Source organism: Musca vetustissima, unplaced genomic scaffold (genome assembly GCF_032173495.1).
Source record: "Musca vetustissima isolate MV318-11 ecotype Yass unplaced genomic scaffold, APGP_CSIRO_Mvet_v1 utg113983, whole genome shotgun sequence".
NCBI lineage: Eukaryota > Metazoa > Arthropoda > Insecta > Diptera > Muscidae > Musca > Musca vetustissima.
The window spans coordinates 1-66,375 of NW_026885627.1; the positions used below are offsets into that span (position 1 = coordinate 1).

General features: G+C 34.7%; 1 protein-coding gene across 1 annotated transcript; it reads left to right on the forward strand.

Moving 5' to 3' along the window:
* Positions 1-13,943: 13,943 nt before the first annotated feature.
* Positions 13,944-47,293, forward strand: LOC133332849 (protein similar-like; the record flags this gene model as incomplete). The annotated part of the gene is made up of 7 exons (XM_061541219.1): positions 13,944-14,591; positions 42,575-42,762; positions 42,830-42,893; positions 43,014-43,197; positions 43,262-43,486; positions 46,953-47,119; positions 47,187-47,293. Coding segments are annotated over 7 exons (1,583 nt in total), but the record flags the coding sequence as incomplete, so codon positions are not given.
* Positions 47,294-66,375: the final 19,082 nt, after the last annotated feature.

Below are 66,375 nucleotides of genomic sequence, written 5' to 3' on the forward strand. Positions count from 1 at the left end.
TTTTCAAGGACTAGAAGAGGCGTGGATTTATTAAAGAATTGTTTTTCAAGGACTAGAAGAGGCGTGGATTTATTAAAGAATTGTTTTTCAAGGACTAGAAGAGGCGTGGATTTATTAAAGAATTGTTTTTCAAGGACTAGAAGAGGCGTGGATTTATTAAAGAATTGTTTTTCAAGGACTAGAAGAGGCGTGGATTTATTAAAGAATTGTTTTTCAAGGACTAGAAGAGGCGTGGATTTATTAAAGAATTGTTTTTCAAGGACTAGAAGAGGCGTGGATTTATTAAAGAATTGTTTTTCAAGGACTAGAAGAGGCGTGGATTTATTAAAGAATTGTTTTTCAAGGACTAGAAGAGGCGTGGATTTATTAAAGAATTGTTTTTCAAGGACTAGAAGAGGCGTGGATTTATTAAAGAATTGTTTTTCAAGGACTAGAAAGGGACTACAAGGGGCATGGATTTTTTAAGAAATATTTTTTCAAGGATTACAAGAGGAATGGATTTTTTAAGAAATATTTTTTCAAGGATTACAAAAGGCATGGATTTTTTAAGAAATATTTTTGTATTATATTTCTCTACGAATCTCCAGCACACGTGTTCGGTTTTTTTGGTACAGCTAAAATTTCGCTTTATTAATTTGACACCATTTTTTGAGTTTGCAATTTAAGCTTAAGTGCTGCTATATATGTCCACACTATACTCATAATGGCACACATATTTAAATTATTTTTGCTGGATAAAATAAATGGGAATAGTAAAGACGAAGTCAAACAAATGCATGGACATTTAAACACTGGGTTTGTATGATTATATAAAATCATTATATATATATATATATATATATATAAACAATTAAATATAAACAAAAATATATATTTAAAGAAAATTGTTCTTTGATACATCCCGAGAAAATTATTCTCTGCCATCTAATGGTCCTTGAAGAAATTTCCAATACAAATCTATGCATATTTATTTTTTGGCACTTAAAAACATTCTTCATTGCTTTGTGGTCTGTGGGTCCTTAAAGGTAATCTTAACAAATCCTTCTGTTTCTAAAAAAATCTCATAAAAATTCAAAATTCCCATTTTGTGGTGGGTAGGTCTTTGAAACATCATTAATGAAAAAATATTAATCATTATTTCAGTCAATTTCATGTCCAGCGATTTGGAATAATTTACAATTTTATATATTATACTAAAATTACTGCCTGTCCAGTCAATTAGCAATTTTTAATAATCAAATGAAATTCAAAAAAAAAAAAAAAAAATGAAATATCCCCACAAATTTACACTTCAAATTACCAGAAAAAAATATTTTGTGAATGCGTCTTAAATTCCCCTACCTCTTTTTGTTGTAATTTAAAACCAAATCGAATCTTTAATTTATCAACAACGAAAGTTAAATCGACATTTGTTTGTAAATGTTATTGTTTGTAAATGTTTTGTGATCGATAGAAGAGGAGATAAATGTAACAATAAAAAATTGCATTTATGTTTGTGTGAAAAAAATTAAATGCTACGGCATCACCCTCCACTGGAAAACAAAAGCTATTAAAAAAGTATTAAATAAATCCCGGCGATGCTGCTGCGACACTGAGATTCTCGCACAAACAATGGGTGGAGCCATTGGGGTATCATAAATTGCCTATGACCCAATTTCTTTTGACAGGTGGAAAAATTATGACTATATATTTAAATTAATAATACACTCTACAATAGTCGGCTAGTTTAAGAAAAAAACTACAACAAATAATGAAAATATGGAAAAAATACTTAGATAGAAAGAGATGATCTGATTTTCTTTAGGAAAAGTAAACTCTGGATTTCTATAATAGAAGCAGATACTCTTGTCTAGGATGATAATATGGTCTTGTAAAGAAAAAGCCCTCCTGGTGGTCTATAAAAATCTTTAGATTTATATTCTAGAAACCCCTCTGATACTTGGGTCGCCATATATTATGAAAATACCTCCCCATTTTTTTAAATAAAAGAGAATCCTCTATAGAATATAAAAAACCGTCTATGAAAAAAATACATGTTCTATACAATATGATCCCCAATCTTTAAAAAAAAATACAAAAAAATCCTCCGAATAACCTTTTGTTCTTCTATAGAAGAAGGCCTTCTTGTATTCTATACATTAAGGCCCTTTGCCCTTCTACAGAAGAAGTATAACTTCTATTCTTCTACAAAATCCCTTCTAGGTTTTCTAAAGAAAAATAAAACCTAGGTTTCCTATATAAGAAAAACTTCCTGGTATTCTATAGCAGACCATCTATGGATTTAATAGAAATCCATCTAAGCATTTTATACAATATCTTCTGGTATTCTATAGAATAATACCTTTTGGTCTTCTATAAGAGAAGACATCTCGGTCTCGGACATCTGTAATATATCTAAAGACGTTCTGATCTTCTCAGAAAGAAGGCCTTCTAGTATTATATATCAACAGACTTTCTGGACTTCTATAACATAATAGCTTGTGGTATTCTGTCACAGATGACATCCTGGTATTCTATAGCCGTAGAACTTCTAGTCTTCAATAGCAGAAGACTTTCTGGTTTTCTATAACTGAAAAGTTTCTAGTTCTCCTAAACAAAATTCCTTCTGGCCTTTAATATCAAAATACCTTCCGTTCTTCTATAGCCAAAGTCCTTCTGATCATCAATATTTAAAGATATTATGGTATTCAAAAGCAGTATACCTTCTGATTTTTTATAGCGAACACTTACGGGACTTCTATAGCAGACCTTCTGGTCTTCAACAGCAGAAGACCTTTTGGTATTCCATAACACAAGACCTTCGGTATTCAATAGCAGAAGACCTTTTGGCATTCTATAGCCGTAGATCTTCTAGTCCTAAATAGCAGAATACTTTATGGTCTTCTATAGCAAAAATCTTTCTGGTCTTCTACAGCAGAAGGGCTCCAGGTTTTCTATAGCAGAAGATCTTCGGTCTCCTATAGAAAAATAACACTTGGTCGTCTATAACAGAAGATATTTAGACCATTATAGTCTTCAATTACAGAAGGCCTTTTTCTGCTCTTCTATAGTAATCTATTGCCGCATACCTTTTTGTCTTCTATAGATGAAATCCAGATCAATAGCAACATAGAAAGATAACAAACGCACAGAGGAATTGTATCAGATTCCGCCACCTAGAAGAAAATGGTAACTTGCTAAATAAGCAGGGATCAAAATCATATCACACAATTAAAAAGGGCGTTGTTTATAGCCAGTAGTATATGACATCCTCTTCACAGAGGACACAATACATACAGACCATTTACTTAGCTACAAAAATGAACAAGAGAAATATTGTGAGGTTTTACTAACAAAATAAAATATATATAATATTGGTGAGAACGGATCTATATATGAGAGAGATGTCTTTATATTGACCTTCGGTATTCAATAGCAGAAGACCTTCTGGTATTCTATAGCCGTAGATCTTCTAGTCCTAAATAGCAGAATACCTTTTGCTCTTCTATAGCAAAAATATTTCTGGTCTTCTACAGCAGAAGGGCTCCAGGTTTGCTATAGCAGAAGATCTTCGGTCTCCTATAGAAAAAATAACATTTGGTCGTTTATAACAGAAGATCTTTAGACCATTATAGTCTATAGAAGATCTTTGGTCTCCTATAGAAAAATAACATTTGGTCGTCTATAAGAGAAGATCTTTAGACCATTATAGTCTGCAATTGCAGAAGGCCTTTTTCTGCTCTTCTATAGCCTTATACCTTTAGTCTTCTATTGCCGCATACCTTTTGGTCTTCTATAGATGAAATCCAGATAAAATGCATCCGAATCTTCCAATTTCGACATCAATAGCAACATAGAAGGATAACAAACGCACAGAGGAATGGTATCAGATACCGCCACCTAGAAGAAAATGGTAACTTGCTAAATAAGCAGGGATCACAATCATATCACACAATTAAAAAGGGCGTTGTTTCTAGCCAGTAGTAGATGACATCCTCTTCACAGAGGACACAATACAACAGACCATTTACTTAGCTACAAAAAATGAGCAAGAGAAATATTGTGAGGTTTTACTAACTGAATGAAATACATTAAATATTGGTGAGAATGGATCTATATATGAGTGGGATGTCTTTATATTGACCTATATCGAACAGTATCTGCACAGATGCCAGGCTTTTCGGTGGGAAAAACATGGACCTTTTCAAAAGTTTATACTAAAATATATTTTATTCTCAGAAATGTATCCGAATCCTCCTGACATTCTAATAATCAATCTTGAAACCAACAGCAACATAGTAGGATAACATACACAGCGGAATAGTAAGAGTTAGCGCCACCTAGAGCAAAATGGTAACATACAAAATAAGCAGGGATCCCAACCATTGCACGATATTAAAGGATGTGTTGTTTCTAGGCAACTATAGGTGGCAGAGCATCACCTAGGACAGGATACAACAGATCGTCTAAATATTTCGAGGGTTCGCAAACGAAATGACATGTATAAAATGTTGGTGCGGATTATAAAAATAGGCTATGGATTTCTATATAAGAAGTCGTTTTAGTCTTATATGGAAGAAATGCTTTTGGATATTCTATGGATGGAGATCCCTTTGATTTTCTTATGAAGGACCGATATTTTAATGATGAATACTTTCTGCTCTTTTATGTGTATATATGAGATCTGCGGCTCTTTCTGATAAAACCTTTTATCATAAAAATGGAATTTCCGATATTCTAAGGTATGGTACATTTCCCTTTTATAATATGGAAGGAAACAGAGAAATAGATGACATCTATTTCTCTATAAGAGATCTTATTTTATTTTATATAATATTTTCCATCGTTGTGGTAGGGTATACCAAGTTCTCTGCAACCATCACTATTTCATTCTTTCCCTCTTTTTGCAAAATTTATCGCATGCCGCCTGTATCGCCTCGCATACAGACAACTGGTGGTCACTCTGTCTGTCCAACCAGCAAACCATCATACATCGATCCATTGCTCGGTTGGCTTCCCTACTGCTGTCGATACATATACACATAACAGCTACTGCTGTATAAATATTTGCGGCAATTTTATTTTATTCCGACGCCAATTTGTTGTGGTTTTGTCGTCGTTTTCATTTCACTGGGATTGGTGAAAAGTAGGTCGTACACACAACAAACCATGTTTATGTTTTTTTTTTACTTTTTTTTTATTTTTTTGTTTTATTAAAACTTATCAATGTGAAACATTTAAGTTTAATTTTTTTCGAGTTGCAAATGTGCCTGTGGGATGGATACAACAACAGCTATGTATGTATCTGGCATATGGAAGTGATCAGGAACATAAATACAGGTTAAGGTGCATGTTCAGCATGTTGCATTTAAACGAGACAACATATGCTCCCATAAATCATAATTTCTTTGGCCATGGAAACATGGCATTGCTAGGAGAATAAGGGGACAATGACTTTGCGGATTATTACACTATTAAATTAAAATAATAAAAAAAATATTTTTCTTTTTTTTCTCTTTCTTTCCAGGTACGTATATGCATATTTGAATTTATGAAATAATCGTGAGTACAATAAGATTTTTAGAAAGATAAATTTCAAAAAATCCCATTCGACAATGCTGATCATGGAAATTTATGAATTCTTGTTTAATAATTAAAATTCAAAAGATGAATATGCAAACATTGGATTTTGTATTGATCAGTATAGTCAGCTAACTATACAACTATAATAGAACATAGCACAAGATCTTCGGTACAGTCCGGAATTGGCACCATGCGATTATCATCTTTTTATTGTATTGCAAACATTTTTAATGCAAAAGTTTTTAAGGATAAAACTTATCCTGATAGACAAATTACAATAACATAGCATCAATTTGAAGGGCCGGTATTCAATAGCGGAAGACCTTCTGGTCTTCTATAGTCGTAGATCTTCTAGTCTTCAATAGCAGAAGTCTTCCTGGCCTTCAATTACAGAAGACTTGCTGGTCTTCAATAGCAAAAATTCTTCTGGTGTACAAAACCCTTCGGGTCTCCTATAGAAAATAGCAGAAGACCTTTGGGACTTCTATAGAATAATACACTCCAGTCTTTAATATCAGAAAACCTTTTTCTGCTCTTCTATAGCCCTAGACATTCTAGTCTTCTATAGCAGAATACCTTCTGGCCTTCTATAGTCTTCAATAGTCTAGTCGTCAATAGTAGAGGACCTTCTGCTCTTCTATATACGAATCTTCCTAAATCCTTCTATAACAACCAATTTCAAAATACCCATGCAAGGTTTGGAGTAAAGTAAAATTTCGTTTAATCATGAGAAAGTCACTATTTTTTTTAATTGAATATTTCATTAATATCACCATATCCACATTTAACATGTACCACGCTTTTAAACCCAGTACAATTTCTTATAATCATGAAAAAGCCACTATTCGTTTCCCAATAAATTAGAACATTTCATTAATATCATAACTATTTTCCTACTTCGCTCTACTTTACCAATATATGTGATTTTTTATCCGCACTTTCTCCCCTAGAAAAAACACATCCCCATTCATCGTTCGACTGTGTTTTATTTTGGCATCATTCTCCGTCTCTCTCCTTACTCAGTGGTTGTTGTTTTTGCAAACGTTTATTTGACTACTGTTTCTGTTGCTAACAACCGTCGGCTTTCCACTCATTCAGTTGTGACTAGTTTTGCATTGGTGTTACAAAATTCGCATATGTATTTTCCAAATTATTTCGATATAAATGCTAAATACAATATATTAGGAAATCCATTATTTTTCGGCAGATGGCTGTACTGATATATTTCTCGTAACGTATCGATTAAACAATTTCAGATTTATGCTCGTTGGAAGGGTGAAATTTCGCAGTAACAAAAACTATTTTGCTGTTTTTTTGTATGGTGCATTCAGTTGTTAGTTACAGGGAGTTAAAAATGAAAATGAACAAAGAGAAAATTCGGTACATTTTACAGTTTTTCTTTGACAAAGGCGAAAATGCAATCCAGGCGTCTAAAATTGTGAAAGAAACGGCTGGAATTGGCCAACAGGAGAGGTGTCGTGTTCCACCAGGACAACGCTACGCCACACACATCTCGCCAGAAACTTTGGAAGCTTGGTTGGGAAGTTCTGATCCATCCTCCATACAGTCCGGAATTGGCACCATGCGATTATCTTCTTTTTATTGTATTACAAAATTTTTTAAGGATAAAACTTATCCTGATAGACAAATTACAATAACATAGCATCAATTTGAGGGGCCGGTTCGATTTTAGATATTTTCAATATTCTCATGCAACATTACAGTTCTACAGAAGTCTCCACCGAACTATAAACTTTATAGTTATGTACCCTGCTGTAGGGTAACGAACCGCTTATAAATACTTGATCACAAAATATATTTAATGTCATTTAAACTTACAAAAAGAAGCTATAAGGGGTTTGGAGTAAAGTAAAGTTTCTTATTCTCGTGAGGAAGCCACTATTTTTTCCCAAAAAAAATTAAATATTTCATTAAAATCACATCTACAGCCACTACTTGTTTCCAAAAGCCACTATTTGTTTCCAATAAAAAAAATGAAAACATTTCATTTATATCACAACTATTTTCCCACTTCGTCATACTTTACCACTATATGCCCTAATGTTTTCGCTCTCGTCCTCTTTTTTTTGACATAAACAAATGTATTACTAAATAAAATAGAGTTGTGCAAAAAGAAAATGCTCGGAGAATAAATGAGAAACCGCCATATGAAATGATTTACTAAAAGGGAAAGTAGAGAACGAATTCATTGATACATGTAAACAAGGGCACCAGTTTCCATGCTTGCCCAGCATTATACTAACAGAAAACACCATTCATTGTTCTGTCTTGTTTTTGTACGGTTCTCCTCCTCTCTCCTTACTCGGTGATTGTTGTTTTTGCAACCGTTTATTTGATTTCTATTTTTGTTGCTCATAACCGCCGACTTTCCACTCACTCGGGTGTGAATAGTTTTGTGTTGGTGTTACAAAATTCGCATATGTATTTTCCAATTAAATTCGATAAAAATGCTAAATATAATATATTAAACAAATATTGATATGAGTAGTATTCCACAGAGTAATTAAGATTTGTGTCTGTGTGATCTTTATATTTAATTATTACTTTTAGAAATCTCCGTCACTTGGATAAAAAACATTGGTCCCCTGGTGTAGGGTAGCTAACTATGATTAATGTTTTGTATGTATGTATATACTCTATTTTATTTTTCAAACCAAACCGCTTATAAATACTTGATCACAAAATATATTTAATGTCATTTAAACTTCAAAAAAATTTTAAAAATATTCCATCATGAGAATTCACCGAGTGACATATAAACTCGAATGTCTGACACGATATATTAGCTATCTAATACCCCCGTAGAGTTTATGATAGTAGAGAGCGATACAATAGCAATTGGCAACAATGTTTTTTGTTTGGCACCTCTGATATAAGTCTCTAAGACAAGGTGATTTATATATATTTGAATGGAGCTCGACAAGGGGACCTTGACCGGCACCTGGTCAATGCAACATAATATTTGGGACCTTGAAAGTGCATGGACAAAGAAAATATTAACTAATTTTGGTGTGAGGTAATGCAAACATTTTAAAGAAATAAAAATAAATATGAAAATGTAATATTGGAACTTATAGAGCTCTAATTTGACATGTTGACCAAATTCTGTCAAAAAATTATGATGTCCATTGCTGCTGAATGGAAATCACTTTAAAGTAGATTCGAATATATAAAAAACTTTCCAATTATTTCTATGTAACAATAAAAATAGTATGGAATGTCTGATATTATTGCAGATAATTACTAGTGCAAATATTGAACGTAAACTTCGTGGCCAAATCAACTAACCCAATGAACGTGATTAAACAAACCACAAATTTTGACAACCAGAGATCTTTTCTTGTATTTTTTGGTAGCGCGTTTTGATTTATGAAACGTGAGATAACATCCGACGAATGAAGATGATGACGATGACACATCTTTGGTGGAGAAACAGATATTTTTACCACAGATCTTCTTATCATTCGGCCAAAAAGAAAATATTGCGCGAAAATTAAGAAGCAATATATGATAGCTTGAGGAAAATCGGTAGATAATATATTATATATATTATTTTGAAGATGTACCCCTAAAAAGTACCATACATATTCTGAGATCATAAATCGGATTCTAGTAAGTAAATGGTTTAAAACATTGATCTGTGTATATTTTATATTCCGAACTGAGCCACACTCACAATCACATTCTTCAACCCAACACCAACAAATCAAAGATAATTTATTATTATGAAATTGATTAGAAAAAAAACATAATATTCGAAATTTGTTTATTTACAAATCCATTTTCATTAAAAAATAAATTAAATATTGTTTCAAATTAATTGATAACATTTAAATTTATTGAATGTTCTCGTAGATTAATCTACAGCCGGCACTAATAAATTAAAATCCCATTAAACAAAATTTGATCTTTTTGTTTTTATTTTTTAATATTTTAGACAAGCGGTGGACGGACTGGTTTATCGTAATAAATTTATTTCTGTTAAATGCCAGATGATGTTTTTATATCACACCCAGAAAAAAGGAAGTTCTTCGAACCTTATAATTTTCAAATAAAGATCGGCTCTACGTCTTGGTTGGAATTTCAAAAATTAATTTTAAAAAATTTACGCCTTGGTTGGAACTTCAAAAATGAATTTTAAAAAAATATACTCCTTAGGTTAGGGATGTACTGTTGTTAGTAACAACCGTCCACTCGAAGACTAATGTCCATTGTGATCAGGGAGTGGAAGAGAAGGAGAAAAGATAGCGAGAAAAGAAGAGCGGAGAAATGGTTATTTTAGACATGTCAAATGTTTGACAAATCCGGTTTGGGTCTATTTTAGAGAAAAAGGCTAGATTATCAATTTCATATCTTCCAAACTGTTTATGTCTTCTGCTAATCAGCGATGGACATTTACAGAGGATATGTTCAACTGTTTCTAGTTCTTCTTCGTCCTCACATAAACGACAGTAATCCTCTCCGCTGGAGTCCCACTTCGAAGTGAGATATATAATCATGCAGTGACCTTTTATGACACCCACAATGATTTTAGTCTCTCTCTCTCTCTCTCTCACTCTTATTGTGTGCCGGCAGCGGAGAAGTTCTTTGGCGAGAGAATTCAGGCCAGATAGATTTTGAGATTCTGCAAGCAGGTTTTCTCAACCATCTGTTGCCGACTACCTCGCAGTAGAACGAGCGGATTCTGCCAATGAAATAGCCAATGGGAGGTTTCACAGATCTCTCAATCGGAAGATTGGACGACTATCCAGCTCATCGGCTATCTCATTCCCTTCAATGTCACGATGTCCTGGAACGCAACATAAGCTAACTATCTGTCGTGTATCTATAGATTTATCTATCTGTCTTATCTTGTGTGCCAGCAGCGGAGACAATCTTTTGCGAAAGAATTCAGTCCAGATAAATTTTGTGATTCTGCAAGCAGGTTTTCTCAACCACTGTTGCCGACTACCTCGGCGTATAACAAATTTTGCCAATGAAATAGCCAATGGGAGGTTTCACAGATGTCTCAATTGGAAGATTGGACATCTGTGAGCTCCCTCGAGCAAGCTCGTCGACTATCTCATTCCCTTCAATGTCACTATCATTCAGATATCGTATATCATTCAGAGCGGACTTGCAATCATAAACTTTTGCTTTTGAGTTTATAGTACGCGACTTCACCGCTTTATGGGCCGCCTGACTATCGACATATATAGTCACGTGTCCCGTAATGTCGGCAGTAAGTGATTTTACTATCTCGGTCGCTTTCGTGATTGCAAGGATTTCTGCTTGAAAACTGCTACACAGATTGTTAAGTTCCACACAGATGTTACCATACCGCTTGGTATCTCTTGGACCGCTACAGCTGCCAGTCTGCTACCTTCCCAAGGAAGTCCGCAGTCTCCTTAGTGCGACAATTAACAACCTTGATCTGTCGATCAACCTCGTCGGGTAGGAAGAGGTCCTTCAGATAGCTGTCGACCATGTTTCCTCATTGATGATCCCGTCAGGGTCAGCTCGGTCCATAATTGCTCTTGTGGAGCAGGTTTCTGGAGCGCTTTTGGCAGGTTTCTCCTTCGACGCTACGACCGACAAACGAAGCGGAGCATTGTGCAGCCGATGACTGCGTGGGTCACTTTGCACCAGGTTGTTGTTCCTCCGAGGACCTCATTCCAATGACATCCGTGGGCTGTGGCCCAGATTTTGTACCCGTGGTCCCCTACCTTCCGTCTTTGTGGATGCTGGTGTCTGGGATGTCTCAGTACTCAGTTTACCCTTGGGGTGCTGAGGGCTTAGAAGTCTCAGGCATCAGCTTCCTAGGTGTACAAGAACCCTCGACAGGTTTCTCCATCTTTGAAGGGTCTACCGAGGTGGTCTTTGTACTGGGTCGGGAATCCTTTCAATTAAGAAGTCCCTCTCAATATCGTTTGGATATTTCCTGGAGAACTTCCGGATAAATTTGAGGTTCCTCTTAATTACAAGAAACTTCTTTCCCATGATGTAGTCGCTGTCCCGTCGTCGGTTGCAGTAGTTAACTGCTCTCCGGTACATATTCTTAGCAGCGATCTCCTTGGCATCGTCTTGCCTAGCAGTTACTGGTACTGATGAATCATCCATCTTATCGACGGGGTTCTCATCAGTACCAGTATCCGTTTCGGCAACCAACTGCCTGAGTAATTTCGCGACATCACTACAGGCCGTGGAGATTGAGTGAAGATCTTCAACCTCGCCAGGGTTTACTTCCCTAGTCAGCAACTGGGAGGACTCTCTTTGCTTCGGAGGAGATACCATGGTCGCTACTGTGTTTTTCACCGTAGTGCTAATCACTGTAGTTTCCATGATGTTTTCCTCGTCTGACAAGGGCGAGTCATCCCAGATCTAATTCGGAATGCTCTCCTGACTAAGCGGAAGGAGTCGGTATCCTCTGATAGGATAAGGAGAAGATCAGACTGCCTCTCCAGGCTTTCGTTCACGTCGTCGTGAAAGAGGCCCAGTGGGTGGCTTGGTTCGTCAATACTTGAGGTCTGACCTTGTAAAATCGAGACAGCCACACCAGCTTTAGTCGAAACATCGCATACTAATTTGTTTTTGTTTTGGGGAGGGGGTTATTAAAATAGAATGTGCTGTATGTGAGGAATTGAGGTCGATCATGGCATAGCCTCTTACCATGGCAAGGACTTGGCAGCTAAGCCTGAATAAGCTTGTTGAGGCGCCCAGGTATCAACAAGGCTCCGTTATAATACAGTCGGGACCCTGACTGCAAACCGTAGAACTCTGATAGGCACGAGGTCGCATGACACCCTAGCGTTAGGGGGGTCACTTTAAAAAGGTATTTACCCAGACCTTTGAGATGGTTATTTAGGGGCGCCATTTTCGCCTCGTCGACCCAGGGATCATAGGCACTCGGTAATTTCCTCCGAGACTCTCCACCTGAGCCCGCTGATTGTCTGCGACTGTTTATTTGTTATTCACAGCTACCCAAGGAATAATATTGTGCATCGCCCTATCCGCAACCTGTGGACGCGTCCGTTAGCATTCATCTCTGCTCCCCGAAGGCGGAAATCTACTCTTTTCCTAGACCCTCAAAAATTGAGGTAGGGTATCCATGTTATCGGCTATGCCATTTACGAACTCTTAGACCTTACTCGTCATTCATAATGTTGATGTTGACATGATGAATCTACTTCAACACGATTCATTCAATGCTTGGTTCCATATTAGCCGAAGAGATTTTCTGGTTCGGATAATGGTCGTTCGTTGGTCCGATCGGCTGGTGGTGGTATCTTATCTGTTAAGCTTTTTTAAAATTTTGAACTGATAACGAAAGAAAATGTTTTCATATTGGCCTTCTGTTGTTGTGGTGGGTATTTGGAGATAACTGGCGATTGTGAGTGAGTGAGCGAGCGCCACCGTCCTTGTCACCGGAAAACCCCTCAGTCTTCCTCAAACCCCATACTATGCAGCGATGTTGTTGTTATGATGAGAAATTTGTTTCACCCAGTTAAGGTCTTTGTTTCTCCGCAGACCGTCTATTCACCTGGTGTTCTTGGTACAGGTGTTGTAGTTGTTGTTATTGCAACAAAATATAGAGAATATTTTTTGTTGTTGTTCTTGTTGTTAAAATTCTTAGGGATTTATTTTTATTTAATATTTTATTTTTATTTTAACTTAGTTTTTGTTTTGATAATAATTGGAGAAAGAAGAAGAGGCGCACAAATTGTTCGTAGACGATCGTATGTTAACTAGAAAAAAAGAAAACACATTAGAAGTGTACGAAGGGAGTACCTTGAGGTCCGATAGTAGTGATTTGTCGGGCTCATTTGAAATTTGTCGTGTGGTTGTGTATAAACGTCTTTGCCTTGGCCGCGGAAAAAATCGTTGGAAATGTAACCAAACGTCTGTGCGATTTTGAAACGGAACCTAACGGCTATGTTTTCGTTAACTTTGACCCGTAACACAAATTTCGGAGAAATTCTTTTTTCAAAATGCCAAATAAAATATTTTGTTTATAAAAATTAAACGGAATAAAAAATTACGCGCTAAAATAAAGATTATCGCTCTTATCACACTCGGTATTATAACGCAATGAATGAGAATAATCACAAAGAAAGAAAGAAAAAATTAATAAATAAATAAACAACAATAAGTGAAAGAAACCAACAACAAATATCCCTCAGCATGTTTAATTCATGCAGTGAATGGGAAAATTGTTATTTTCCCCGAAATGATAAAACCACTTTCTATGACGACATCCTAAATGATTGTGCCGAAGAAAATCGCCAACAACAACAATATGTGACAACAGCAGCAACAACAACAAATGTGAATTATGTTAACCCAACTACCCAACTATGTTGTGGCAATATATCGCCATCTAGTGAGACCAGTGTAAATTTCAATCAGAATTCCCAATTACCGGCAGCATGGCCTCAACAAGGTCCTGCTGCTGCGTACAATACGTGTTCCGAAATAATTCCAAATTGCAATCAAAATGTTGTTGTGACCACAATTCCGCGTCATCATCCTTATCGTCGTTGCGAAACTCAGCAGCCACAACCGCTGATGGTGCAACAACCGCCAGTACCACCACCACAACAACAGCAACAACACCAAATTGTTTACCCAACAACACCAAATTATATTTGTAACAATGGTGGTGATTATAGATCACAACAACAACCACAAATTATACATCCACAACAACAACCGCATCCTTCTACTGCCTCCCATGCTGTTGTCTATCAAACTCCACCAACATTTCAGCGTCAGTGGCCACAGCAAGCCAACCAACAACCGACACCAATGATACCCTTTAATAACAATGTAGGAATGCCACAACAACAACAACATGGCCACGTAAACAACAATTATTATGCTCCACATGTCCCTTTGCCCGGTTCCGCACGACCCTCTTTACCTTGTCAAGGCAATCAACCATGGACCTATGCCTATTGTTATGGCTATGGTCCCTACAGTAACCAGGAACCATGTCAATACACTCAGGTCATTGACATTGAAGATTTCATGTAAGTTAACATTTTTTGTTTTCGAAGTGTAATAGGTGTGTTCCTTGCCACACAAAACAAAAACTATCATCTGAAAAGGAAGTAGATAAAAAAAAACTCTTGTTTGAAACTTCAAAAAATATTGAAGAATATTTTTTGAAGTTTCAAACAAGATTTTTTAAAAATATTTTTCAAGGCGTTTTTTTTTTTCAAGGCGGAGATTTTTTAAAACTATTTTTTGAAAGGCGTAGATTTTTTAAGAATATTTTGTGAAAGGCGTAGATATTTATTCAAGGAGTGGATTTTTTAAAAACATTTTTTCAAGGACTAGATTTTTTAAAAACATTTTTTTAAGGCGTAGATTTTTTAAAAATAATTTTTCAATGCGTAGAATTTTTAAAAATATTTTTTCAAGGCGTAGATTTTTTAAAAATATTTTTTCAAGGTGTAGATTTTTTTAAATTAATTTTTGAAAGGCGTAGATTTTTTAAAAATATTTTTTCAAGGTTGAGATTTTTTTAAATTATTTGTTGAAAAGCGTAAATTTTTGAAAAATATTTTTTCAAGGTGGAGATTTTTTTAAATTATTTGTTGAAAAGCGTACATTTTTGAAAAATATTTTTTCAAGGCGTAGATTTTTGAAAAAACTTTTTTTCAAGGCATAATTTTTTGAAAAATAGAAATAGGCGTAGATTTTTTTTTCAAGTTGCGCCAAAGTCTCTAAATATCTTCCGATTTCCACGAAATTTGACATAGCGTACTGAATTGGGCCTAGAATGACGTACATGAAGTTTCGTGAAAATGGGTTCAGTTTTTGATATAGCTCCCACATATATTTTCGTCCGATTTAATGTAAATGGTGAACAAAAGCCCCCATACATCTTTCGATTTGCATGAAATTTGGCATAGCGTACTGAATTAGGCCTAGAATGACGTACGGGAAGTTTCGTGCAAATCGGTTCAGATTTAGATATATCTTCCACATATATTTTCGTCCGATTTAAGACAAATGGTGCACCCTATGTATCTTTCGATTTGCAAGACATTTTGCATAGCGTACTGAATTGAATTGAAAATCGGTTCAGATTTAGATATAGCTCACATATATACATTCGTCCGATTTAAGGTAAATGGTGCGCTAAAGTCCCTAAATATCTTTCGATATGCACGAAATTTGGCATAGTGTACTGAATAGAGTCTATAATGATGTGTGCTATGTTTCGTGAAAATCGGTTCAGTTTTAGATATAACTTCCATATATATTTTCATCCGATTTAAGGTATATGGTGCGCCAAAGACCCTAAATATCTTTCAATTTACACGAAATTTGGCATAGCGTAATGAATTGGGCCTAGAATGACGTACTTGTAGTTTCGTGAAAATCGGTTCAGATTTAGATATAGCTCCCATATATATTTTCGTCCGATTTAAGGTAAATGGTGCGCCAAAGTCCCAAAATATCTTTCGATATGCACGAAATTTGGCATAGTGTACTGAATTAAGTTTAGAATGATGTGTGCTAAGTTTCGTGGAAATCGGTTCAGATGTAGTTATAAATACCATACATATTTTCGTCCGATTTAATGTAAATGGTGAACCAAAGTCCCTATATATCTTTCGATTTGCACGAAATTTGACATAGCGCACTAAATCAAGTCTAGAATGATGCATGTTAAATTTCGTAAATATCGGTTCAGTTTTAGAATAGCTCCCATATATATTTTCGACCGATTTAAATGGTGCGCCAAAATCTCTAAATATCTTTCGATATGCACGAAATTTGGCACTAAATTAGGTCTAGAATGATGTGTTTTAAGTTTCGGGGAAATCGGTTCAGATTTAGACATAGCTTCTACATATATAGTTTCGTCCGATTTAATGTAAATGGTGAACAAAAGCCCCCATATATCTTTCGATTTGCACGAAATTTGGCATAGCGTACTGAATTAGGCCTAAAATGACGTACGTGAAGTTTCGTGCAAATCTGTTCAGATGTAGATATAGCTCCCATATATTTTCGTCCGATTTAGGCTAAATAGTGCGCCAAAGTCCCTAAATATCTTTCGTTCAATTTTATGTCAATGTTCTTTCGAAAAGGTGACGTCTGTTAGGAGACTATGTAATATACCCAAAGTGGTACTTCCTTACTGGTTTAAAAATATTTTTTGATGATCTATCCAAGGCGTAGATATTTTAAACAATTTTTTTACCCTACACAACTATGTTGTCTATCCAAGGCGTAGATTTTTATACCCTACACAACTATGTTGTCAGGGTATTATAGATTTGTGCAGCCCCAAAAGATTGTAACGCCGCGAAATAGTGGTCGTAGATCCACCTTGAAGTATACCGATAGTCATATCTCGACTAGCTGAATCGATCTAGACATGTGTGTCCGTCCGTTTGTTCATTATAATTTGTAAACACGATACAGCCCACTGTTATGGACCAATCTTCACGTAATTTTGCATGTAGGATGAGTTCTGCCTAATGAAGGCCCCTATTGGTTTTGGTAAAGATCGGTTAATATTTATTTCGCTCCCGAGGCCGAAATTATGGCCCAAACATCGCGATTTTTAACATGGACAAGGGGATTGGGCCAAATAATAACCATGGCTGCTTTGATAAAGATCGGTCAATATTTATCGGGCCAAATAGCCTCTGACTTTTGTGTGAAAAATTACAAAATTTGTATTCTATAGGGAATATATATACTCCTGAAGGACATAGACCCGAGTCGTTGATAGTAAATTAATACCAAATTACTCGAAGTTACACTTAAATATTTGCAGGTACCTATGTATTCAGATATTATTTAGTAACCCATTACCACACTGGAGGGCGGAAATATAGTGCTGAACGTTTTGAAATGTTCCATGAGGATCCAGTTATGGTCAAGGACAACGCCTGTGATTTTCGGTGTTTATCGGATAACAATTTTGGGACGAAGTTCACCGAAAAATGAATTCCTTGTGTGTGTGTGTGTTTTTTTCGAGTCGATCTATAGGCCATAATTATAAGCCAAACATCACAACACAACCCACGGTGAAGGGAAGATGGACAAGTAATTAGAAGCACTGTACTGAATATAAGAAATATTCGGAAAATATGTCAAATATGTTAATGTAAGGAAGAGGTGCTGTTAACCTCTAATCGGGCAAGAGGGTGCAACTATCACGAAATATTGCCCAGGCTCGGAATAAAAATCAGCAAAGAGTTCCGTGGCAGTTGTGTGGGGTATCGTATGGTGGGCCCAGTCCGACTTTACTACTTTCCTTACTGGTTTAAAAATATTTTTTGATGATCTATCTAAGGAGTAGATTTTAAACAAAAAAAATATTTATTTTTTTTATTCTACTCATTTAAATCCCCCAAGGGGGCACAAGTGCAGTACGCATCCCCAATCACTGCACATTCATTTGAAATATTGTGTGACGCATTTTCGATAATCCAGCGATTAATCAATGTCCATTAATATTCAAGAGATAGCACTATTTTTTGTGTCTAAATCGACGACTTTGTATGTAAACAATTGACGTTTGTTTTTCAGTTCCTTATGGATTTTTAATTATTACATTATATTCCAATAACGAATAGGCAGACATTCCTCCGGTGGGTGCATATTATCTGATTTTAGACTGCGGTTTTGTGGTGGTGCTGGTGTTACCCCACTTGGTTAGTAATTTCGTGTGTGTGTCTGTCTGTTGATGATTTATGGTTTTTGGTGTTATTTATTTTTAAATATAAAAAATAAAATTGCAGCAACAACAAACATAGGAGAAATATTTTTTATTTTATTTTAAAATTTCAATTTCATATTGAAGAGTGAAATAATCTACTCTCACTCTTCTAAATGTTAATGACCTTCTGTCGCATGTTTGTTTGCTTGCTCAACATATTAATTCCCAGAATTCTCAGTAATTTTACAACAACAAATTCGGTTAGCATAATTTTTTATTAGTGCCAAATAATATTATTTGTTGTAGATCTATGTTTAAAGCATAAAAAACATACTCAAAAAATATAGATAGGGACAGGTGCTTTCAAATTGTGCCAAGTCATTGTTTTATTTGAATTCACTGTATTTGTATTGAACATAAAATTGTTTTTATTGATATCAGCCACATAGTTAAGAATTATTTCCTAGAATCGCGAAATTCAATTCTTTAATTTCTTGGAGTTACCAAAAATTTGTTTAGCTAATTAAAATTGTGTCAAGAATTGGTGTCGTACTTTAACTATTTGGCGTTCTGCCAAACACGAGAAATAAATAAAATTTAAAAAAAATATGTAATATTTAAAAAAATCCGAGATCTATATATGTTGAAAACACGCTTCTTTAAAATTCCAGAAAAAAAATATGTTCCAAAAATATTTTTAAAAAAATCAACACCTTTTTTGGAACATTAAAAAATATTTGAACAAAATCTATGCCTTGAATAGATCTCTTCTCTTAGCTGGCTTGTGACAGAACTTTCATTCCATAAGCCGAGCTTAAAAACAATTCCACGCGCGTCGATCTTTTGCGCAGTTTTTCCAAATTGAAAGACCATTTTCGGCAATGTTGTCTTCGACTTGATTTTCCATCGTATTCGTGGCCTTCCCCTTCTGCGCTGGGGCATCTTCATCCATTCTCACAGCATGACCTAGCCAACGTATTCGCTGCAGCTCAATACGTCTAACAATGTCGATGTCTGAGAATAGCTGGTAAAACTCATGGTTCATTCTACGGCGATATTCACCGTCAACGCAGATCGGCCCATAGATCTTTCAAAAAATTTTCCTCTCAAACACTCCAAGAGCTACCTCATTTGCATGCGTAAGTACCCATGCTTCAGATCCATATAACAGCACGGGTAGTATCAGCGTCTTGTAGAGTGTGAGTTTGGTCTGGCGGGAGGGGGCTTTGCTTTTGAGTTGTTTGCTCAGACACATAGTAGCATCTGCTGGCCAATACTATCCTTCTCCGAATTTCGGTACCAAGGTATACAAAATCTTTGACTACCTCGAAGCTGTAGTTCTCAAGCTCCACTGTTGGTCCTAGTCTACTGGACGTATTGCGCGTTGATACCATCAGCTTGGTCTTCTCGCCGTTTACTGTCAGACCCACTTTGGCAGACTCCTTCTCAATTTGTACAAATGTGGCTGTTACCGCTCTCAATGTTCGACCCATTATGTCGATGTCATCGGCGTAGGCGAGTAACATGTGTTGTTTGGTGTACAGAGTGTCATTTCTGTTCACGTTTGCCTCTCGTATGACCTTTTCCAGTAGGATGTTAAAAAGGTCACACGACAAACTGTCACCTTGTCTGAATCCCCGTTCGGTATTGAAGGGCTCCGAGAGGCCCTTTCCGACTTTAACTGCTGATCTTGTGTCAGTTAAAGTTATCCTGCATAGCGGTATTAATTTTGCAGGAATGCCAATCGCAGACATGGCTTTAAACACCTCTGGACGGATAGGGCTGTCGAATGCGGCTTTATAGTCGACGAATAGATGGAATCTGTTTTCGTGGGTTTTTTTCCAGGAACGGGCGCAGAGTGAAAATCTGGTCGATGGTGGATTTGTCAGGTCTGAAGCCGCATTGGTATGGTAATAATGTCATTGACCATTGGCTTCAGTCGTTCACAGAGTACGCTGGATAGCACTTTATATGCGATGGGAAGGAGACTTATTCATCCATATCGACTTGTCTCCTATTTTGTGCACGGGACACAGGATGCTGAGATTCCAATCATTGGCCATGCATTCTTCTAGCCAAATTGTACTAATCAGCTGGTGCATGCTCCTTACCACCATCTGACCACCAGCCTTGAATAGTTCGGCTTGTAACCCATCGGTACCTGCTGCTTTATTATTCTTCAGCCGATTGATTGCTATTCTGATTTCATCTTGGCTAGGTGGTATACACTCTATTCCGTCATCTATTATTGGTTCTGGGGGTATCCTTTTCACCGCTACTATTTGATACCAGAAGTTTTTCAAAATGCTCCTTCCAGATCGCCAGCACGCTGTCTGTATCTGTCACCACGTTTCCTTCTTCATCTCTACAGGAGGATTTGCCTGCACTAAAGCCTTTGGTTTGGTGTTGTACCGGTTTTTAGAATTCGCACTTCATTCTGACTCCTGTACATCTCGATTTGCTCACGCTCACGTTTTTCTTGTTCGTTCTTCTTTTTTTCTGAAAATACGTTTGTCCTCTCTCCTTTTCTCCCAATAGTTCTCCAATGGCATTAGGTGTTGCTACAGTCCGCAGGGTTGCCCTATACGCAGTGTTTTTCACATCAGTAGCATTACGACACTCCTGATCGTACCACGAATTTCTTGATGGTGGTCTTTGGTACCCAATTGTTACTTTTGCTGCAGTTTGCAGGGAGTGGGCAATTCTCTGCCACTGTGCTCCAATATTATTATCGGGATAAGGGGTGTTTTCGTCAAGCTTTTGGGTAAGTTGAGCGGAGTAGGCTTCTGCTATCTGTTGTTTTTGCAGCTTTTCGACGTCAAATTTCCGTCTTACATTAGATTGCACTTTTGCTGCTACAGTAAGACGGGTGCGTACCTTGGCTGCCACAAGGTAATGGACCGAATCGATATTCGCTCCTCGGATCGATCGGACGTCTAAAACACTGGATTAATACTTCCGTCTATCCCAACATGATCGATTTGATTCCTCGTTGTTCGATCGGGAGAAATTCAAGTGGCCTTGTGTATATCGAGATGCTTGAATCTGGTGCTGCTAACTACAATGTTTTTTGCTGCCGCAAAGTTAATCAACCTCATGCCGTTGTCGGATGTTTCTTCATGGAGGCTGAATTTTCCGACGGTGGGACCAAAAACAGTTTCCCTTCCGATTTTTGCATTAAAATCTCCTAGCAGAATTTTAATGACATGGCCAGGGCAACGGTCATATGCTGTTTCTAGGCGGTCGTAAAATATGTCTTTTGTCTGTTCATCTTTATCATCGGTCAGAGCATGGGCGCAAATGAGACTGATGTCGAAGAACTTCGCTTTTATACGGATTATAGCAATTCGCTCATCTACTGGAGTGAGGTCCTTAATTCTCCTGTCAACCATAAATCCGCAGCCAAATTCATGTCTCGTTTCATGGCAGCTATAATACAGGGCGTAATCATCCGATTTACTTACGTCAGTCCCATTCCATCGCATTTCCTGTAATGTAATAATATCAGCTTTGTACTTCCTGAGTACATCCGCCAAAGCGAACACTCCCCCTGTTCTGTACAACGTGCGCACATTCCAAGTGCAGATTCGCATTTCGTGGTCCTTTATACGTTTGCGGGGGTCGTCAACATTAGGTGGGTTTGACTTTCTTTGCTTTTTCATAGTAGGAGGGGTTTTCCGAGTGTGGGCAACTAACCTGACGCCTCAACTTATTTTTTATAGTTTTTATGGGTGAACTCGTGGCACATATTAGTTCACTATTTCATCGGGTGACGGAAATAGTTACCCAAGGTGACACCACGGGGAGGTCAGTGTCCACAATTGAGATGAAAGAGGGACCAAGTTATGCCTGGACTTCGCCATGTTAAAGCCAATGAGAGCCGTTGCTTGGTATCTATCATCCCCTACATCACCCCCTTTAATAGATCACAAAAAAATATTTTTGTTGTTTCCTTGTTGGTTTCTTGTCGAAATAATGATTAATTATTTAGAAAAAAAGAATTGTTTAAAAAAATGTTAATTCTTTAATCATTCGACATTGTTATTATTTTTCTTGATTACATATTCGAGGGTCTTAAACCAGAAAAAAAATATTATCACTCTCATTGTTCATGTCCAAAACACAATCACCTCGAACTTGTCGATGGTTTGTTTGTCGTTGAGCATATCAGTAACATTCAATAGGAGGGTGGTTGGGGGAATATATTTTGAGGGGTATTCAATTCATTGAATTGGAAGTAGGGTGTGAAAACCCAGCACCGAAAAGATAGCCAACCAAACATAATCGTAGAGCTTAATAACACATTAATCAAATTGGATGATGGACAGGCTGGCTGGTTTGTTGACTGCTGATAGGCGGACTACTTGACTAACCAACAGAACAACTGACCAATCGACAGTTTGTTGTTCTTATTTAAATTGTCAATTCTAAGAATTTTATTTACGCGCAAATGTAAGCGTTCTGTTCATCATCATCTTCGGCAGCTCTCTGTATTGGGGTGGCTAGAGGAAATGATCGGGTTTGTTGTTCACTTTTTTTCTATTTGGTTGATTTGCTACACCAGAAGCTTCTTCCTCTCTCTCTTTGCCATCATTTCAAAATTACTTTGTATTATGCCGACCAGCGGCACCGAACCAAACACCTTCTCACCTCAACTCTTGTCGGTGGCGTGTGACGTAGCCAGCCACCAAATAGATTAGTCGCATGTCAGAACTTTATTTTATTATTTCGTACACCACTTGCTGACATAGAAACCGCACTGACACGATAATAACTGATTGGAAAAAATTAGAAAAAAATATAAAAACAACAACAAAATTAGTGAGCGTACGATCACGTTTTTTGCTAAGGTATTAATATATTAATTTTGAAAATAATGTTTATTTCAAATTGGTAGGTTTCAATCATTTTTTGTATCAGTTATGAAAAGATATCGATGACATCAGCAGGGGGAGTGGGTGGGTTAGAAATAGAACTAAAAATAATTTTCGAGAAGCCCTGGTGAAATTATTATAATGAACATAAAAAATAAAGGTCATGGATTCAGAAAATATTTTGAAAAACCGACAACAGAATTCATTAAAATATCTAGGCCTTGTAATTTAAAATATCCACGCTTCTTCCATTCCTTGAAAAATAGCCTTTAAAATATCCACGCTTTTCCATTCCTTGAAAAATAACCTTTAAAATATCCACGCTTTTCCATTCCTTGAAAATAGCCTTTAAAATATCCACGATCCTTCCATTCCTCAAAAATATATCCTTTAATAAATCCACGCCTTGTATTGGTCCTTGAAAAATATTCTTTAATAAATCCACGCCTTGTATTGGTCCTTGAAAAATATTCTTTAATAAATCCACGCCTTGTATTGGTCCTTGAAAAATATTCTTTAAAAAATCCACGCCTTGTATTGGTCCTTGAAAAATATTCTTTAATAAATCCACGCCTTGTATTGGTCCTTGAAAAATATTCTTTAATAAATCCACGCCTTGTATTGGTCCTTGAAAAATATTCTTTAATAAATCCACGCCTTGTATTGGTCCTTGAAAAATATTCTTTAAAAAATCCACGCCTTGTATTGGTCCTTGAAAAATATTCTTTAAAAAATCCACGCCTTGTATTGGTCCTTGAAAAATATTCTTTAAAAAATCCACGCCTTGTATTGGTCCTTGAAAAATATTCTTTAATAAATCCACGCCTTGTATTGGTCCTTGAAAAATATTCTTTAAAAAATCCACGCCTTGTATTGGTCCTTGAAAAATATTCTTTAAAAAATCAACGCCTTGTATTGGTCCTTGAAAAATATTCTTTAATAAATCCACGCCTTGTATTGGTCCTTGAAAAATATTCTTTAAAAAATCCACGCCTTGTATTGGTCCTTGAAAAATATTCTTTAAAAAATCCACGCCTTGTATTGGTCCTTAAAAAATATTCTTTAATAAATCCACGCCTTGTATTGGTCCTTGAAAAATATTCTTTAATAAATCCACGCCTTGTATTGGTCCTTGAAAAATATTCTTTAAAAAATCCACGCCTTGTATTGGTCCTTGAAAAATATTCTTTAAAAAATCCACGCCTTGTATTGGTCCTTGAAAAATATTCTTTAAAAAATCCACGCCTTGTATTGGTCCTTGAAAAATATTCTTTAATAAATCCACGCCTTGTATTGGTCCTTAAAAAATATTCTTTAATAAATCCACGCCTTGTATTGGTCCTTGAAAAATATTCTTTAAAAAATCCACGCCTTGTATTGGTCCTTGAAAAATATTCTTTAAAAAATCCACGCCTTGTATTGGTCCTTGAAAAATATTCTTTAATAAATCCACGCCTTGTATTGGTCGTTGAAAAATATTCTTTAATAAATCCACGCCTTGTATTGGTCCTTGAAAAATATTCTTTAATAAATCCACGCCTTGTATTGGTCCTTGAAAAATATTCTTTAATAAATCCACGCCTTGTATTGGTCCTTGAAAAATATTCTTTAAAAAATCCACGCCTTGTATTGGTCCTTGAAAAATATTCTTTAATAAATCCACGCCTTGTATTGGTCCTTGAAAAATATTCTTTAATAAATCCACGCCTTGTATTGGTCGTTGAAAAATATTCTTTAATAAATCCACGCCTTGTATTGGTCCTTGAAAAATATTCTTTAATAAATCCACGCCTTGTATTGGTCCTTGAAAAATATTCTTTAATAAATCCACGCCTTGTATTGGTCCTTGAAAAATATTCTTTAATAAATCCACGCCTTGTATTGATCCTTTAAAAATATCCTTTAATAAATCCACGCCTGGTAATGGTCCTTGAAAAATATTCTTTAATAAATCCACGCCTTGTAATGGTCCTTGAAAAATGTTCTGAAATTATGTAAAATTGTTTAATGACACAATGCCCTATATTTCTGTTACAATCTGTTCCGGAAATATATGGGATGAAATAGATTCGTAACATTAATGAAACGATTTCATAACATCAATTAAAGAACTTCATAGTATTTATGAAAAAGTTTATTTCCTTTTATGAAATTTGTTCATTGCTATAATGAACTTGTTTCTTTGGATTAATGAAAATTTTTTTTCAAGAATAAAAGTTTTTTATTGCTTTAATAAAATTAATTCATTGTATTATTAAACAATGAATAGACATTAATGACAATTATTGTTTTTATTAATGACAAATTTGGCACCGCTTTAATGAATGTTTTTCATTGCATTAATGCAACTGTTTCATTGCATCAATGAACAACAAATCTCTACGTTAAATCAAGATTACAATAATGTTATGAAGTTCTTTCTTTCAGAATTTTGTAGCATTCATTAAGGATGTATTGAAAATCCCACTATAAATTTTAGTAATATGTAACTTTCCATCAACCAGATGTTCTCCAACTAAGTTCTCCCTTATCAGTCATAGACTGTGTTCTTGGCTAAGCGAATCGAAGAACAAATTATTTTCAATATTAAACTAGTTCATAATTGCAAGGCATATGACCAACCAATTGGTTGCCTTGTGGTGAGTGACTATCAGCAGCATCGCTAGACGTCACATGAATTCTAAAGAAAAGAAAAAAAATGAAATTATTAAATAATAGTTTACAATCAGAGTGTCTACACACAATGCGCATATTACAGCATCAGGCCAGAGATGGCATGTTTAAGAAACAATCCATAAGTCCAAAGAAAATTTCTCAATTTGAAAGACCTTCATAGTTAGTTCTGTAGAAGATCAAAGAGGGATATAGAACTATATTTGTTAACTGCAAACTATCCATAATCTGCAAAGTGCCATCTCTGAGTATGATGACCAACCACGAGCACTTTCCCTCAAGTCATATGAATCCACCTACCTACCCACACACACCCATTAGATTTGTCAAATCTCATCTGACTTGTTGAAATTCTCATTCAATGATTTGTGAAAGTCATTGGCGGCGTTTCATTCACATGATATACAAAATTACAATTTATTACAAATAATATATTAAATTGTACTTTTAAAAATAAAGAAAACATATTAAGTTTGACATTTAAATAAATTAGAGTTTGAAACAAATTCAATTTTTTATTATCGCTGTAATTAATTTGTTTGTGAATGGAGGAAATTTTTATAGTGAGAACTGTTGCAGCTGCAGTTTGAACGTTTAGCTGTCAAGCTCTTAATAATTATTACGATCATCAAACACATATTTATCATCGTCACAATCGCCATCAACATGCATAGAAGGTATCAATTATTGCAACTTGTTTGAATACAAATTACTTTTCAATTCAATAGAAATTAGATAATAATTTCACGGAAGAAAGAAAACAACAAGAAAATTCTGGAGATTATGAAATAAAAATAAATAAGGACAATTTTGTGTACACTGCGAAGATACACAAGTAGAAACTTACAATGAAAGAAATTAAGGTTGTTTTATAACATTAATACAATTATTTCATTGAATTAATGAATGTTTTTCATAAAAGTAATGAACGTTTTTCATTGAATTTATGAAAATATTTTCATTAAATTAATGAAATTTTTGCATTGAATTAATGGCATTTTTTCATGGAATTTATGAAAGTTGTTCTTTGAATTAATGAAATTATGGGGTTTTTTTCATGGCCCATCACATGACTTGGATTGTTTAAGAATATATTTTAAAGGACCATTACAAGGCGTGGAAGATTGTAACAGAAATATAGGGCATTGTGTCATTAAACAATTTTACATAATTTCAGTGAAATTTTTGTTTTATTGTGAAGTAATTCACAGCTTCTTTGAGTTAAGAAAATGTTTCATAGTTCACTAATGCAATGAAGCAACTTCACTTATCTAATTAGAAACTTCAATTAATGTAATGCAACACTTTTAATGTTATGAAATAGTTTCACAAATGTTATAACTATATTTCATTATTTTCTTGTTACTCCCCTTGGGAGCGTAGAGATTCCAAATAGTATTGCAATCTTAGTCGGATTACTGCCGTTGTTTTTTGGTCGACCTCGTTTTCGTGATCCCTAGGGATTCCATTCAACCGCCATTCTAGTTATACTATGGACTTCTTATTGAGGTATGGCCAGTCCATTTCAAATTTCTACTTCAAATCTGATTTTGTATAGGTGCCTAGTTTATAGGGTTCAGCAACATATGAACTCGAGGCATTTGTTTATGAAAGCCTTTAGTTTTTGCGATATAGTGTCAGACACAATCTCTGTACTATAGCAGAATCCATTTCATACAGGCTTCGAAAATCTGATGCTTTGCTTTTCCCGGATATAAGTTAGTTTCTCCAAACATTTGAAGTCGTCAGAATGCTGTTCTGGTTTCATTTAGTCTATTGATTGTTACAGTTCTTTCTACGTTGCATAATCTATCGACGCATTTGACTGCATTTTGGATAACTTGTAAGAAAGAAGGCAGATATCATCCGCATAATATATGTTTTCTTATGGTCTCTTCCCTGAGGGCAGACTTCATTCACTCAGTATAATTGTGAGGAGTGGGGGTGGCACAGAGTATCCTCGGTTTACTCCGGTGCGAAATTATTATTTTTTGGGGTATTCAATTTTTCCTCAATATGACACATGTGCCAGTTCTTCTGATATTGTGGAATTATTATGACTCGCAAGGTGTTGTCCGGGTGCTACACAGCTTCTATTTTGTCGGAAGCTTGTATGTCATCTCTCAAAATGCTACCTTCCTTTAATTTTTTTTGTTTTATGGCGGCAAGAATCTTGTAAATGGTTTTAAATAAGGTTATTCCTCTCCAGTTGTTACAATTTTCAAGTTGTGAAATATGAAAAAAAATCACAAAGATGCCTTTTATTCAACGTTGGAGGCAGTTAATTTATTTAATTAGAATAATTAACGATATATATTTCATAAACATATTGAGTAATATTTTTTATCGTTTATATTTGTGTTGTGAACTAGTTTCATAAATGTAATGAATTTATTTTATTCATATAAGATAACAATTTTGTAAACTTCCGTACTATTAACCAAATTTAAGATATGTGTAGGTTATGATTAGTTTGATAATGAAACAGTTTCAAAATTTGGTAATGAAAACAACATTTAATACTATTGTAGGTAATTTTAATTTATTTTATAGAAAGCTTTGCACTAGAAACGATCGTCGAAGGTAATGCTGTGAATAATCAAGCAAATATTTTGCTATGTTGGTATTAAAAAATAATTTAATTTTATAATTCATCAGAATCTAATTTCGGACTTTTTTTCTGTTTCAAATATCTCCAAAATATTTTTTTTGTCCTGGAATTTTACTAAATAATTAGTATATTTCCACATAAATATATACACGGAGAAGAGCAACAATGTCAAGTAAAAAAAACTGTAAACAACATAGATCAGTTAAAACATATTACACCTGACACTAATTCCAGCCATTACACACGCTTATGAAGAGGAAGAATAACTCACAGATCACAACAGCGTATTGTACGATTAACAGATTAAGACAACATTTCGCGGCACAAAAACTTGTCAAACAACAAAAGCTTTACGTCAATGTTTTGATGTTTTGCTTCTTTTGGACAGAAAACAAATATGAATTTCAAGCTGTAAATACGTGTTTTGAATCAATACACGTTTACACATAACATTAATTTGAGTTAACGTTTATTACAATTGATTTTCCTAAAAGTAAAAGTTATTTGCAAAAGGAGAGGCTGTGTACAATCTTACAATGTTCATCAATTTTTAATGTAAGAAATTACGAAAAAAAATTTTTGCGTACGAAAATGGCGATTCCGGCTCCGTTGAAAATGGTTGGGAAATATAAAGATAAAATGCCTAGGGTGGTGGTTTCCAAAGAGGTTCTCCGTCTATAGCTGACCTTTATACTTTCCTAAGATGCAGTTGTTTTCACTGGGTTTTCTCCTGAAATGAGAATAAAGAAGGGAGGAAAAATGAGGGAGACATATCGAGCCATATTCGCCAAAAAAAAAAAAAAAACGTAACCCTCAAATTTGATAGGAGAAGGTTTTTTTTAATAAATTCGGATTTAATAATGCTATTATTTTGAAATTAAGAATTATAGTTTATGACAAAGCTATAGTTCTAAATTCCAAAATAGCAGCTATATTAAATCTGAATTTATAAAAAAACCTTCTCCTGTAAAATTTCAAATTTTGAGGGTTACGTTTTTTTGGCGAATATGGCTCGATATGATGAAATTAAATGTTATAGCTTAACGTTGACATATTTTTGTCAATGCTATGTATTTTGATGCGATCTATTTCGGATAGTTATCCGAAATAGATAGCATCAAAATACATAGAGTATCTACCAAACAGGCAATTTGTATTAAGGGTGTACCCCCTATTATCTAATTTTATGATAATTTTATGATATTTAATCGGCTGTCAAATTGACATGTATTGAAGACTGGCAACTTTGTATATACACTGGTGGCCAAAACTAAAGCAACAAAAATTACAAGGTTAATAAATGCCGCATAACCTTCTCAAAAATAAAGATATCGTGTTGGTTTTCCTGTCTTAAATCGTATACTTTATTCGCAAAAAAAATCTGTATGAAATAAATAATAATTTAAGGATAATGGAATTGTCTCAATTTGTGCTTGGACAAAACTAAAGCAACTCTACAGTGTAAAACAGATGAGCTTTAAAAAGTTAGTTATTTTTTTGTTTTGGTTTCTACACCTATTTCTAACCTCACAGATCATTCAGCACTGGGAAGGCTGCAAAAGAACATCATTTCGTACTGATCAACAAATTGTCATACCAGTAAAAAAATATCCACTTAAGTGTTCAACGGAATTTGTAAGACGAATATCCTTAGATATATGCCCGGAAACTATCAACAAAGTTATTTTATTTCTGAAAAGAATCGGAAAGGCAGATTGGCTATCGCAAAAGCTTATATTCATTGGAATCCGATACAGTGGATATGCTCTCGGATGAATTTAAGTTAAATATTAACCACTCAAAATGAAAAAAATGAAAGGGTCATGCTACAGTATTGCAAGGGTACTGGGAAGCATGGAGGAAGGTCTTTTGAGAATATGCATAGAATCACTTTCTGAGTCGATTTACGCATGTCCGCCCGTTCGTCTGTCCATGTTAAATTGTAAACAAAGTATAGGTCGCATTTATGATCCGAATTGGATGAAATTTGGCACAGCTCATTTGTTCGGCCCAACCCTATTGAAATTGGGAAAAATCGATTCAGATTTAGATATAGCTCCCATATATAGTTTCGTCCGATTTTCAGTAAATGGTGCACCAAAGTTTCAAAATATGACCAATTGAAGTTAGTATAACAAGACGTGTGTCAAGTTTTGTTGAAATCGGTTCAGATTTCGATATAGCTCCCATATATAGCTTCATCCGATTTTAAAGTAATCGTGCACCAAATACCCAAAATAATGCCGATTAACAAACAATTTTGCACAACGTACTGATGTTAGTATAACTCAACATGTGAAAGTTTCGTTGAAATTGGTTCTGATTTATATATAGTATATTTTCATCCGATTATAAATCAATAAGAGCCAAAGACCCAAAATATGGCCGATAGGCACAACGTTTTGAACATCATATAGAAGTTAGTATAGACTAACGTGTGGCAAGTTTGGATAAAATCGGTTCAGACTTGGATATAGCTCCAATATATATTTTCGTCCGATTTTAAGTAAATGACGCATCAAGAATACAAAAATATGCCCGCGATGTACAAAACGTACTGAAGATAGTATAACCTTAATCGTTGAAATCGGTTCGGATTTGGATATAGCTTCGATATATACTTTCGCCCGATCTCATGTAAATGGTGCACAAACTCCTAATGTTTATCAGATTTCTTTTTTTAGAAATGCAGACATGGCCTATATATATATATATATATATAATGGGTGTCCGGTTGAGATTTGATTTAAATCGATTTATATATTTTTTCTCATTGCAAACAAACGAATCTATATCAGTCCATATGAAAAATTTAGCATAAGTTGTAGAATGACATGTTTATAAGGATGCATCTGTTATATATACTCAAAGTGGTGAAGGGTATCATATAGTCGGCTACGTCCGACTTTACTACTTTCCTTACTGTCTTTCTGTGGAGAACTGATATGTAGGTAGTTTGCTGATATGTTTCATTAAATATTAATTTTTTAACTAGGTATATTATAAAAGGAACACCAACGCTACAGAGTGGGTGTTAGAATGTTTGTTTTGTCAGAAATACTTTAAAATATTCTTTTGTTGCCAGAAGGAGGTGATTTTTGTGGTTATGGTTAAAAGAAGTTCCACATAATTACAATTTATTGTTATTAAACTTGTTTGAAATTAACGTTGTTGTTTGTTATTTATTTGAAAAATTAACAACTTAGTGACACATAGGGCCAATGACACTTGGGCCCACGTTCAAGTACAAAATTCAAAATTGTAGAAAAAACAAAATTGAAAAAAAATTATAATTGTAATTTGATATCAATACCTTGATTTTCGAACCTGATTTTGTTGTGGTAATAAAATATAATTGTTTTCGCTGGTGTTATAACGGGAAAGTAAACACGATTTATCTATGAACATAACATACTACAAAACTACAACAATAAAGCGTGGCGATGGTCCGCGAGTTTATATTTTTTCACTACCATGAGATAGAGCGCGCCAGTTATAAATCATCAAAAGTGGAAATATATATGCTTTCATTTATGAGGAGGTGTTAATTTTGCGCATGTTTTGAGATTTTTTATTTCTATGTTTTATGAAAGACGAATACACATAATTTGTTGTTTAAGAAAGAGTAATGTAAGCCTTAATAAAATAATATAAAATAATTGTTAAAAATGTGCAGACAGTATTTTGTTCTGTATTTTATTTTAATAACGAATTTGTAACCCAAAATAATTCTCCCCTTTTTGGTGCTTTGTTTTTCAACAAGGTCACCTCTCCACCCAATATACCTTTGTATTTCGATTTTTTTTTATTATTTATTTGTTTTATTTCAAACTAATTATTTTTGTTTCTCTCTCTCTCCTTTTTTCTTGAATACACCTTGAATAAATTAAAGACAATATATAATTATTTTATATACATATAAATTTAAACAAATACACTGCACATGACATGGCATTGTTTTTTCTTTATTGTTGCAATTTTTTTTGTTATTGTTGTAGAATTGTTTTATTGTTTTTTCTGCATAATTTACAATAAAAACGTAAAAGGAAGTTTTGTTGGTGTACAAAAGAATAGCCAGCACGTTTATTTGCAATGCTTGGTATTTTTATTTTATTTTTTAATTTGTTTTTATTTGTATGTAGTTTGCTTTTGAGCATACAAATTTTGAGTTGTTGGCATGCCCGATACATTTCGGAATATGAGAGTAGTAGTTGTCTGCTACGTGAAAATTACTTGCAAACATTTTGTTATTTTATGAAACACTTTCAATATGATTTATTGTTTTTTTTTTGTAGTGGCAGTTAATTGACGGGCTTGCTCTGGGTAAATTGGCAAGCAATTATTTTATTATAGAAAAAAATATTAAAAATTATATATTTATATTTATGGTCTGAATTTGATTGGAGTGGTTATGACATAAAAGTTTTTGATGTTTTTAATACTTGAACTGGTTCAATTTTTAATTATTATTAACTTCAACTAAATTGCTTGATTGGTTGAGTTTGGGAAGAGTGTTTGAAAATAAACAAATGAAATGTCGTTTAATTCGACGGAGCTGAACTTTTTTTTATCCTCCGTCATGCTAGGAAACTTCCTTAAATCAGTTTTGACTTTTATATGGCAACTAAGTCATTGTGAATTGCACATTTGTAGGTTGTTTATGCTTTGCTTTAATAAAATGTTAAATTACAGACGATGAGCTTGAAAAACTAGACTAGGAATGTGAACACATCAAAATTTAAGCCGGACCTTTATATGGGGGACTATATCCAAAAATTGACCTATATTAAAATTTTTCTGCAAATTTCTAATCACCCTCCGGAATGTCAATTTACAACCACATCGGTGGTATATGAGCAAAATTTCAAAGCTCTATTTTAAATATTGCAAAGTTTATCATGATTTCAACAGACATCAAATTGTTTTGTGGTTAGGAATATAAATTCTGTGTGGGGTCTTCAATGAATATATTATAAAAAAATTCCCGCTTATTGGTCTGTTGGTTCTTGGAAAACATTTTTAAATAAAATATAAAATATCGCACATAAAAATCTTTTGATTCTTGAAAAAGTATTGATAACCCAGTGAGATGTGCAGTATAGTCTGAGGGGGCCAACAATACTATGGTATCGTACTACCACTGAGAGCTCAGTGTCTGCGGATCTATTTTCCGAGCGTGGGTAATATTTCGTGATATTTGTACTCTCTTCACCCTTTAGTTGTTAACAGCTCCTCTGCGGTATTATTTGATTCGCTAAATATTGACCTTCATTATGATGACATCCATTCGAATTAGTTGATCAGATCGCCTTCCTCATGGAAAATTTGTGATTATCGATTTAACTGTGGCGCCTGGAGCGACTAAAAAAACAGACAAAAATAAAAGTTCGGCCTATTTTATTCCCGAAATATCATTTTATTGTGGTTATGATAATACTAAACAATATAAGAACACATAGACCCCGATAAAGTTTATTTATAACTCTTGCATCCGGGGACGTACATCAATATAATGTGTATCAATTTAAAGGCCAACCACTCCTCTTGCATATGCTATCTATTTTATATATATCCTTCAGGCTTAAATATTTACGCCATAGTATGTAATTTTGGCTTAAGTCTAGTTTAGGGCCCCCTCCCGGATCGTTTTGAAAGTTTTACCACATGTAGTCCTTGGGGCCCTGATTACAGCAGTATACTTTTTTTTTCTTGCGGAAATCGGTATTTCCGGAGATATGGGCCTCCAAAGTTCCGTTGAGACGCTTGTATTTTCACGTAATTTTTTAAAATTCACTAAGGCAATATGGGTATCATTCATCAAGAAAAAAAGTATACTGCTGTAATCAGGACCCCAAGGACTACATGTGGTAAAAATTTCAAAACGTTCCGGGAGAGGGCCCTAAACTAGACTTGTTTCGTAATTTTTCCCATTTTTTCAAACAAAAGTCTGGGTTCGTTTGACCCGCTAAATATTGACTGAACTTTACCAAACCAGTCATGGTTATTCCACGGTCAGACCCCTTTCTCTGTGTAAAATTTCGTGATGTTGGAGTCGTTATTGTGGGCTCTAAAAAAACAGATACAAATAAAATTTTGTGTCCATATCATCCCCTAAAACTAACCGATCATTATGAAAAACAATAGGGATCTTCTATGGCCAGACCTTACATGCAAAATTTCGTGACGATTGGTCCATAACATGTATGTGCTTTTTACTCTAAACCATCGTGTAAAATTCCATGATAAATTCTTGCCAGGAGAATGTAAAATTTCAAACTAAATACTCTCAGGATGAAAAATTAGGCTAGAACCTTGACCAACCGAAAACTTCAAAATACATAGAATTGGGGTGATCTAACTAAAAACTTGAGCCAACATTTATAATTTTAGTAACACTGTCTTATAAGTGCAGCATTTTATTCCGACCCCGAAAAAAACATTTTCTATGGGGCCTATGGTGAATATTTCGGGGTGTTGCATTCCACAATTATTGCCCAATATTTTTTCTGAAAAAAATGCATTCTTATATTTTGGATTCTTATTGGATATAAAATCTCCCTAACAAAATTTGGACCAAGTTTCAGGCTAGCCTTAATATAATGGTATCATCATTACGGTATTTTAGGGAATATCATATCATCATTACGGTATTTTAGGGAATTCGGGCACGTTTTTATCTAATTGATTGGAAAATCTTCCAACCGAACATCAATATTCGTTCACATTTTAGTGTAGATCCCATATAATCATACCTCCCCAATTTCGGTATTTTAATTAAGGTGGTGTAAATTTTTCAATTAAATTGGCTGAACATTTTTCTTTTGTATTCTCATTCTCAACAATTATGGATATTAACCAAAGTTTCAGGAAAGTCCCCATATTATTACATATGCATTCCATTATTCGGAATTTTCACAATATCCAACCTAATTTTGCACTATTGTTGCTAGTTTCAGCTGAGTTCCAACATATAGGTACCTCCTTATTTTTGTTACTTTGGGAATATAAGACACCTTTTCAATCGAATTGTCTGTGGTACAAATTATAAGCATCGACCGATCATTGGGCATAACCATCATAATGCAGACCCTGTCCCTTCATGCATATTTTGATGGACCTAGGTGAATTTTCCAAACGAACTTGCTTTATTTTTGCATTACGAAGTGACTTTTATTTTTGCACTCCGAGGCCATGAAGGTTCTATTTTTTTTACACAACCGCCACAACCGGCCCCTGGCCTCAAATTACCACGACATTGTCTCCCATATAAAAGTCCCAAATAATTTATTATCACAACGTAGAAAATGGAATCGTGTCGGTTAACTATCTCCAAAACAAAATCCTGTATTTAGATTTAGGCAATCTAGTTCGCGGAGCGGATCGATATTGTTCGTTCATTTTTTAAAAGGGAACTAGTTCCTTAATATAGTTCCGACCCCTATATATTTCATTCCAATCTCCTCTCTTTCGTCGATCAGTTTGTTTTGTCGTTCATGTTGATTCGTAGATGGGTGAAAAATTAAATTAATTGAGCAAAAATAGTTTGTAGAATATTCAGGATCTACAGAACGATGAAAATAACACATTTTTAAATATTATTATTCATTTATTCATAATCGATAAGCCTATGATGGCCAATTCATACAATTCAAAATAATTTAAAACTTATACTAACTATAAACTACCCAAAACTACAATAAAACCAGTGAGCGGTGCAGTATAGTCGGACGGGGCCGACCATGCGATACCCTACACAACTCTAACTCTAACTTTCTGCAGATGTTTTTTTTTGAGCCTGGGCAATATTTCGTGATATTTGACCGATAAGACATAAACAGCACCTCTTCCTTACACTGACATATTTTCCGAATATTACTAATATTTTGTACAGCCCTTCAATTTACTTGTCCAGATTCCCTTCGGCTTATAATTGTGGCCTATCGACTCGACAAAACACAAAAAAAAATTGTTTTCGGTCCAGTTCATTTAAAAATTATTATGTGATCTTCGCCGAAAATTATAGGTGTTGTCCTTGACCCTAGCTGCAGCTTCATGGAAGATATCAAAGCGATCAGCGCATTATTTCCGCCCTCTAATGTGGTAATGGGTTACTAAATAATATATGAATACGTAAGCACATATAAATATTTAAGTGTATCTCCCACATCCGAGTACATACGACAATATAATTGGTATCAATTTAAAGGCCAACCACCCCTCTTGGATTTACTATCAACTTATCGGGTCTATGTCCTGTAGGAGTATATATTTACACTATAGAATACAAATTTTGTCATGTTTCACACTAAATATTGACAGATCTTTATTAAAACAGGCATGCTTATTCTTTGACCCGTTCCCCTTCTCCATGCAAAAATTCGCGGTGTTTAGGTCATAATTGCTGCCTCTGGAGCGACCAGAAAAACCGACAAAAATAAAGTTCCATTTCATCCCCTAAATATTAACCGATCTTTACCAAAAACAATAGGGGTCTTCACTGGCCAGAACACACCCTACATGCAAAATTTCGTGAAGATTGGTCCATAACTGCAGCCTTTTGGGGCTGCACAAAGCTATAATACCCTGACAACATAGTTGTGTAGGGTATAAATATTGGCGAGCATATGTTTAAATATTTTTAGGGTATAACAAGCTCTACCTGGCATTTTTATACTCTTCACCACCGACGCAAATACGTAGATTTGGGTCGCTCCGGAATAAACTAGGTCATTGGAAATATTCCGATAAAGGAACGATAGGAACTAGTTTCAGTTGTTAAGTTCCCATAGTTAATATTGGCGAGCATATGTTTAGATATTTTTAGGGTATAACAAGCTCTACCTGGCTTTTATATACTCTTCACCATCGACGCTCCGGAATGAACTAGGTCATTGGAAATATTCCGATAAAGGAACGATAGGAACTAGTTGCAGTTGTTTAGTTCCCATAGTTAATTTTTATGATCCCATTCCTTTTTATGATCTCGTTGATTTATTCCCATATTCTTCATTCGTTTTCCTCCATTTTTCAGACACTACCACATATTTTACTTTTTGCAAAAATTATATTATTTAAAAAGATATTCCTAAGAAAATCCATGTATATTCTGATTCTATATTTCTAAAATTTTTCAAAATATTCAAATATTTATTTATATTGAACCTTTCGTGACATCAAATCGAGTAGACCATGATTCACTTTGTGTGTAATATTGGACTGTGGCCAATAAGAATTATATTGTCAAATTCCTTTTAAAACGATTTGCTAGTTTCGTAATAAATTGAATAATTTTTTCTACACTGCTGCTTTCAATTTTTTTGTTTAATATGCCGCTACCCTTCTATAGGCTTTAGTTATTTTTCTTCTTATTTCCATGACAATGAAAAATACCTTTGAGTAAGTAGTATTCTGAACCCCATTACCTGGCACGTTTCTTCATTTTTCAGAATGTATATCTACATACATACAAACATGTATAAAGTTTAAAGAAAAATAAAACTATTTTTATGATGATTTTCAAATATTTTACCGCCTGGCGCGTGTTCTGATTTATAATTGCTGTCTGCTGAGGATTCTAAAAAAGTGAAAGTTTTTTTTTTGAAACATATATTCTCATAAATTTAACACAAATCTGTACTTGTTGAAAAAATACTTTGTTTGGTCTGAGTAAAATATGATATGTTTAACAAAACAAATTAGAGCAGAAAATATTGTACACAGAATTTCGAAAAAAATACAATAAAAATAAATAGAGAAAACAACAGTATTAATACAAATAAGTAAACACAAATTATTTAGAAAATACCGGTGAACTAATATTTTTGTTGTTGTCAAGGAATTTGATTCTTGTATTCATTTCGGACAAATGGGACCACCACAGTTCAAGGCCTGATTTTGTATGAATTTTCAAGGTCATTTATTTTTATTTGACGGTCATAAAAAAATACCTTTTCTAAGGACTAGGGATGAAATTAACATTCATTGTTCACGGACCACAAGTCATACAAAAAAATATTTTTCAGAATTGGATAGAATTGCCGTTTTAATAGTGATCTTGTTTATAGGAATCTGAAAGAAAATTATCACATGCTCTTTGCTCTTACACACTCTAGTTTCTTACCAATTAGTCGGTATTCCTTAAGGTGATCCGCAGGCTCCTTATTTCCACAATTAATGTGTCAGTACGAATTGACATGCCCAATCCAAAGGTTTTTACGATCCACTTCATCGGTTTGACAGATGGGTGATGTGAGCGATCCTTGCGTTGAGATAGAAGGTTTGACTTTCGTCTACTATTTCTTTGTAGGGACGCAACCTAATATTACGAATCAGCTTGTTCCGCTACATGCGACTTGGTTGTCTTTTTCGAGTCTGGTCACTGATCATCTGAGGGCCGCATCCTATTCACAGCCACAGGCCCGTCGAATTCGACATTGCTATTTTGAAAATACCCTTCTTCGCGTTCGCCACTATATATGTTCATTTCGATTTGCCAATTATATATTTTATCATAATATTTTTAAGAACCAAGCGCGGATTGTTTAAAACAATTATTTCAACGACTGTATGTATTTTTAAGAATATTTTTCAAGGACCAGGCGTTTTACAGGCGTGTATTTTTTAGGCATAAGATTCCAACCATTAACAAAACTGGTTCTTCTAAAAATGTGTTTAGAGACCATCAACCCTAAAAATGTGATATGTAAAAACATTTGTTAATAGCCATTGCTCCCGAGGAGATAATTTCTTAGAAATTTAAATATTTTTTTCTATCAGTTTCCATGTGATTTTCATGTAATTGAATGCTTCTAAAAATTATATATAGGGGATGTGTATGAATATTACACTTCGTGATGGGCATACGTGATCTCGTTCTATGCATCCGTTTTTTATTGTGACGTAAATAATTTGTTAACAGTCCCGTGTTTGGTTGGTTGTTTGGCAAGTATTCCAAGGCATATTCAATCAATGCATAGTAATTTAGGGAAACGTTATGGTTGCTAAATACGAAATATCGACGCCTCTAAAGAATAGTATGCTAAGTCTGAAAAGTGAGTTTTTCAGTAGAAGCTCTCATAGTATGGAAGTTTCTTATATCTTACGTGTCATGCTAAGTACATTTTTGCTTATAACTTTGGTTTGGATTGGCCGATGATTACCAAAATTTCAGAGAATTTAAATTAAGGACCGTAATATCTAAAAACGTAAAGAACTTTAAAACATGCTAAGTCGTAAACATGCTATGGTTCGTAGGCGTCGATATTTGAAGGCATTACATATATCCCAATCAGTCGAAGGTCTAATGCAGATAGAAGACCTAAAATAAGTCTTCCTGCTTATAGTCCACCAAACAGATTTTCTCTATTTTTTATTTTTTTTTTTCATTATTCGAACCTTTACGTTTTTTTTTTAATAAATGCGATCTTGAAATCTAAAATTGAGGATCGATCAATAAAAAATCTGAAAATATCCGCCTACACCAATCAACGACATCGGTGCGCCCTCTATTAATATATGACTTGGAGGTTATCTTCAAATAAAAGTCCTATGTGATTACTTATTAGTTAATGTCTAGGGAAATGCTCTTGTGAAAGACCTTTGGTATATATAGTAGCCTTGCTAAATATCTGCTAAAAAATAAACTTCTAGTAAAAAAACTTTTTCTAATAATTGCCTCCACAGATTCTTTATCTATAGACTTTTGTAATAATACATCAAGACTTTTAAAATAATATCTCAGGAATAAATACAAATTATTTCTGATATATTATTTTAATATACCTTCAGAATTTAATTAGCGTCCGAAAGTTCTTCTGGGTACTGTTAATTAGGTGATTGAAATTTAAATGAAATACGTTCATAAATTATATGTATTGACTTGATTGATATTATGAAATATTTTCATTAATTAATGTACAATATCAATACGTAGCATATCTGTCATTGTTTGTAATCTAATAGGCAGAAACCGATTGATAAAATACTTTCAAAATATATTAGTCTGTCTAGAAAATCAATATTAGACATTTTTTCTATTAAAGACATACTGAAAGTTCCACTACTCACAGACTATCTCCAAAGATCCTCTATTTATATACATTTATAATAATTACTTATATCATCTATAATAATAACTGAAGACGCGTAAACTAATATTTCAATAATGATTAATGTTCTAAATATACCTCCAGAATTTAATCAGCGTATATAATATGGCTGGGAATTCTTTTGGATAATACATGCTATGTATTGCCTTTATTAATATTATGAAATATTTCCATTGACATTACATTTATGAAATTACTAATTTAATGTAAAATATCAATACAAGATAATTTCCGCATTCAAGACCTCTGGAAGATCTACTGCCTCTAAAGATCCTATGCTTATAATGGTATCTTATAAATGTCTTATACAATCCTACAAGTAAATTAGCCTATATATTATATATAAAGGATTTTTTTCTCTTTTTTTGTAAAGAAGTTCTATTCATGGTCTTCTGTCCATAAAAGTCATCTGCACAGTCGTCCTACATTAGAATGTATTTAAAAAATCTTCATTTTAAGATATACTCGTATGACTCGATACACAAAAAGAAAAACGTTCATAACGTTGATGAAATCTTACGTTATATCAATGAACTTTGTGCATAATTTTCAACCAAATAGAACTTCAACCAATCGAACAAGGTAATTTTCCCATTGAAGGCCTCTCGAATGTCTACTGCACGCAAAGATCCTATGCTTACAATGGTATCTTAAAAATGTGTTCTACACTCCTACTATAGAATCTGTCTAGGAATGTTTCTTTCTTTCTACAGAAGTCCTATTCATGGTCGTATGTCCTAAAAAGACATTTGGATAGTTTTCCTCCATTAGAATGTATTTAACAAATTTTCATTTTAAAATATATGACTCCATGCCCAAAACGAAAAACGTTCTTAAACATAAATGAAACCTTGCGTTATATTAATCAACTTTGATCATAATTTTGAACCAAATATAACTTGATTATTTTCATTATATACTTTTCATTTTCATTATGATAAATATAAAAAATACTTTCATATATGCAACGAAACACGTTCATTAATTTAATGTATAAGATTCATTGATACAATAGGAACCTTCTTTAAAACTCGGTATTGTATTCACTGATATTAGGAAATATTATCATTAACACTAATATTAGGAAATTAAAGCAACGCTCCACGTTGGGTGTTAATAAAGCCGGTCCCACGTTGGGCGCCAATGTAGCACGCTCCACTTTTGGTGTCAATGAAGCGGGCTTCACGCTGGACGTCAATAAAGCAGCTCGTGAGCGGAGCTGTTATGGCTTCATCCGAAACAACAAGATTTAAAAGAATGCTTTTACTCCTTGTTTAGGAACTACTTCCAGCTTATGATCTGAGTCCATCAAATTGGGCAAACGTGGATAATGATCTTAAGCCTTCAGTGTTCGCTAAACGAATTAGAGTCGGATAGTCCAGACTCGGAGAGTGGGGATTTTATTGAAATTTGGGTTTGCTTAAGTACTTCATGAGAAGCGATATTCTAATCTAGTATTGGTTGTAAAAAAATGTAGTAATATCAGAGATGTAGTTTTTGGTACTATTTACTTATTATTATTTTTTTCAATGAAACATTTTCGTAAATGCAAAGAATCATGTGCATTGATGTTATATATTATTTTCATTAATTTTGTGCAATAGCTTCATTATTTAATGAACACTAGCATTCAACTCTAACATGATTATTCTTCTTTAATATATTCCGAATAGTTCATAAAATTTATAAAATGTTTCGTTAAAACTATGAAATGTATTCATACATTTTTTTTAGCAAAAGCTCATTTATAATATTTATTTATGTTTTTTAAAAATTGTTTTGCGTACCAAATTACAAAACACATTTTTATATATTACATAAATGAAATCCATTTTGTTCCCGTAGTAAGATTTCATTGTATTAATGAAACATTTCATTATAATAATGCAACTTGTTCATTGATTCAAAGAAACCTTACAATTTATATTTCTTCGAACTTAAAATCACTTTTTACAAATTAATATTTTTTCGAACTCAAATTTGAATTATAAATAATTATTCTGCTTTTAATTTCAAATAATATTTGCTAATATTCATTTTCTTTTTCAAATATTTACAGGAACAATGAAAAACGTAAAGAACGTTCTCGTGATGCTGCCAGATGCCGGCGGTCTCGTGAAACTGAAATTTTCACAGAATTGGCCCAGGTGCTGCCCCTGAAAAAAGAAGATGTCCAACAGCTGGATAAAGCTTCGGTTATGCGTATTGCCATATCATATCTTAAAGTTCGTGATATGCTGAAAATGTGTAAGTAGACGCACATAAATAAAAGACATTCGTAACCTATTAATGAACAAATTTCTTTCTTTTGTAGTTCCCAAAATCCAAGCCTTGTGTGGTGATTTAGATATATCATACAATCAAGAAGATTCTGATAAATCCCTAGAAGACAATGAAGATGAAAATAATACTTCTTCAAATCAGACACCAGATGATTCCGAAAATGAGTCACAACAATCTCAATCGACGGATGATAATCAAGACAAATCAGAAGCAACAAAGTCAGATGGCTCTGAAGAAAATTTAAACACTTCGGCTGAAGACGGATCGTCATCGTCTTCGCCCATGGAATCTACCCGTTTCATAAAACAAACCCTGGATGGGTTCCTTTTGATTTTATCCAATGATGGGGATATTACCTATGTTACCGATAATATTAGTGATTATTTGGGTATATCAAAGGTAGGTGGTGATGGATATTTTAGATTGGTTTATGTATTAATTTTATAAATTTGTTTGCTTTTAGATTGATATGCTGGGCCAACAAATCTGGGAGTACGCCCATCAATGCGATCATGCTGAGCTCAAAGAAGCCTTGAATATTAAACGCAATGGCGTTGCTGATAAAATTAAAGATGAACATTTATTGGAGGAAGGCATCTCCACCGATCATCGTGATCTATTTGTTCGTTTGAAATGCACCCTGACCAGTCGTGGTCGCAGCATCAATATTAAAAGTGCTTCTTATAAGGTAAATTGAGGGAATTTTTAATTGTATGTAAATTTGGCGTAGAGAGATTTTTTATTAGTAGGCAAAAATTCAAAATACCTAAAATCGAGGAAAAAACGAAATACCAAAATACAGACACTCAGGTTGGGGTAGGACCTTAAACGTAGCAAAATGACTCGTGACATCAAAAAAAATTCCTGAAATCCTCTTACAAAACCGATATCGATATTTTTGGTAGTCATATTTAAAACCCAATGAAAATTTCAATTAAAAATTGGGGGCTACCTTTAAAAGGAGGTTAATACGATATTTTTGTTAGGCATATTTTCTACCCAATGAGAATCCAAATACCAAGGTATAAACAAAAAAGATATGGAAATATTTGAGATAGGGCGTTGAAATTTGCACATAAATTGCTACTACCCTTAAGTTGTATGATATTTGGAGGCTTTTCGCATAAGACGAAAAACTTTTTACAGAAAGTGCTCAATATAGGTCCATATTTTGGCAAGGTCACGCCAAGTATAAGTATTTTATGCACTGGGGAGTCGAGCTACTTTGATCACTCTTACTCCAGAGTAGGCTCCGACTATAAATTCTAACATACCAAACATGCAAAGTTTTCGTAAATGATCGATTAATATATAGAGGATCAAATGGAACCAAAACTGGATGTTTGGATATATTTCTATTTGCTCTTGAAGCCACAGTTATTTATCGAATACAAAAGGGGCACTGACCAACGAATACGCATGACTGCTTTGATAATAATATTCAAAATTACAAAATGTTACAGAAATTCATTACTTGGTGGTACTACATCGGTCTTCCCCACCGACTATACTGCTTTGCATACAGATTTTCATTTTATTTTGTTGTTTATTGTATCTTTTAAGACCTTATGATAAGGGTGACAGACGTTGTCCGTTTTTCAATTTTGTTGGTTTACATATAGAATTAGTTTCTTCATATTTAGAGGCTTTTTATACGAACAAAATAATGTTTTAAATAAAAAAAAAACTCCTGACAGCAACTTTCCTTGGAATAGCCTCTATATAAAGGTCCCTTACCAATTTTAGTTAATTGAACATTTTAACAGCATATTTTTCCACACTTGCCACATTTTTTCTGATATTCAGAAATAAGAAGAAGTCGTTGGCTCAATCGGTCACTGGTTTTGGGCGGTGTGTGAGAGATGGCGTCGTCTTATTTTGTTCTTGATTCGAATTTCTGCGAAGATTTCGCGCAAACTAATCTTGACGATTTTGAATTGTTAATCTTCTGTATCCTAAGGGTAATTTTTTGAGGGCCTTCGCGGAATTCAGTCTTTAAACTAAATCTGTTTTCTATATACCAAACCAACAAGTTTTAAGTATGTCTCCTTGTGGAAGAGTTAGACTTCCGACGTATGAAATTTCGATCAGATTGGATTTTTTTAGATTGACGTAATTTATTTCGCCCATTTTATGGGAGCGGTACCAGAAGAAGTGAAACGAAAGATTTTGAACGAATATTAAGATTAGGAAAGAAAGGCGATGAAGATAAAATATAGCTTTATAAGAAAAGGAATTTGAGCTTAGATTTGATAATTTAGTCATCACAATTTTTTGACAAAACTGTAAATAAAGATGAGATCTACTTCGAAGAAAAATGTCGGAGACAGGTCTATTTCTGCATTGACCTGTTATGATCCTAAAAGTTAGTTTCATATCTTTCTTACTAAGAGAAATCAATGACTTAGATCTGCATTTAGAATCTGCTTGGGTTGCAAAAACCAGTATTTTAGAAGGATTCCGCCAATATAAATGCTTTAACAGTTGTTGTCGTTGTAGTAGCAGTCCTATTGCTTTTACACAATGGGCTGAGGTGACAGACGTTGGCCGAATAAGATTCGGTTCGTTTTGAATCGTAGGCCCATCTGTCGTGGACACGGTGCTTTAACAGTAGTATCATCGTCTATCATAATATCAGTAGTCTGCGAAAAACCTCAAGCTAGCCCATAAACTATTTTATTCCTTATAAAATCGCTGTGACCTGAAACTCAATAAAGTTCAACGAAATGACGTATATTGTGCAGAGATGAAGAAAATTTGAATTTATGGATTGTGATTTGATCGTCCTGAGAACCGCTTGACTATTGATTTATATAGTTACCGGTTGCATGACTGAAAGTACTGGAAGATTCATTTTCATATAAAACACCCGTACCTTCTGCCACCTTAGAACTGTCTGTTTAGAAGACAGATCGTGTAAAAAAAAGACCAATCTTCCATTCGAAATTGTTGTTTTGAAGTGTTTGCTATGTGAGTATCCAGAGTGCGAGGATAGTCATGTTACTATTTTCTTGAACCTAATTACACTCCTAGTTCCTTGAGAACAAACTAACAAATCCAACGGATGGAGAATTTGAATCCTATTTAATAGAAATTGACAAATGATACGCGAAGCGCCAGTAAATAGGTGCGAAGTTGGCCTTTACACACTGCCTACCCCCGACAACAGTGTTCTTTTACTAACTGTATCGTACAACCAGTGTATGATGTGTGGTTAGTATCGCCTCAAATCATTCAATTAGGAAGTTCGAGCTCTTCATGTTCTTCCCTCCACCATAAAGGGTGATTTGCATAATTTATTTGTTATTCCGTTTACAACACCGCAATATATTGGTCGGGTCCGCCAAAAAGTATATATATTCGTCTGTCTGTTGAAATCAGGATAGAGATAGCAATATTTAAGATAGAGCTTTGAAATTTTGAATTGACATTGCTATTAGTCTTAGGATTTGTAGTATCAAATGTCCTTAGATTTGACATTGCCTTCATTTAAAACTTTAACTCAATTGTTGAGTGTTTAAGCCGCAGTTTCCAACCGAAAAGGCTGCAATTCCTCATTTTGGGCATTGGACTCTGTTTTCATGGTTACATATAGCCATCATATAAACGTCCCACCCATTAATTTGGGTATTTGGTTTTTAGCAGCATTGTCCTACCGAAAGGATTGCAAATTGATATTTCGTGGGTTTGGAGTCTGACTACATCTGCGCAGAAAATGTTCAGTGTGGAAAAAATTGCAGAATATTTTACATGTTGGTTTATGATGGGTCCCGACATTCTTCATATCTTGAAGGTTTTAGCCGCATTTCCCCCTACAAGTAGCTGCATTTTAGCAGTTCAGACTCCTGGTGAAGAAATATTTCCTACCAGAAACTTTTCAATTTAACTTAACATATTTTTTAATATATACACATGTCCCGCATAATTGTTTGGTATGCTAAATTTCCTAGCCTAGTTTTTTAATCTAAGTATATGTAAATTCATATTTAATTTCCTCTCAGAGTGTAACCTACTAGCAGACAATTTACAATGACACTGCCTTCATATAAATGCACCGATTTTTCAAGAATTTTGAAATAAATCACTCGTTTAGTTGTTTCTGAAATCTTCCTATATGAGAACGAACTTACAATAATTTATATTTTAATTTCCAGGTCATTCACATTACCGGCCACTTGGTGGTCAATACAAAAGGTGATCGTGTTTTGGTGGCAATGGGTAGACCCATACCCCATCCCTCCAACATTGAGGTACCATTGGGCAGCACCACTTTTCTAACCAAGCATTCATTGGATATGAAATTTGTGTATGCAGATGAAAAGTGAGTACTCACATAATACCATCACAATATTCTAATTACTAATAACCGTTATTTTCTAAAATTACAGAATGTTTAATTTATTGGGTTATAAACCCGAAGATTTATTGGAGACATCATTGTTTAATTATCATCACGGCATCGATTCGGATAGTTTAATGGTGACATTTAAAAATGGTAAGTTATTTTCATATCCAAATACAAGAATTATATAAATATATATATATATATATATATATATGTAGACAACAACATAAACAAAATAATAAGAACATAATTTTGACAAATGAAAGTTATAAAGGGAAGCGAAAAAAGTTGTAATTCCCAACAATCTAAGCTGCCACGCAGACAATAAATTATTTATGAGTTCTCTTCTGAGATTTTTTCCATTCGTTTGTGTCTCTCTGATGTCTTCTGTTTTAATGTCTGTTTAAATTAAATAAATTACAAAATAATGTTTAAATAATTAGATTAATAATAGACGGTAGAATACAACGACGTACACGAAGACTACTTAGTGGGGAAGGACATTATTGCTTTCTTTTCATTTTATGTGTGTGTCCACTCAAGGTTTGATGCTTTGTCCAGAACCAGAGGAAAAAGTTACAATGTTGACACTTTTTCCTCAATGTTTACTCTGTTGTCTCTCGCCTCCACCTCTCTCGTTCCCTCCCTGATTGTTTGTCCACTTTGTTGCTAATAATGTCTTCAACGAGAGCATATTAATGCAACTTAACATCAACTGACTAAAGTCATCCAGACACAGTGATGGTCTATTGTCCCATTACTATACTTGTGCTTCCGTTCCTTCTTTCTGTCCCGATGCTTAGCTTATTGCTCATAATTAGTTTTGTCACACGCATAGTTATACACCAAAGGAAATTGCATTGCTCGTTTTGGGATATATCCACGTTAATGATTACATTCGTCGTGTGTTCCTCTTTGATGATGATGGCAATGATTTTTACTTTGTTTTTGAAAGTCCGTTCATGTGTCCTTCTAATGATTTATGTTTGAAATTTAATGAATAGTTGGGAGAAATGTAGACGGATTCAGTGGATAGGATGGGAAAACTAAAACAATTGCTGAACATGAAATTATATCAAAGGACATAGATTTTTAAAGAATAATTATTTCTAGGCCTATCTAAGGCGTAGATTTTTAAAGAATATTTTTTCAAGGCCTATTTATTTATTTTCGATTTTTGTAGATTTTTAAAGAAGTTTGTTTTCAAGGCCTATCTAAAGCGTATATTTATACCCTTTATAACAGGCTAAATGAAACGAAATAGACACATGGTTCCCTTTGATAATATGCATAGAATCACTTTCTGAGTCAATTTACACAAGTCCGTCTGTCCGTCCGTCCGTCCGTCCATGTATTTTCGTTAACAAAGTACAGGTCGCATTTGTGATCCGATTTGGATGAAATTTGGCACAGTCCACTTATTTGGCTCAAGGACGAACCCTATTTAAATTTGGCAAAAACGGTTCAGATTTAGATATAGCTCCCATATATATTTTCGTCCGATTTTATGTAAATGGTGCACCAAAGTCCCTATATATCCTTCGATTTGCACGAAATTTGGCATAGCATTCTGAATTAAGCCTAGAACGACGTGTGTTAAATTTCGTGAAAATCGGTTCAGATTTAGATATAGCTCCCATATATATTTTCGTCCGATTTTAGGTAAATAGTGCACCAAAGTCCCTATATATTCTTCGATTTGCACGAAATTTGGCATTGCGTACTGAATTAAGTCTAGAACGATGTGTTTTAAAGTTCGTGAAAATCGGTTCAGATTTACATATAGGTCTCATATATAAAAATAAATGGTGCACCAAAGTCTCTATATATCCTTCTATTTGCACGAAATTTGGATTTATAAGTAAATGAACACAAAATGTGGCCGAATGCAAAAAAACATACTGAAATAAGTGTAACGTAACATGTGACAAGTTTTGATGAAAACGGTTTAGATTTCGATGTTTTGCTTTAAATTTATTTACATAATGTTGTCCCATTGTAAGAAGCAACTCTATATCTGACCAAAATTTAGTATAGGTTGCAGAATGACATGTTTAATTTCAAAAATGCGACGTCTGTTAGGATTTCATCTGTTGGATGTACCCAAAATGGTGAAGGGTATCATATAGTCGGCCCCGTCCGACTTTACTACTTCCCTTACTGGGTTTAAAGAATATTTTTTTTCAAGGTCTATCTAAGGCGTAGATTTTTAAAGAATAGTTTTTTGATGCTTTAGTGTATATATTCGTGCCGATCTTGTTTAACGATTGTAACCAAAGGCACTCCAAGTAAATATGCCCTCCCACCAAACTAAACGTTTTATACCACAATTATTGCACGTGTTGTCCGGATGAGTGCGCTAACGGTAATAATAATCGTTTTTTGCCTTCATGTCTAGTCCATAAAAACAAAAGTTTCTCATGCTTCTGCACAGGCGATGTATAAAAAATGCACAACTTCATAAATATCAAAAATGAAAATAAACTGAAAACGACCAAAGTTGCTACTCATCGTTCGGTCGGTCCGTGGACTATAAAAAAATGTAGCTAACACCTACCTTAAAAAAGCAAGGTGTCATTAAACTATTCAAATATTACAAACAACAGTAATAAATGCAGATAGACTAGAAAAAATGACAGAACGACTTGTAGTACTACCTACAGGAAAATAAAAATAAATATATACAATAATAAAAATAGGGAGTAACGAATAGGAATTCTAACACCCTTTCTCACGCTTACATTTTCTGAATCCCCTAGAAGATATTTTGTGGATGCAAAGACAACAAATAATTGCACGCAATATAAAAACTGCTATGACTACTGAACAACAACGACGTAGCACAACAACAACTAATCTACAATAATAATTGTAAAGTTGCGTTGTTCTATTTCCAACAAAAACAATAAGAAAAAAACTACAACACCAGTAATGAAAATATTTAGCCATTTGAAAAGTAATAAAATTTAATGTCAAAGGACATTTACTAGTCCTCACCACTTCGGGAAGGAGCATTTGTTCTGTCTCATTGGTCAATTTCATTTCATTACACAATGCGTTTCATTCATTGTTTGAAGGAAGGGAAACAGACAGGAAAATAATGACAGTGGTAATTAGTAAGGCATTCTGGAGGTAATTATAATTTAAATAGAAACTGAAGGAGGTAATGAGTGAAATGGCCGCGCTAAAGTGAATTTGAGGAAGGGGTGTTTTATGTCAATAGAGTCCGAGGGAAATTTTCAGAATATAGAAGGAATTCAGACAATATACGATTTATTACCTCTATATAATGTAAAGACCTATATAAGGCATAGATTTTTAAATAATAGTTTCTTTCAAGGCATATCTAAGGCGTAGGCTTTTAGAGAATATTTTTTTCAAGACCTATCTGAGGCGTGTATTTTTTTCAAGGTCTATCTAAGGCGTAGATTTTTAAAGAATAGTTTTTATCAGGCCTATCTATGGCGTAGATTTTTATAGAATAGTTTTTATCAGGCCTATCTATGGCGTAGATTTTTAAAGAATAGTTTTTATCAGGCCTATCTATGGCGTAAATTTTTTTTATTATTTTCTAAAGCCAAAATAAATATTGTCAAGAGTGAATCCGTAGATTTCATAATTTTCAAAGGCATACATTTCCTCAAAATATTTATTTTTAGAAGTAGCAAAGGCCAAGATATTTATCGTTGTTCCATATGCCAAGCTTAAAAAATATTTCCAAGCGCGTCGGTCTTGTGTAATATAACAGCAAGGGTAGTATCAGCATCTTGTAGAGTGTGAGTTTGGTCTGGCGAGAGGTGGCCTTGCTTTTGAGTTGCTTATTTCAGACAATATTGGCATCTGTTGGTCAACACTATTATCCCGCGGATTTCACAGCTGATGCTGTTTATGGCATTACCAAGTTATATAAGTTATGTAGTTCTCAAGTTCACATTTAGTCCAAGTCTACTGGAAGTCTTGCGCGTTGATATCATGAGCTTGGTCTTCTCGCCATTTACTGCCAGTTCCTCTTTGGGAGACTCTTTCTAAATCCGTTCAAAGGTGGTTGTTATCGCTCGCAATGTTTGACCCATTATGTCTATGCCATCGGTATAGGCGAGTGACATAAGCCGTTTGGTCTACAGAGTACCACTTCTGTCCACCTTTGCACCTCATATGACCCTTTCCAGCAGGATGTTAAACAGGTCACACGACAAACTGTCACCTTGTCTGACTCCTCGTTCGGTATTGAAAGGCTCCGAGAAGTCCTTTTCGACTCTAACTACTGGCCTTTCGCCAGTTAAAGTTATCCTGAAAAGCCGTATTAATTTTGCAGGAATGCCGAACACAGATATGGCTTTAAATACCTTTGAACGGATTGGGCTGTCGAAAGCGGCTTTATAGTCGACGAACAAACAGGTGGAATGTGTCGATGTGGTTTTCGTGGGTCTTTTTCATGATCTGGCTCAGGGTGAAAATCTGGTCAATTGTGGATTTGCCAGGCCTGAAGCCGCATTGTTATGGTACATTAATGTCGTTGATCATTGGCTTCAGACGTTCACACAGCACGCTGGATAGCACTTTATATGGGATGGGAAGGCGACTTATTCTTCTATAGTTGGCACATAATGTGTCTCCTTTTTTGTGCACGGGATACAGGATGCTGAGATTTCAATCATTAGGCATGCATTCCTCTAGCCAAATTGTACTAATCAGCATCTGACAACCGGTCTAGTTTGACTGATAATCCATCGGCACATGCTGCTTTATTGTTCTTCAGCCGATTAATTGCTACTCGGACCTAATCTTGACTAGGTGGTATACCCTCTATTCCGCCATCTCTTATTGGTTCTGGGATATGTTCTTCACCGCCACTATTTGATACCAGAAGCTTTTCAAAATGCTCTTCTCAGATCCTCAGCACGCTGTCTGTATCTGTCACCAGGATTCCTTCTTCATCTCTAAAGAAGGATGTGTCTGCACCAAAGCCTTCGGTTTGGTGTTTTTCTCGTTGGTAAAATGTTCGGATTTCATTCTGACTCCTGTACAATTTGGTCGCGATCATGTTTTTCTTGTTCTTTCTTTTTTTTTTCTCTCTCCTTGAGCGTGGTAGGCTTCTGCTATCTGTTGTGTTTGCAGCTTTTCGACGCCGAGTTTCCGTGGCACATTAGATCGCACCTTTGCGATCTTTCCTTTAAAAAAGTTAGATTTTTTTGTCAAGAATGTGAAGGTCTGTAGAAGACATTCATGCTTATTATGCTTTAAATTTCCGGATAGGAATGGGGATAAGTTAATTTGACTCTGATTGTTGGGATTAGTGAAAAACCCTTGGGAGGTATTTTAAATATGAAAGATCGTAGTGAGACCTTTAATCTATCAAATACGCTTGGGAACCTTTCTATATATGAAAGAATTTGTATCTATCAAGAAAAATTCCTCCGCACAGAATGTCTGTCAAAAAAATTTTCTCATCGATCTAATTGAGGAAATCGACTTCTTCCCTCTCAACCACGCGAAGCTGGAAGAGGACACTGGTATTGCGAACACTTCAAGCTTTGCGTTCGCCTCTTTGGGTTTTTGTTCGGGATTATTCAGCAACAATTGTCCTACAATCATAACCCTGATTCTGGGTGATGGGTCTGGGTGATGGAATTCTCGCGACCAAACCTCCAACACAACGAATGTCAGTGTGGAGGATGCGGTCTTCTTATGAGAAGTAACGAGATACAAAAAAAAAAAAAAAAAAATCCCTCAGTCACTTGAAACACGTCAAACTGCTACGTATGCGTCCGTTTACATCGAGCGGTAGGGACATTAGCCTCGTCAAATCTTCCGTTACCAAACATAGCGACAGTGCAGCTCAATCCGGGGCTCCTGAAGATCTAAGAGGTTCAAGCATTAACCGGGTGGATCCGGATGTGTGCATGAGTAAAGATCATTTTTTGCCAGTCGATAGGACGAAGAAATTGATCGTCATAACCTTCGGTTTGACCAGGTCGCCTTGTACGAAGTGTCAACGTCATTAACTATGGGACTCAGATGTCTACAGACTTCCTTCAGAAAACAATTAATGACATAGAACCCCTTTGCGGAAATCTTTTCCAAAGGGAAAAAAAGCATTCCTTAAATTCAATGGCATTTGCCTTATAAAAAAACTAAATCTTGATGGTTTCTGAAATTGTCTTTATAGGGAAAATAAGTCCTCTTTACTATTTTCCTGTATAATGTTCTTCTTATGTTTTCCTATAGGAAAATCATTTCTATGAGCCTGTGTATTTTTCAAATAAAAACACTGTATTGTGGTGGTGATGCAGTCGATAGAACTCTTCCTGAACGTAGAAGTTGACAGTCGAAACCTTCGGCTTTGACCAGCCCACCTTGCACAAAGAGATCAAGGTCGTTGTCTGTGGTACTAAGGTATCTTCAGATTTCCTTTGGAAAGAATTAATGGCATATAATCATCTGCGGAATTCTTTTCAATAGGAAAGAACATTTCCGTGGTTCAGTGAATTTCTTTTATAGAAAAAACATTTGTTTTGAAGATGAATGTGAAATTATTTCTGTCCCCTCTCTCTCTTTTGCACAATTTTGACCATTTTGTGGTGGAGGAACCAAATGGAATGAAGCGATATTCCCCATCTTCGAACTTGAAACATGTTTGGATGAAATAATAAGATGTGCAAAGTTTGAATGAAATCGATATTTCTCCTCGAGAGTAATCACACAGCCAGTTGCTGACATACGGACAACGGACGGACATTTGTAAATTGACTTCAAATTTTCTGAAACGGATTTGGTCCAATGAAACATTGGGTCTTAAACCAATATTTCGATGAGGCACATTTTTATAGTATCAAAGTGTATATACCCTCATTAGCCATAGGGCTGAGGCTATAAAAATAACTAACAATCTGCATTTTATAAAGCATCTTCAGCAGATCATCTTTTTATATAGAGTCTCCGTTGTGAGTATGATATTTCAAAATCTTCGAATAGATTGTACATATCGACAGCAGGAATCAAATCCGTCCATTCCTTTTCTATAATTATTCAATGTCCACTTTTATCTTTGCAATTCATCAATATTATATTAAGATATACTCGATAGCTAAGTAAATAATAAAGAAGTCATAGAAAACTTTTTTTTATAAAAAGAGAATAAGTTAATAAACAATATCAAAACAAAAAATAATAAAGTTTCATATCTGAATAAAAACTTGATGGACAACAATAATAAAATACTAACAAAAATATTTTCATGCATAAATAACAAATTATTCAAATATTTCTAGAAGGAAATAAAATAAAAAACTCAGAATGTAAATTTGATTTTCTTTTGAATTGAATAATAACATAATAAAAAGTTCGCACACAACTCTGCATAATTTTTTTAGTTGTTCCGATTTAAAAATAATATAAAAAATCACATTTAAAAACTTGCCATTTTGTGTAACAATAAAATGCACAAAAATTGCACAGCAGGACATAAAAACCCAGAGGGCAATATGCAGAAAGACCAAAATGTTCTCGCACAAAAAATCTTAAAAATAAATAGCAGTTGACCAAAGGTCTTGCTCTGCATGTACATACATAGATTTCCGATTATTCTGTTAGACATGATGTTTAACAGCAACAATCTGTGTCCATACATCCTTCAAGCTGGCAGACTTCAAAAACTGTGTAGCCATCATATGTGATTATTTCTTTTCCCGAAATCTTGAAAAAGTCAAAACCATTTGGGGGCTAATAAAAATACATACGTACATATATTTTTATTTTCAACTCTCACAATTGGCCTTATTCTTTGTAGCCACTCTTTGCTGTTGAATGGAAATATCCGTTTTCCCCAGCGAGTGTGAGTAGACTTGGTTACAATGGGATTATTTTATTTCCTTAGCATGCGTTGCATTTTAAGTGTCCTTCTTCAGTCAGCTAGCCACCGAACCATTGTTGTTTTTTTAGCTTGTTGACTCTGACTGACCATAGGATGGACAGCAAACAAACAGTGGACTGCAATTAAAGTCGTGTTGGCTGTTGTGTCTTCCTTTTTATGGCCAGCTCCTCAGTAATACAGACAACATGACGATGATTTTGTCCAGCTATAAACACCATTAAACAAAAAGAATGACTTCAACTATGTTCAAGTGTATGAACATTAGCGGGAAGAACTGTCATGTAGACAATCGTAAAAACGAGATTAACGAATTTTTGTATTATTATTATTTTTTTTTTTGAAAAAAACTAAGAAGGAAATGTTATCATCATACAATTAAAAAACTTCAAATGGGGGGAATGATAAAGTCTTCCAAAGACTTTTCTCCCCTATAGATAGAAAAATTTCAGAGAGGCCTCTCTATATAGAAGTTGGTCTTCTAATAAGCATTCTATATGTCTCCTAAAATTACATGGACCTTAGGAGGCATTCTGTCTATTAAAGTCCCTTAGGAGGGACTTTTATAGAGGAGGCCCCGAGGAGATCCATTGAAACTATGGGTCTTCCATAGCCCTTCATTTTATAGATAGTCCTAAGGAGGTATCCTATTTTTCAAAACAAAAATCATATATGAGGAGGCATTTCATTTATAGCAGCCAACGTGTAGGATAATCTGTATGAACACTGGTTCATTTATATGAACTGAAAATCTTAAAATTGTTGAGGTTTTCTCTTTACAAAATCTTCAAAATTTCTATATATAAAATATACTATGGAATTGCATTTTCTCATAGGAACCTTTATGGGAAGAGGGTCCTTTCAACGGAACGGCATTTTTCCAATAGAAAAATATCCACAGACCATCATGAAGTAATGTTTCTATAACAGGCCGTTCCACTGGATTTCATTTTTTCCTATAGCAATATAAGATCATCTGGAATACTTCTATTTTCGGAATATACTCTGGAGATCTTATATCTATGAATTTCCTCCAGAAAGTCATATGACTTTTAATCAGCTAATCCATAGACCATATACTCACAGGACTTGGTTCCCCTATAGGGGAACTTTTCACAGAACCTCAGTAGTCCTATTCTGTAACTTTTAATAAATATCGATGTAGTTGAAATTACTTTAGTTATTGTAAAAACTACGAAAAATATTGTTGTAAAATAAACAAAATCGAATGTTGTTAAAAAGGTACAGAATAGGCCTACTGGACTGGGTTTCTCCTTTAGGAAAAAATCCACAGTCCTTCAGACTGTAGTTTTCCTATAGAAAAAATTACAAGGCCCTAATAACTATAGCAATAATTTGACACACCCTCAGGCTGGTGTCTTTTTCTAACGGAATATTCAACAAATTTCATAGGCGTTCAGGTCAATGTTTTTCTTATAGGAAAAACTCCACAGACTCTCATGTCGGTGTTTTTTGTTTCCTTTAATAAAAAACGACGACCTGACAGTCTATGAAATCGGTTTTCCAATAGGAAAAATATTCACAAATCCTCTGAAAAAAATTCCATAAACCCTCAGGTCGGAGTTTTTCCTTTTGGAAAAATTTCACAGACCCTCAGACGCTGTAATTTTTCCTAAGGTAAAATTTCACAGACCCTCGACTATGTTATCCCAATTCCACAGACCTTAGGTCGACATTTTTTCTTATCGGAAAAAAACACAGATCCAAGATTTCAAAGACTCTCAGGTCGTTGTTTTTCCTATAGGAACCGTTAGATCGGTATTTTTCTTATAAGAAAAAATTCACAGATCCTCAGGTCGGTGTTGTTGCTATAGGAAACATTTCACAAACCCTCAGGACGGTGTTTTTCCTATAGGAAAAAATGCACAGACCCCCAGGTCGGCGTTTTCCTATAGGAAACATTCCACAGACCATCTGGTTGGTGTTTTTCCAAAGGAAAAATCCACAGACTATCAGATCGGTGTTTTTCCTATAGGAACAATTCTACAGACCCTCAGCTTTGTGTTTTTGCTATAGGAAAAGTTCCACAGACCCTCTGGTTGGTGTTTTTCCTAGAGGAAAAATTTCACAGACCCTCAGGTCGGTGTTTTTCCTATAGGAACTCACATTTATGATGCTAATGCCCCAAACGGTTTTAAACGCTTTACTAGATAACCAATCCATTTAACTCCATTTTAGCATTTCGCACAAATGCATATTTCTTGAGCGCTTATCTTTTGAGTAAATTACTTTGGAATATGTGCAATGGTTATTTCCATTTGGTGCAGCGGGTGTTATTCATTGCCTGGAATGGTAGAACGTTTGAGTTGCTTCTTGATGCGTTCATTGTCATAGCATTTCTAAGTTATTCAACTTTCAACTTTTAACCGAAAACATGGTTTAAAAAAAAAAAACTCTGGACCATTGGTTAACTTTGAGGAAGTATTCCTGCAAAAATGTTTCATGACTAGAGGAGGAGGAACGGAGACATTTGCACAGGAAATGCATTTCTTAACATTTTGTATTGTTGCTGCTTCTGCTTGCTTTACCATTTGTTTAGAATAAGTTTTTGGTTTGGAAACATTTCTAGCCGGATGTTGCAACATTGCCAATTGTTTTGAGGTTCTCCGAGACTCCTTCCCATGCCTTTTCGCATCTCTACTTCTGTTGTCTTCTTGTTTGTCTTCCTCTTTTTTGTTGTCCTTGTACGTGGTAAAATTTGTGGACATTTTTGCCAGTTTGTATTTCCACATTCCCGACAAATAAAACGAAACGTTTACTTAACTTGACAATAGCCAACAATGTCGAAAAAATAGAAACAAGTGTCATATACGTGAGATACTTGAAGTGTCATCTGGGAGAGACATGCTTTTGGAATGAAATTAAAGGACTGCGAGAAAAATATTTGAGTTCTATAGAAATTGGTAAAAATCATATAGAACTTATAGGAAAAATCCCACCGAAATTTAATTTGAATTTCTTATAGGAAAAAATCACTGACCGCCATTACGGTCATATGTGAAATATAGGAAACCAAATTAGAGATGTTCAGGTCGAAGTTTTTCCTAAAGGAAACAATTTACAGACCCTCATGTTGGTGAGGGTCCTCACATATCCTCAGGTCGGTGTTTTTTCTATAAGAAATTTTTTTCAAGCCTTCAGGTCAGTGTTTTTCCTATAGAATTTTTTCACAGACCTTTAGGTCGGAAAAATTCCACATACTTCCAAGACGGTGGGTTTTCTTTAGGAAAAATTCAACAGATCCTCAGTTAGGTATTTTTCCATTTGGAAAAACCAGCGAACGCGGAGGACTATGTTTTTCCTATATGAAAAATCCCATAGACCTTAGGTCGTTGATTTTCCCATAGGAAACATTCACCGGACCTCGGGTCGGCGTTTTTTCTTATAGGAAAATTCCACAGACCCTAAGGTCAGTGTTTGTTTATCCACATACCTTCTAATGTATGTCGTGATGGTAAGGAAGGAGTTACAAATAGTTTATGTACGAAAACGTATTGCAGTTTGTATACAAATCTACTGCTTTTCTTTGGTTACTGCAGCAACAGGAAAATACAAATCGAAATAAGTTACGAAAATGCAAACATACAACAATGAAATAGAAACGGAAGTAGTTTTTTGAACTTCCTGAATGCCAATGACATGACCAAGCAGCAACAGCAGTCATTGCCACATGTAGCAGAATACCAACGACGATGGTAAACATTATATTGCAGTGGTGTGGTGGAAGTTACCAATGGCACTCTGCATTTTCTTCATCTGTTCATAGTTATGACAACTGAAAGAATTCTGTCGGTACATCATATTGTGAATAATGTTTGTGCTTGTCAAGTTTTTTGTTCTGTCTTTTGAAAGTTCTTATCAATATCTTTCAATATATTTCGAAAAAGATAAGGACTGCGTTTAGTCCTTGTTTAGCATAACTGCAGGTTTGGGTTTATGCACTTCTATTTAGTTTGTTGGACAGACAGTATTTATGGCCTCATAATTTCTGTCAGGAATCTGTCAAATATGAACAGAATTATCGCCTTCTGTGCTGGAGAACGAAGCTAGGAAGAATATGACATTTTCTATAGGTACTGTGAGTCTAGAGAGTCTATATAGGAAAAACATCGAACTGAGGTTCTCAGAATTTTTTCCTATAGGAAAAACATCGAACTGAGGTTCTCAGAATTTTTTCCTATAGGAAAAACATCGAACTGAGGTTCTCAGAATTTTTTCCTATAGGAAAAACATCGAACTGAGGTTCTCAGAATTTTTTCCTATAGGAAAAACATCGAACTGAGGTTCTCAGAATTTTTTCCTATAGGAAAAACACCGAACTGAGGTTCTCAGAATTTTTTCCTATAGGAAAAACATCGAACTGAGGTTCTCAGAATTTTTTCCTATAGGAAAAACATCGAACTGAGGTTCTCAGAATTTTTTCCTATAGGAAAAACATCGAACTGAGGTTCTCAGTTTTTTTTCCTATAGGAAAAACATCGAACTGAGGTTCTCAGCTTTTTTTCCTATAGGAAAAACATCGAACTGAGGTTCTCAGAATTTTTTCCTATAGGAAAAACATCGAACTGAGGTTCTCAGAATTTTTTCCTATAGGAAAAACATCGAACTGAGGTTCTCAGAATTTTTTCCTATAGGAAAAACATCGAACTGAGGTTCTCAGAATTTTTTCCTATAGGAAAAACATCGAACTGAGGTTCTCAGAATTTTTTCCTATAGGAAAAACATCGAACTGAGGTTCTCAGAATTTTTTCCTATAGGAAAAACATCGAACTGAGGTTCTCAGAATTTTTTCCTATAGGAAAAACATCGAACTGAGGTTCTCAGAATTTTTTTCTATAGGAAAAACATCGAACTGAGGTTCTCAGAATTTTTTCCTATAGGAAAAACATCGAACTGAGGTTCTCAGAATTTTTTCCTATAGGAAAAACATCGAACGGAGGTTCTCAGCTTTTTTTCCTATAGGAAAAACATCGAACTGAGGTTCTCAGCTTTTTTTCCTATAGGAAAAACATCGAACTGAGGTTCTCAGCTTTTTTTCCTATAGGAAAAACATCGAACTGAGGTTCTCAGCTTTTTTTCCTATAGGAAAAACATCGAACTGAGGTTCTCAGCTTTTTTTCCTATAGGAAAAACATCGAACTGAGGTTCTCAGCTTTTTTTCCTATAGGAAAAACATCGAACTGAGGTTCTCAGCTTTTTTTCCTATAGGAAAAACATCGAACTGAGGTTCTCAGAATTTTTTCCTATAGGAAAAACATCGAACTGAGGTTCTCAGAATTTTTTCCTATAGGAAAAACATCGAACTGAGGTTCTCAGAATTTTTTCCTATAGGAAAAACATCGAACTGAGGTTCTCAGAATTTTTTCCTATAGGAAAAACATCGAACTGAGGTTCTCAGAATTTTTTCCTATAGGAAAAACATCGAACTGAGGTTCTCAGAATTTTTTCCTATAGGAAAAACATCGAACTGAGGTTCTCAGAATTTTTTCCTATAGGAAAAACACCGAACTGAGGTTCTCAGAATTTTTTCCTATAGGAAAAACACCGAACTGAGGTTCTCAGAAAATTTTTTCCTATAGGAAAAACACCGAACTGAGGTTCTCAGAAAATTTTTTCCTATAGGAAAAACACCGAACTGAGGTTCTCAGAATTTTTTCCTATAGGAAAAACACCGAACTGAGGTTCTCAGAATTTTTTCCTATAGGAAAAACACCGAACTGAGGTTCTCAGAATTTTTTCCTATAGGAAAAACACCGAACTGAGGTTCTCAGAATTTTTTCCTATAGGAAAAACACCGAACTGAGGTTCTCAGAATTTTTTCCTATAGGAAAAACACTGAACTGAGGTTCTCAGAATTTTTTCCTATAGGAAAAACACCGAACTGAGGTTCTCAGAATTTTTTCCTATAGGAAAAACACCGAACTGAGGTTCTCAGAATTTTTTCCTATAGAAAAAACACCGAACTGAGGTTCTCAGAATTTTTTCCTATAGAAATACACCGAACTGAGGTTCTCAGAATTTTTTCCTATAGAAATACACCGAACTGAGGTTCTCAGAATTTTTTCCTATAGAAATACACCGAACTGAGGTTCTCAGAATTTTTTCCTATAGGAAAAACACCGAACTGAGGTTCTCAGAATTTTTTCCTATAGGAAAAACACCGAACTGAGGTTCTCAGAATTTTTTCCTATAGAAAAAACACCGAACTGAGGTTCTCAGAATTTTTTCCTATAGGAAAAACACCGAACTGAGGTTCTCAGAATTTTTTCCTATAGAAATACACCGAACTGAGGTTCTCAGAATTTTTTCCTATAGGAAAAACACCGAACTGAGGTTCTCAGAATTTTTTCCTATAGGAAAAACACCGAACTGAGGTTCTCAGAATTTTTTCCTATAGGAAAAACACCGAACTGAGGTTCTCAGAATTTTTTCCTATAGGAAAAACACCGAACTGAGGTTCTCAGAATTTTTTCCTATAGGAAAAACACCGAACTGAGGTTCTCAGAATTGTTTCCTATAGGAAAAACACCGAACTGAGGTTCTCAGAATTTTTTCCTATAGGAAAAACACCGAACTGAGGTTCTCAGAATTTTTTCCTATAGGAAAAACACCGAACTGAGGTTCTCAGAATTTTTTCCTATAGGAAAAACACCGAACTGAGGTTCTCAGAATTTTTTCCTATAGGAAAAACACCGAACTGAGGTTCTCAGAATTTTTTCCTATAGGAAAAACACCGAACTGAGGTTCTCAGAATTTTTTCCTATAGGAAAAACACCGAACTGAGTTTCTCAGAATTTTTTCCTATAGGAAAAACACCGAACTGAGGTTCTCAGAATATTTTCCTATAGGAAAAACACCGAAATGAGGTTCGCAGAATTTTTTCCCATAGGAAAAACACCGAACTGTGGTTCTCAGAATTTTTTCCTATAGGAAAAACACCGAACTGAGGTTCTCAGAATTTTTTCCTATAGGAAAAACACCGAACTGAGTTTCTCAGAATTTTTTCCTATAGGAAAAACACCGAACTGAGGTTCTCAGAATATTTTCCTATAGGAAAAACACCGAAATGAGGTTCGCAGAATTTTTTCCCATAGGAAAAACACCGAACTGTGGTTCTCAGAATTTTTTCCTATAGGAAAAACACCGAACTGAGGTTCTCGAATTTTTTCCTATAGGAAAAACACCGAATTTTTTCCTATAAGAAAAAACACCGAACTGAGGTTCTCAGAATTTTTTCCTATAGGAAAAACACCGAACTGAGGTTCTCAGAATATTTTCCTATAGGAAAAACACCGAAATGAGGTTCGCAGAATTTTTTCCCATAGGAAAAACACCGAACTGTGGTTCTCAGAATTTTTTCCTATAGGAAAAACACCGAACTGAGGTTCTCAGAATTTTTTCCTATAGGAAAAACACCGAACTTAGGTTATCCTAATTTTTTCCAATAGGAAAAACACCGAACTGAGGTTCTCGAATTTTTTCCTATAGGAAAAACACCGAATTTTTTCCTATAGGAAAAACACCGAACTGAGGTTCTCAGAATTTTTTCCTATAGGAAAAACATCGAACTGAGGTTCTCAGAATTTTTTCCTATAGGAAAAACATCGAACTGAGGTTCTCAGAATTTTTTCCTATAGGAAAAACATCGAACTGAGGTTCTCAGAATTTTTTCCTATAGGAAAAACACCGAACTGAAGTTCTCAGAAATTTTTCCTATAGAAAAAAATAGGGAAAACACCGAACTGAGGTTCTGAGAATTTTTTCCTATAGGAAAAACACCGAACGGAGGTTCTCAGAATTTTTTCCTATAGGAAAAACACCGACCTGTGGTTCTGTGATTATTTTCATATGGGAAAAAACATCGACGTGTGGGTCTGTGATTATTTTCCTATGGGATAAACGCCGACATATAGGAAAAAAACCGACCTGTGGGTCTGTGATTATTTTCCTATAGGAAAGAACACCGACCTGTGGGACTGTGATTATTTTCATATAGGAAAAAACACTGACCAGTGGGTCAGTGATTTTTTTTCTTCAAGAAAAAACACCGACCTATTGGAAAAAGCAATTTTACGTTCTAATGGATTTTGCTTCTACTTTCTAAATATTTAACTTTAAATCATCCTTCAAATTGAACCCGATAATACCTTCTGACAAATTAAGTTTTATTATCACTTCAAAGCTCCTTTCTCTCTTCACTCTTCCCTCTACATTTTCTACCTCTTCTTCGATCTAATGAAGCCAACACACAACACATTATGGAATAATTGAAATTTAAATGAATATAAATGGACTTCGTCTTGTTCTGCATTGGTAACTTATGAAGGCGGGTTTTCTCACACACAGCATATTTCGTCCTTTGGCCAAGGAAAACTCACACACACTTCGCCTTCACCAATTGTGGTTGTATTATATTTCTTATGAGATTTTAATTATCTTCCGCTCAAAACTCTGATGCGATATCCATCCCTGTGAAGACATTAAGACTTTGTAAAGCGAAGATGTATTCAAATATTTGCATAACTTCGCCAAGAAAGTTCGACTTCATTGTTAGGTCTGACAGAGGATGCATAACATCAGCGATATAATTTTTCATTCCCTGACAAGGAACAGACACAACACTGGTCGGTCTTTGGTTGCTTTGTTTGTAGTGTTGTTGCTTGAAGAAATGATTTTCCCGGAAAATTAACGCCTTCTACAATGAGATTACTTAGCATCAGGCCACTACTCTTCTGCAGAGCAGCAACTACTTCGACATGACGGCGAACAAACTTTATAATCTTTTGGGTTCTAATAATGAAATTAATGAGATTTGTGTTAATTTTCTGCTTAGTGCATTTGAAAATTCGCAATGCAGTGCCACAAGGAGGACGGAGGAAATGCAGGGCGTTGTAGCTGTAGTAATAAGCTTAAGGTAAATCATCATCGTTAAAAGGATTTGTAACGTTGCGCATGAAAGTCGTCCATTAAAATATCATCAGCCGAAAATGAGTTCATTAGCAAGAATCCTTATTAGAAGAAATTGTTGCTAATGAGGTAGGAGAATGGAGGATATCTTCCAAGGAATGAATTTGTTTTGTTGTTGTTTTTTTTCAATAGGAAAAAATGCACAGACCCATAGGTCGGTGTTATTCCAATAGAAAAAATCACTAACCACAGATCGGTGTTTTTCCTTTAGGAAAAAATTCACAGACCAACAGGTCGATGTTTTATAGGAAACAATTCTGAGAACCTCAGTTTGGTGTTTTTCTTATGGGAAAACATTTTGAGAACCTCAGGTCGGTGTTTTTTCCTATGGGAAAAAAATTCTGAGAACCTCAGTTCTATATTTTTCTTATATGAAAAAAATTCTGGGTCTGTGTTGTTTCCTATAGGAAAAAATTGACAGACACACAGGTCGGTGTTGTTTCCTATAGGAAAAAATTCACAGACCAACAGGTCGGTGTTTTTCCTATACGAAACAATTGTGAGAAGCTCAGTTTGGTGTTTTTCTTATGGGAAACAGTTTTGAGAATTCTTCTGTTCGGTGTTGTTTCCTATAGAAAAAAATTAACAGACCAATAGGTCGGTGTTGATTCCTATAGGAAACAATTCACATACCCACAGATCGGTGTTTTTTCCTATAGGAAAAAATTCACAGACCCACAGGTCGTTGTTTTTTCCTATTTTTTTCCGTCCCACAGGTCGGTGTTTTCCTATAAAAAAAAATCACATACCTTCAGGTCGATGTTTTTCTTATAGGAAAACATTTTGATATCCTCAGTTCGGTGTGTTTTTCCTATAGGAAAAAATTCTGAAAACCTCAGTTCGATGTGTTTTTCCTATAGGAAAAAATTCTGAAAACCTCAGTTCGGTGTTTTTTTGCTATAGGAAAAAATTCTGAGAAACTCAGTTCGTTGTTTTTTTCCCATAGGAAAAAATTCTGAGAACCTCAGTTCGGCTTTTTTTTTCCTATAGGAAAAAATTCTGAGAACATCAGTTCGGTGTTTTTACTTTCTCAAAATATTTGTTTATTACCTAAAAGTATGCAATAAATTTTAATATTGACCATGTTAATCATTTGTTTGGCCATCTACTTTACTTTTATTATTCTCTACATACAAATTATTAAACAAATTAAAACATTTTCCAAATACCATAAAATGATGATCAACATTAAAAGTTTTTGTTGTTTTCTCATCAAGCGGAACGTAAAATTTTATTATCGCTGAAAACAAAAAATTCTACAATTTTCGGAAATTAGAAACCAAACCAACATCTAAAGCAGCAATCCTCCGAACGATAATGAGATAAGTCATGAATGTAAAAATTTAAGATTTCATGGTTATTGAGCATTGGATAAAATACTGTATTTAAGGTCATCAGTAGCAGCCACCCACCCTACTTCATGGGATTAAAGGCAATGGACTGGCCTTTCCCTCCGTCAAAATAGAGAAAACAACCTCATCCACAGAATATAAAATTTTATTGGCTTACATGAATGAATGGCATAATGAAATTATTTGTTAACTTTTGACAGAGGGAGGAATAAATGATCTGCAGTAAATGTTGCGCTCCATGACCTGCGGATACGTTGCAATCCAATCTCATGTGGGCGGGTGTTTGGATGGGAGTGTATGCGAGTGGTGCCTGAAAATGTTATAATGCGAAGTTATTTAATTTTATGATTAACTATAACTACCAAATACTATTATGCATTTTACTACATGTTACAACAACTACTATAACAACATTTTATGCACGCACACACACATGAACATGAAAACTCATTGACACTTAATACACTCACGTTTTATGAAGAGTTGAGATTATTCAAGGGAAGCAATTGTCATTTGTTACGGGGGAAATTGGTAAGATAAACGGGTAAAGGAAGCGTTCGATCCCGAGCTTAGCGACCTGATCTGAGAAAAACATCAACATGAGAGTTTATGAAATCTTTCCTATAAGAAAAACACCGACCTGAATGCCTGTGAATGTTTTCCTATAAGCAAAACACTGAGGGCCTGTGAATTTTTTCCTATAGGAAAAACACCGACCTAAGGGTCTACGAATTTTCCCTATAGGAAAAACTATGGGTCTGTTAATTTTTTTCATATAGGACCTGAGGATCTGTGATTTTTTTCCTATAAGAAAAACCACCGACCTGAGGGTCTGTGAATATTTTCCTATAGGAAAAACAAAGACCTGAGTGTCCTTGAAATTTTTCCTGGAGGAAAAACACCGACCTATGGGTCTGTAAATTTTTTTCTATATGAAAAACTCCGACCTGTGATACAGTGAAATGTCTTATAAATTTTGTGCTTATATGAAAAACACCGACCTGAGGTTCTGTGATTTTTTT